General features: G+C 42.1%; 1 long non-coding RNA gene across 1 annotated transcript; it reads right to left on the reverse strand.

Annotated features, from left to right (window-relative positions):
* Window positions 1-18,000: 18,000 nt before the first annotated feature.
* LOC109324783 lies at window positions 18,001-34,604 on the reverse strand. Its single transcript, XR_002105006.1, has 3 exons — window positions 34,452-34,604; window positions 33,286-33,288; window positions 18,001-18,012 (listed from the first exon to the last, which is right to left on the reverse strand). It is a non-coding gene; the product is annotated as an uncharacterized LOC109324783 (long non-coding RNA).
* Between the last annotated feature and the right edge of the window lie 37,485 nt (window positions 34,605-72,089).

The following is a 72,089-nucleotide window of genomic DNA, read 5'->3' on the forward strand; positions in this document are numbered from 1 at the left end:
TTTTCAGGTTTAAAAATGTAACCCAAAAAATCCACATTTTTCTGCGATTAAAATGAAACACCAGTAATACATAGGTGTATATATAGTGCCATTTCATTTTTAAAATCACAGAAGAATGTGGATTTTGGGTTACTTTTTAACCTGAATATTGGGGATTTGTGTTTTTAATTAGTGAAAACCATGCTCTCTGGTGATCAGTTGCATGTATTTCAGGGTAACTTTGCAGTTGCAGTGCATAACTTTTGTGACTATGTGTGTAAATAAGAAAGTGGGATTTTGTCCAAAAGTTAACTAGTGGTTTCATTCCAATCTATTGTTTTCATTAAATGGAGAACCTGAACCAGAAATGGAGGTCCAGAAACTCTATAAACTTTAAGGAAATAGATGAAACTGGGTTTGGTTTTGTTGGGCAGGGGGGAAAGAGAGAGAGAGAGAGAGAGAAATTGCAACACAGTAATTGGTATTTTCCATAGATAACTTTATTTGGCAAAAACAATAAATCAAAGCATTTAGCTGGACACTTCTGTTTGGGAAAAAAAATTAAATCAAAGAGATGCATTTAGGCTAGAGCGTAGGTGGTCTTTAGATATCCTGAACTACTAAAGCAGAGGCAGCAATTCTAAATAGAATTTTTTTTTTTTTAATTGAAAAAACACACCAAAAAGCTTTCTGTCTTCAGCCCCAAACTAAAAAATTCTAAGTTTATGTAGAACAGAGACTTCACATCAAGCCATTCTTCTAGTTGTAATTCCGCTTTTCAGTCAAAGTACCCCATCAAGGTAAGGTATTTGCATATAAAAGTTGTTATTTCCTCATCCCCAGAAATTGAAAAATTCATTAGTCATGAATCAATCCATTACTCCATTTTTCCCTTTATTACTTTTATTTAAAGAGACTGCATAAACATGTGCTTTCATATTTATAGAAATTAAATAAAACAGAATAAAAAATAAAAAGGTATAATTACTTGTGTTCCATGAGTAATTAGTTGCACTATACAATTAAGCAGGAGAGAGAGAAAAAAAAAAGTATTGAATCCTCAGGGGCTAATGCAGGATAGATCACACTTAGTAGTCCTGAGAGGATTTAATTTTTCTGCTAAAATTAATCGAGACACTTTAAAACATCTCTGATCACCAAAGAAAAAGAAAGCAATTCAAATACAGGAGACAAACACACTACCCTTCATCAATCAGTGTCAGGCCTCAAGCAGCTATTTTAACAAACACCTTTCCTGCCCTGAAGTGAACTGATTTTTGTTTGCAAAGTCATCATTAAAACATGTCACACTTTTTTGCTGGAGCATAGCTACAGCTGAGCCTGGCACTGAATCTTACAGAAAAACTAAAAACATGGTACAAGTTTAAAACGAAAAAAAAAAATAATAATAATAATACTGAAACCATTCAGCTCATACAAATCTAGTATAATTTTTCAACTGGCATCAGTTTTGCTCACCATTGGAGGCACAATTGCCTACATGCTTCCTCATTGTGATTTTGTTCACTTTCCAAATGCTGCCTTATACAGCTTACAGGCAGAGCAAGATAGCTAGCTCTATGCTAGTGAGCGAGCTACAGTTATTGCAGAGACATGCAATGAGCAAATAAAAGCACCGCTGAATCTTATTTACAGAGATGGATCTTCATTTAGTTTGTACATTTGAAACAGTGATTCTCAATCAGGGTGCCACAGCATTCTGGGATTCTACCAGGTCCTTGGAAGGGTGCTGCAGCTGCTACGAGATAAGCAAGGTGTGAGGAAATAAGAAGGTAAGCAGCACAGAATTAGGCTCGTCTCTGTCTGGCTGATCCCACACCCACTCTACAAGGTGGCAAGCACTGTTATACATATATTAGGTTTTGAAATTAGTGCCACTCAATTCACAAAAGTCACAGAGGGATCACTCAAGTCCAAGTCCAGTTACTGATTTAAATAAAGAACAAAAGAAAAAGGTAGAAGGTGGCACTGTACCCATCTACTCTGGCCTAATATTTATATGCTTGCTTAATATTACTAGTGCAAACAGTCCCATTCAAATTACTTGATGTGGTAACACTTGATTTCAATGGGACCAGTCTCAGTCATACAGGAAGCTATATGCATACTTGTTGGCAGTATCAAGCCTCAATGAAGATCTTTTAGGTTAAAGAAAGAGGACAAAGAAAGTGTTTGCTTACTTAATTAAAACTATTATTTGCACAGGGTGGACATCAAGTGCTTGAGCAATTGATAAAAGGCATCTGGATGTCTGCTTCACCAATTCTTCCCTCTGGAAAGGAAAAAGAGCCCAGAAAATATTAATTCAGATAAAGTGCATATTGTATTTATCTGTCATTGTATAGACACCTTAGCTGCTACCTAATGAATTCATGTGAGGGGGAAGATATCTGGCCCCTTCCAGCCTTGCTGGCTAGTTAAAGTAGTCAACATTATGTGTGCATCTTGCAGAAGAGACTTGGGATGCCCAGAGCCTTGCTTTGGCAAGGAAAAAAATACACAAACAAAAAAAAAAGTCATGGATATATTTGACACTACTCACAATTTATAATCACTAGCATAACTAAAGGTGGGCAAGTGTGACAGGATGTGCCCCAAGGGCTGCCATGGTGCTGCCCATGTCTTACCAAAGCCCTCCTTATAACCTTCCTATCTCAGCTACTACACATTGATGCTGTCTTTTTGTTAAGCAGGAGGCTTCCCCTGAGACCTGGATAGGCTTTTTGGTGCCTAGGGGACCTGCTCAATCACTGGCCCCTAGGCCCTCCATCTGCCACCAGACCCTTGCTTGCTATTTTCCAGGCAGCTCATATACCCAGTTAAAAACTACTTGTGCCCAGCAAGCACACCTCATAACCCTAGTGGACCAAACTCTAGCCTTAAGTGCTCCAATTCTGACTTCTGTCCTCCCTTGTAGGATGCATCTCAAGTGTCACCCACCAGTTACTTTGGCTATAGGCCTGTAGCCTGGGCATGCTTGCTCTGGCCTAGCTTCTTGGCCTCAGCCTCTCTCTCTCTCTCTCTCAGGGTTCAGGCTCTAACCTGCTTTGTGTGAATAAAAGTGGCTGCCACCTGCCCCAGTCTCCTTTTTCTCTCCTTCTATAGCACCCTGTTTCTGACAGGGCCAAACCTGGAATCGATCTCCAGTGCTCCTGCCTAGCCTAGCTACTCTTACAACCACTACTTAGTCCCCTGGATGTTACAAACCTGATTAAAACAGAAAAAGAGAAACTACAACACATTCAGGTCCTCACAATACAACAAACAACCTGAATTAAAAACCTCTTCACCCTGAGTGAACTGAGAAAGTAAAAAGAGGCTTTTACACCTTTGAATTCCTAGCTCTACTACTGCTTGTATGGGAGCTCTTCATCTTTCACCTGCCAGGGCTAGAGTGACCCTATTGGCCTGAGGCTTTTACATCTGTGAGTACCTCCTCTTCTAGCTAACCTGTCCTATCATTCAGCACAAGCACAGTGGTTCCTCATTAGCCTTTTCAGCCCTGCTGAGATTAATTGCACATGTGGCAGGGCTGTTGGTGATTGCAGAGTGTCTTTTTTTTCCCTGTGCCTGCTTGCCTCAAAGGGGTTTTCCCTAGTGACATTATTGCTGCAGACACTGATGCTGCAGCAGCAGTTGAAGTCTTTGAGTTCCTAGGGCAGGACTGTTGCAAGGAAGTTTGGTGCATGGGGCAAAGCCTGCAATGGCAGCTACCTCACCCCATGCACAGATCCAGGGGGAACACACTCTCCCTCCCCCCATGTTTGCCTGGAAGTACATACCACCCTCTTCCTGTCCCTGTGCCCCTGCAAATGAGCCACTTGCTGCTCCATCCCACAACCTGCCCCAGGGGGGGCAGCACCTGTTGGTGCCCTTTGCTTTGGCACCCGGGGCACTTGCCCTGCTTGCCCCCCACTCTCTCCCCCCTTGCTACAACACTGTTCCAGGGCACCAATGACTGATTACCTTGACCAATCCCCACCTCCAAGGATGGTTTTTTTGCAGGCTGAGAAACTTGTTAGTCATACTTTAGCGCTCCATGACTGCTATCCTAGAGAAGCAAAGTGTTTGCAAGCCTGCCTATTGTTCCCTTTGGTACAAAACGGGCATGTAGTTGTTAAAACACAGACCATGGAAATGACTGTTGAGCTTGAGGTTAGGACCTTGACCTAGCAAGCAAGAAACTCTCTTCAGTTCTAATTCCTGCTTATTTGTACAAAGCAAAACAGCAGAGGCAGGAGAGAGTAAGATTTCCCTGGGTACTCTCACGGCCTGGTTTGTTGGCCTGCTCTCCTGGGAGGTGAATATTTTATAGGAAGAGGCATGAACCCAAGTCCCAACTGAATCTAAGTATCCAATATCCCGGATAAATTCTTTAACTCAAACTATGATATAAAGATGCTTGCCATTGCTGTTACTTTCTCTTGCAGTTTTATGAATCTAGTCCTTCTTTTCCCTTGTTTTCCATATAAGCCATTTTTTCACTAAAACCAAGTGGGAAAATAAAAGTAGTTTTAATGTTGATCTGAATAGACATTTTTGATATTTTGGCTCAGTATTTGAAGAAAAACTAAAAAAAAACCACCCCGTAATCCACACAGCTCTATTCAAAACTTACTGAAATCCTATTAAAAATGCCATTGAAATGAATAGGATTCTATTCTTCAGCAATCCCTTGCAGTCAAGGATGATTGTCTTCTGTGAGTGCCTTATCTGTGTGTCCAGAGATGGCTAATGAGATCTATCCAGGATCATTAGACTCTACTGCAGCTCAGATACATGTTTCCATGTGGGGTGGTGGGTGCTGAATTCTTGATCTGGTTTGCAACACACTGTTTCTGCCACTCCTGCTTTTCCATCTCCTGTTGTGGTTGTGAGGTTTCGAAGTACTGAGATCCCTGCAGCAGACTCTTCCTCCATTTGGGGCGGCCCTGGCTGATAGTCTCCTATGGGTTGACATCAATGTTGTATTTTTTAAAGTTGGCCTTAAGGATATCCCTGAAACACTTTTTCTGCCCTTTTCTTGAGCATACATCTTGGCTGGGCTGGGAGAATAAAACTTGCTTCTGGAGTCTGGAGTTGGACATCCAGATGATATGGCCAGCCCAGCAAAGCTGATGTTGAATGATCATCACCTAAATACTCATGTTGATTCATCTGTCTTCACACTGCATTTGGAGGATCTTCTGCAGGCAGCATTGATGGCACTTCTCAGACAACTTTAGATATCTCCTGTATGTTGTCCGTGTCTCAGCAAGGTGGGGATCACAACTGCTTGATAAACCATGAGTGTGGTTTCAGATCTGATATTGCAATCTGCAAGCACCCATTTCTTTAGGCATCCAAAGGCTGCACTTGCACATCTGAGGTGATGTTGGATGTCTTCATTGATGTCAGTCTTCTGCGAGAGATGGCTTTAGAGGTACAGAAAATGTTCAGTGTTCTCCAGAGTCTCACTGTGGATCTGGATTACTGGAGTTGGGGACTGTTCATTGCTGGTGGAAGACCTTAGTATTCTGAAGGCTAAGTGTCAGTCCCATTTTCTTGTATGCCTCGGTAAAGATATAGATGGTTGCCTGAAGATCTTCTTCTGAGTTAGCACACACTACAGCATCATCAGCATAATGGAACTCAATGATTGAGGATGGATTGGTCTTGGTTTTGAGTTGGAGTTGGCTGAGGTTAAACAGTTTACCATCCACTCGGTTATTTCAATCCACTCCAACTGGAAGCTTGTTGGTGGTCAGATGTAGCATCACAGCAAGGAATATTGAGAAGTGTTGGAGTGATGACACAGCCTTGATTAACTCCTATTCTAAGATCAAAGGGATCTGTGATAGATCCATTACCACTGCTTGCATACCATCATGGAGCAGACGGAGAATAGTGACAAATCCTGGTGGGCATCTGTACTTCAGAAGAATCCTCCACAACACTTTTTGGCTGACAGTCAAAAGCTTTTGTGAGGTCAAAGAAAGCCATGTAGAGAGGCTTATGTTGTTCCCGGCATTTCTCCTGTGAGCTGTGAAGATCATGTTACTTGTGCCTCTTGATGCCCTAAACCCACACTGAGATTCCAGGAGGAGCTCTTGAGCAAATGGAAGGAGACGGTTCAGGAAGGTTGATGTTAATATGAACTAACTGCAACCCTTATGAAATGGCTACAATAATATTTTTAAAGTGACTAACATTCTATTAGGAAACACCAGATTTCATTCTATATCACAATTAACCCGTGGCCAAATAATTCTTCCCATTATGCTGGGAATTAAGTTCAAGAAGACATACACACATTAGGATAACTATGACATAATAAGTAGTAATGAATAGTGAGAAGATTTCAAGTATAACCTAAACACACATATGTTAATAAAATTGTGTTATAGTTGGGACTACAATTCCAAAATATACCCACACACATGCAAATAATAATAAACTTCTTTTAATCAAGCCAATGATAGGAAAAACAAAGAAAAACAATGAGTTAAAAAAAACAACAGCTTGCTGTACCGGACTCCATTGGAAAGCTACACTTCAAACCTCTTCATTTCATCAGGTAAAAATATACAGATGGGAATATAAAAACCATTTGGTTTAATGAATATCTTTTGTAGGGAAAAAAAACCCTGTTAAAATATTTGTGGAAACTAACAATAAATGTATGGATGTTTTTCCATGTACAGAGAAAAAATCTAATGTCACAAAACAGATACTTGTTAAACTAACTGACCTACTAAAAATGCATTTAAGACCAATGTATTTATATATGAGTGACTATGCTTAGGCTGCTTTCCCGCCTTATCTACCCCACCCTTTGCTTTTAAGCATTTAAATAAGAGGGGGTAATTTAAAATGTTGATTAATCATAAATTTCCACTGGAAACTGCTTGGGGTCTTAAAACTTAAAAAAAAAAAGGATCACTTTATTTAGATGTCTATGTAATTATGTCAAGTATTCTTTCATGCATGAGCCTTAAGTATAGGTATGTATTCTCAAAGCCCATTGATGCAGATAGAGTACCCCGTGATGGGCAAGCACTGAAGCCTTGCAGCCTCTGTAGTTCAAGCTCCAACTTCTTCTGGTCAGTTACCAGCTGTGCCAGCTGCAACTGTCTATCTATATCTACACTAACTTGGGTCAGAATTGTCTCAGGACCTCAGTCCACCTTTAGGTCATACTGAGCTAATATTGTCCTGAGCTCCTTCACAGACTTTCTAGCAGAGCCTAACTGTCTTTCTGAGGAGAGATTTTCACAATCTGCCCTGCTATGTTCAGTGTAAACTAATTTAAATCATTATTTTGCCTGTCGTTGTTCCATAGGGCAACAGCAACAGTTTCTCAGGGCAGCACTAACCTTCAATCAAGCACAGAAATTCAGCTTGCTTTCCACAGATGCTCTACTTTCTCCTGTGCTACCCAAACACACAAGACGTCAGGGTGCAATGAGCCCTCAGAAAATTGCTTGAATACTCTTCCTATCTGTAGATATTTCACAGGTTTACCAGCAGGAGTCCCTCAGAGCAAAAACAGCTCTTACCAAGTGAAGTCCCTTCACTTGTCTCTGTACCATCATGCACAGATAAAATTTTCCCAAGCAGATTGGGATGTGATTACTACAGTCCTTTTTACCTGGGCCTGCTTGCCTTTGTTTCTTTCTAGCCTATCTCTGGAACAAAGACTTTGACTTTTTAATTACTTTATTCAGGGGTTCAGAGATACAACAATGGTGGCCGCTTGCAAAGCGAAAGCACAAACAACTTACTACCAACCCAAAAACTGGATCGGACAAGTCTCTTTGTCCTCGGATCCAGAAACCAAATTGGGCAAGGGAGTTCGTTTTCCACACGGGAGCCACCCGCACCCATTTTAATGCCCACAAAAGTGCATCCCACGCACACCAAATCCCAGGCCAAAAGAATCCCCGGAACAACCAAACCACCAACACATCACACTGTGACACACCCCTTCGCTGCATTTCCTGTCGTGTCTCACATGCTACGCGGTTGGCGTGCCAGCCACACAGTCCTAAACAATTCAGACCCTGCTCCATCCCATCATACACGTCACACAACCTTCAACTTCCACACAACAGAGAGCAAAAAAGCAGCCTGGCGAGGGCCCAGGATGCGGCAGAGCTGGAAGTCACAGTTCAACACTGAGCCAGCCCGGTCGCCCAGACCGGTCATGACATCAGAGCGCGTATTTGAGACGGCTGTCCTCCACCTGGCACAGCGTGCCCTCAAGGGCCCTGCGCGTCTCAAAGGCGGGCACCGCCCACCGGAGCACAGCATGCTCAAACTCCAGCGAGAGGTGCGCCTGCACCAGGAGGCGGAAAAGCCGCAGGGCATCATCTGAGCCGATCCCGGCAAGCCAGTTCCGGCGGCTCTTGAGGACGGCCAACTTGGCCTGACCCAGCACGAAGTTGGCCAGGCAGACGGGGCCCCTCTCAGCCAAGAAAGAAAGAAAGAAAGGAAGAAAGACTTTGACTTTTTAACTACTTTATTCAGGGGTTCAGGGATACAAAAAGGGTGGCCACTTACAAAGAAAAAAACAAACAAATTACTATCAAACCAAGAATACCATATCACTGCATTCAACACATCACACCCTTGCTACATGCCATGCCGTGCCTTACATGCTAGTGGTTGAAGTGGCGGCCACACGGTCATAACTATAAATAAACAATTCATACCCTGCTCCATCCAATCATACATGTAACAAAAACCTTCAACTTTAAACTGTAAAGCTGTTGGTTCAGAGATGATACCTTTTATTAGACCTATGGTCACCCAGGCCATGGTCCAAGCAACATTTACCATGTTAATTAATGTAACCCACAAATGCACAAGAGAGAAAAAGAAAACAATCTCTGTCTCCAAGATATAATCCATCTTTTATTTAAGTCAGGCAAATGCTAACTAGACCCTGATCCTGCTAACTATGCTGCTGTGACAAAACCCAAGGTGTTACCCATGTTATACCCTGGATTTGTGTAAGCTTATTGGTCCCCCACTCCACTGAATGTGTGTGCCCAGGTTATTAATGCAGCCAGAAATTATGATGTATCATAGGCATTTTGGTAGAGTAAAGCAAAAGAGTTTATCACAAGGAAGAACAAATGGTATAAAAAGATAAAAAAGATAAAATACTTTGGCAACAGAATATGGTAAGTGAAAAAATCCATACCCTATGTTCAGACTACTACATAGCCCTCATAAAAATTCCTGTGAAAGTCTCCTGGGGTCAACCTTTCCTTAGTTTCATTTAGTTCCATTAATTAGTGATCTCCATTCCCCATCTCCTAACCTTCAGGGGACCCAAACTAACTTCTAGTGCTTCTGCCTGTAGACCCATAACAATCCCTTTACAAATATCTCATTGTAGGTATAAAGGTATTGATAAAATTCAGTGTTGGATCCAAACTTTGTGCTATTCCACATTCAGTGTTGTTTGGATTTAAGGTTTTTGTTAGGATCTGTTTTTAGTAGGTGTTTAACAAGATTTTGCTTTCTTGTGTTTTCCTGGTAGCAAAACAGCACTGGCAATTCTACAAAATTTAAAAGTGTGTCCTAGTATTCATTTTTGTTTTGCACAACTCCCCACACATAGCTCTCTAAAAATGAGCGCTAAAGTATTTGCATAACATCTGCACTGCTTGGAGGGTTGGAACACTAAAGCAATTTGATCATGTGTTCTGTAACATGAAGCTGCAATTCAGGCAACCCTTAAAATTGAGCTAATTTAATGTTCAGTTAAAAGAGAATATTTACTTTTATTTGCCCCTTGTTATTAATGTTGTATTAAGTGTCATCTCCTGAGATAAACATTTTATTTTCAAGTACATCCCAATAAACAACTCCTCATACATTATTTTAAAGTGAAAACCCTTTGAAGGACACTCATTTAATCTACTTAATGTGTGTCTGTTTACAACCACCTATGTGTTCAAATTTAACTAGTGTTACACAGCTGTCATTCTATAGCCTATAATCTGCATGCGTGTGATATAATCATAATTTTATGAATAATAAACACATACAGAAGTTACTAATAGAATACTAGCATAGCAGCTCCTGCCAACACCTCTACAATTACAGGTCTGTGTCAGCATTTCAATTATACAGCACCTCCTAATTTGGAGGATTATAATTTGACAGTAAAAATTCATTCTATGCTGCAACTTGACATCTAAGGTCTCAGTTCAAAGAATTGTTATTAATATTGGTTTAAATTAGCTTAGATGTTATTAAATTATAGAAGACTACAGTAAAAAAGAAATGCATGCTATCCTTCAACACTCCTGTTAGCAAAAAAAGCCTTGGGGTAGAAAATTTCAAAATCTTATGGTTATTTTTGCGTGTAGGCAGGATAAGTATTTTCATCTTTTATTTTAACCTTTTAGCAGAGCAGTGATACTGCATCTTTAAAAACTTGCCAGACTTGTGTTTGCTCCTTTTTTATTAGAGCTGTAGTATGCATATTTATTATTTATATGCAGCATAATATATTGATGATATATTATGTTCATTTTTAAATACACTGATTCACACTGATAAAATAGATCATGTTGGTGTATGTTTAACAGAGTCAGTGAATTAAAGGTCCTTCCTTAATAATATATTATTTATTGATAGCATATCCATGAATTAATAACCTCCTAAGTACATATTGACATGATAAACAACAATTGTTCCAACTGAGAAATTACTATTGTGTCAATAACTCACTTATCAAGGTTCCCTGTTGCTATACATTGACACAATACATGCTAATGACTCCCTCATATTACTTTTTTATTGTGGAGTATAAATCATTTGTAGGCTATGGCAGGGTTAGGATCCCATACATTTCTTCAGAGATTGAAAAGGCTCTCAGGAAGCATCAGGGTCTGAAATATTGGAATGAGATTAATGACAATGAGCGCATCCTATCAGGGAGGTGGTTTTAATGAAGTAGAGCTAAAGACAACATTAAAGAAATGGCAAGGGCTTTGTTAGCAAATAAAAACCACTGCATTAGTAAAAAATGGTAAAAATTGTGCCTCCAGGAGGCACACACAATTCAACATAGAATCCACTCATAAATGGAGATTCCATTAAATGATGGAGATCCTGGTCTAAATTTTAGCACTCTTTGCCACTCCTACAGAGTAAAGAGGCTATAAAGGCACTCTGGGGATGTTCCCTGGTATAGAAGAAGCATGGAGCTGGTATAACACAAACTTATGCTATTCCCTCTGATACCCCAACATAAGAACATCTCCTTGAGGCAGGAGAAGTGGATGAATCAGTACTAAGAACGATCAGAGAGCTCAGCATTCTGGCTACTTAGAGCTCCTGAGACACCCAGAAACCCTGCTGTAAATTAGAACAGAGCTTCCCTAAGTTACTTCGTGGAATCTTCTAATACTTGGTATGGATCTGGCATCTATACATACAAACATGATTTATAGCCACTTTAGGTCTCCTCCCACCTATGCTGTGTCTCCTGTACTCTCACCTAAAGGACAGTTCAGGGAATTTGACCCCACTATGCAATATAAAATGTTGTAATGCATAAGCTAACATTTTTGTATTATGTGCTACATCCCCAGTGCTGTAAGTAGATGTACTAATTTGGATCTCTGTCACTATACAGTCTCGATGGCTTCTTTGGGATGTGACACAAATTCAAGGGTTTGTACTAGGGCATTTACTTTTAGGATCAGTTGTAATTTTAGTTTATAATGGGACAAATTTGAAGATGTTATAAACATTTTTATTTGTATATATTCATGTACATCAAACAATATTAGGTCACTAGATGAGAGTGGGTGTGTCTAGACAGGACACTAACTGTGCAGTCGCTGAATAATACTGTGCCATAGTGCGTCACAGCACCAACAGTGCTAATACTTTACCATACAGTTTATTACGCTACTGTGCAGTAGTGTCACTGAAAAGGTGTTCACCAGTGCTACTGAACATTAACTCCAGTTACTATGCATTTCTTTAGTAATTGATTATACAAGTGCTAAATAAATGTACAGTAACCACTGTGCAGTAGCATTTCTGTAGATATGCCCAGTATAACTTAAATGCCAAGGAATAAATGTGGATGTAAAAGAGAAATTAATTAGTTGAAGGAATCATGTAAAGCAATAGGGCTATTTAAAACTACTGCATATCCATATACAGGTGTTTTACAGATACATACAGGTGACAATTTATGTCAAAAGACCCAGAATGATCTTGTTTGCACTAATACAGATATTATACAACATAACCTCAAATCCAGCATGCTTGGGACCAAGCACCTGCTGGAAATTTGAAAATTCTGGATTTTTGCAACTGGAGTGGTGGCAGGTCACAAAATGGTGATGGGGGAGGGTAGTGGTGGCTGGTCCCAGAGCAGCAGCTGCATGTAGAGCGGCAGCATGGGGTGGTGGATGGTGGCAGCAGCTGCTGTGTGCAAGCTTCCTCCTCCGCTGCTCTGGGACTGGCCACTGTTTCCCCCTCCACTGCTCTGGGACCAGCCACCACTACTCTCCAAAGTGTCAGATTTTTGAGAATTCTGGATTTTTGATATGCAGATTTATGAAGTTATACTGTATATCATGATAATTTTTCAGGTCTCAGTACTTTACATTACACTTTTAATTGGTAGCTGCTTTCTGTATCATTTAAAAGGGATAAAGATTAAAAGAAGAGATGTTATGTATTAGTTGTTATTGTGTGGTTCACATTTTGATGTTACTAAATTTGTCTCAATGTCTGTGAAAGGTCAGAACTGGAGACAAGCACTCAGAAGAGAATGCAGGCTGCTGTATCCTGTGATTGTAGTCAGTCAAGAGAGCAAGCAGCACATATTATTTCTTCTAACCCCTAATCTGTTTCACGTTGTTAGCAGTCTCTGTATCTGATACAGGCCTGGCCCTTCATATTAGTCTACAGATATCATAATTGTGACTGAAGTCTTTCTAGAAGAATACAGTGATTACCCTTTCATTTGATATTCATCTTGATTCTATGCTCTGGACATGCTAATGATAGAAAAGATCATTCAGAAAAATCTGAACTGTTAGATACTTGTAAAAATGTCTTAATCTAGCCTTATGTTCATAAACATTAAAAAGAAAAACAATATTATTAATTACTTGCTAAGTACCCAGAAGGTCCCAAAACCAGATGATCTACAATCTTTAATACCATGTATTTTGACTTTAAAAGATTTTAACCTAGTTTAATCTAGATTGTATGACAAAAGCACCAAAGCAAGCCACTTTTTAATTCACCTCTATATAAATAGAGGTCATAGTTTGAAATGTTAGCCTTATAGTTTCTTGTGCTACAGTTAAGTACCTTTGCTAATGGTTCTGCACATAAAAAACAAATTGCCAGCACACTCTAGTGGTCAAGTTTCAAATCAGAAAGTTCTGGAAACTGAAGAGAGAGACAACCTTGGGTTAAGGAAAACCTCGTATGATACCAATATGATGACACCCCCCCCCCCAAATTCTTCTTGTTACTTTTTTCATACTTAGGAAGGCTCATTTTCTTTAGAACTCTTATTAGCCTAAATCAGAAATGGTTTCTGTGCTATCTCAGTAGTGTTGTGGCTGTGATGGCCCAGGGGATATCTAAGAAACAAGGCGGTGATATATTTATTTGATGATATATTTTATTGGACCAACTACATAGGTAGAAGAGATGGTAGGTAAGCTTTCAACCTGAAGAAGGGCATTGTCTTGCACAAACATTTTGCCTAGTATCTCTCCCAGACATATTGGTCCAATAAAAGATATTACCAAATAAATATTGTTTCTGCTTCAGCATAGAAATTGGATTGAAGACCTGTGTATTTACATCATGCCACTAATATAATATTGTTTTATAGATATATCATTATTAGTTTGACAATTTCCTCTTTATCCCCATTTTTCCTTTACCTTCTATTCATTGTTGTTTATAGTTCCTCCTATATGTTGATGCTCATTGATTTAGAAGAGTTACAGTAATAAAGTTTGCTCTATAATTGAAATACTTCTCATTTCTTGCAGATAGTCAAGTCTCACAGCACAATGATTCATTTGAATATAATTTTTAGAAAATAAGTTAGTTGCTACTAGAAGTTAGATGCTACTTTAAACACTCCTTGAACTTAAAATGTTACCATATTGTTAAAAATGTCTATATCCTGATACAGGTGCCCAAAACCCATCCATAAATGCATAATTATCCACATACATGCATTGGCCTAAAACTATAAATATTTTTTCAAAGAGAATGGATATAGCACTAGGTTTTTGTTTTTTCCCCAAAATCAATATAATCTATACGGTAAAATTGCTTTTATGAGGCAAAAGTCTTACAGCAACATATTACTGGTTTTATCATCATATCAATGTTTATATTTCTATAAATAGAAGTACTAGGCACATTGGACTTGTTTGTTTAAAAGGTCTTTATTTACAGCAGAATGAGTTAAGCTCTGGATTTTTCAGTGCATCAAAAATTTGCTTGTTTCTTGTTTTCTTTTAATTTCTTTTCAATAAAACAGTATTGCATCTTTAATAAATTAATACAGAATATAACAATTTTGCAATTCTTGACCTCTGAAATTAAGGCATTCATAAACACTGCTTTATAAAGCTATGCACTCTATAGAGATTCTTTGCTTTGTGTGGTATTGCACTGTTCCCTCTTCCCCACATCTGCATACATATTAAACACAAAGAGTAATAATTTAAACATAATGATCTAACTGAGCTCTTAATGGGATGTGTTATTTAGAATTGTTTTGCTACAATTAGAGGTGTGCCCTCTTTAGTTTATGGAAAAAATGTAGTAATTCAGTCACCTCAGCAATAGAAATTGTCATCTTAATTCTTCCCTACCCCTGACTAAAATAATGGTTACTATCCTGCTCTTTAAATCAGAAATGGAAAGATGCCAAATGCTTTAAAAGTGTACTGTCAATAAATTCATGTGGTTCAGATGCACCCTGTCGAATCTAATGTCCTTCTGCCTTCCTTCATCTGCTCATAAATGTTGAATGCACTGCTAGTTTGTCCCTTCCTTCCAGTTCAATTGCAAAAGGGTTCATACACACACACACACACACACACACACACAAACACGCGCACACACACACACACACACACTATGTATATATATGTAGTTAAGCTCCTTTACTCGAAGTTTTGCCTCCTGCAATAATTTACATAAATAATCAGTAAGCATGAATGGAAGCAATGGATCATAGACACCCTCAGGGCCCCATCTTTTCCAAGCACCAGTGTTTACTTACTTCTCCCATTTTTGAGCATCATTTAAGTACTTCTTATTGCTACCTGTTTTTCTATGGTTCTGAGTTTGGGGAATATAATTAACATGAATGGTAACTACAGTGACTCTGGGTCTTCCTGTTACAGAAGTGTCTGCAAACTTTATTTGTATTCATGGACCAATTACTTGTCATTAGAAAACAGAGTGTTTACCTCTCAATTTTTATAATCAGCTTTGATGCAAAAAAAAGAAGTGGGATAGTACACTTTTTGGAAAAAGACCAACTGCCATGCCTTTCTATGTATTTGAAAAAAAGAAAAAAGTTAATAACAGTTGTATCAAATGCAACATGCTATGAGATTCTTGGGCAAAGGTTACAAATAAATGAAAAGCATTATTATTTGCTACTTTTATGATTACTGAGGGAGTAAGAAAATATTAGACTAATCCCTAGCTCCCAATGCACATACAAAATTAATAGGAATGGAGCTGTTTCTGAGGGGGGGAAAACAAATATTTTTTTTTCCCCACAGAAATGGCTCTGTTCCCTTTGCAACCAATTCAAAGTTGCAAAGTATATAAATGAAACACAAGACCAGTTAAATTTAGCCTGGCTTGATTTCTGCATGTGTGGCTAAGATCCTTCTGTAATCTTACAACTATATTTTTGGTTTTCGTTTCACAGAATTTAAATTTTATTCTTGCCATGCCTTCCAGTTTACAACAATTCTTTGCACCGTATATTTTGTCTCCCTAAGATAAACATGTCATCACAATACCTACCAAGTTAATTCATGCTATTTAAATTTACCCCATCTTGAAAATTTTGAAACTGTTGTGCCATTTTTCTATATGCTGGGCATATCTACATGAGCTGTTTACTGCAGAACTGGCTAATTAGCTTCACAGTAAAATGTCAGCTTCTAAACATGCAGTGCTATTAGGATGGAGTAAACTAACTCTGCCATACTGCCACAGCAGTATGATTCTATGATGGATTTATTTACTCTGCCCCAGCGCACACACAGACAATGATAGCACTGGTGGAGGAACGAGGGTGCTTAAGTGTGGGTCCACCTGCTGGCCCCAGTCAGCCCCTCGACAGCACACTGAGTTGGCTTGGAGCAGTCCCAGGCTTGCAAACTGACCCCCTAGTCCTCCTGCCAGCCAGGGCTGCTCCACCTCAGCTCAACATGCTGTAGTCCTGGGCGCACATCCAAATGCAGCACTGGGAACAGTACAGTTTGGTGTGAACCATGCTGAAGTTTATTCAGCCAGATTAATACCATCTGTATATGTGCCCACAGTATATCAAAGACGCCACATATCCTTGGCTTAATCCCTCATTAATCAAGAAGTACATCACTGCTCCATTCAATAACCTGACACTTCTGAGGCATAAATATGTAAAACATTTACAAAGTGTTCCACATTTACTTGTTGAAGCCCAAATGTCATCCTGTAACATACTAGTCTGTGTTTTTTTAACTGTAAAAAATATGCATATACTCTTATTGTATTCTCATATTGTCTCAGTTAGCTGACAGACTGATCCACAGTGGACCTTTTCATCTAAAATCTACACTGATAGATTTTCCCTACTATGTACTCTGAATATGGATTGCATTTATGTAAAATGATGAAAGATGGAATTTAATAAGCTTAATGAGAAGGGAAATGCTGTAGCAGTTCTTTCATTTTATTGCAACTCTCTTTTATAAAATTGGGAATGGGTATTGGGATGCTTTCAACACCTGGTGCTATGTTGTGTGTGTACACAATCTTATACCCCCCTGGATTATTCCACAATTGCCTCAGATGTTTGAAAAACATGGTTATTTGTTGTTCACCTTTATCAGAGTGACTATGAAAGAGCTGCTTGAAGTACTCTTTATGCTTCCTATAATTATAAGCAATTTTCTATATAATTATTCTTTCCATAATTGCCGTTTTTGTAAATAAAGGATATCTATTTTCATCCATTATAAGATTTGTGTGTGATTCTCGTGTTTTCCTCCACAGATACCTTTCTAAATTACTCTCACAGTATTACTATTTATGTTCTGTTTCCACCAAGTCATGCAGATATTGTCATTTATGCTGTGGTATTGGCATTTCTTTTGGCTTTATTATATTCCTCAACATGAAACTGATTTCAGTTCTGAAAGATCTGGTCCAAAGGCTGAAACATATGATACTTTCTATGTATTTATCTTCAGTGGCTTTCCTACAGTCTTTGTCAGCGCATGCCATGCTTTTTGGTTTTGGTGCTATTGCTTTATTCTCTTTTGTGGCTCCCTTCTTTTGTCTTCCCCTTGGTAACAGCATCTTCTGTATCCTTCACAAAACAGTATTTGAAAACCGCAAACCTGTAAGAATTTCCATCTGCTATTACTGTATATCTATTTTGTCTTTCGCAAAGACTGGGTATTATGTGGCGTCTCTCTCTCTCGTTATTGTCATTATAAGACAGAAACAAGTCTCAAAACAAATTAAGGTACATGTTACACTTAGACCATACCCAATCTGTGGAATGTTAAGCAGTGTTAAAGTTGGAGAATGCTGCAAGCAGTCGCACACTAAGGGTTAATAACATTTCTTATTAAAGTCTGGGCAACTTGTGAAATTCTGAATGCTCTCTGTTCTCCAACCAGTTCTGGGAACTGCCAACTAGTTCCAGGATCCCTTTCTACATTCTGTTTTTAGGAGAGCTTAGGAGTGTTCAGAACCAAGAAACCTGCACAGCTCTGAGTTGCCATTAGAAAGCAGGTGAACAGGGATGTAGCTAGAAAACAGGACACCTACGCTCTGTTCCTGCTCTCAGGGCTGGGCATGGTGCATCCTGGGATACTGAAGGACTGCAAATTGCTCGTTGTATCTCATCTGAACAGGCTGAAGTTACCTTAACATGAGCTATGTAGCATGGCTCAGAGTTAACCCTCACTTGTAGGGGCATAACTTTGACACTTGGAGGGCACTTGGCACAAGTTAACAAGAGTTAACATGCAGACTCTTACATTTTAAGTGCCTTTAGTATGGTCTAAGTGTAATGTGTAACTTTATCCTCATCGCTGTCATTACAAAGGGTTTCTTTCCCTGTGTCCAATAGCTGCATTTGTTTTTTTTTCCTACTTTACCTCTGGAGTCAATGGGCACATGTACATGAGATGTTTATTGTGGAGCAGATGAATTAGCTTCAGAATAAACTGTCAGTGTCTATTCATGCAGTGCTGTTAGGCCAAAGTAAACAAATTAACTGCGCAATAGGATAGCAGTGCCAGACACATGTACTATCCTGTGGCAAAGTTTCTCACTCTGTCACAACACATGTAGACACTGACAAGGCTGGCTGAGACACAAAAATGCTTCAGTATGGGGGCTGTCTGCTGGATAGCCCCACACTTGAGCACCCGTGTGCCCCAGCCACCCCTCTGCAGCATTCTGAGCTGGGTTGGAGCAGCCCCAGCCTGGCAGGCTGCCAGACTGACCCCCAGGGCCCCCTGCCAGCCAGAGCTTCTCTGCCCTGGCTCAACATGTTGTGGTCCTAGAAGCAGGGGTGAAGATGGCACCCAGGGCCAATAAACTCCATTGTAAACTGCACCAGAGTTTATTCAGACACTAATTTCATGCGTTTCATTTCATGGCATTTGTTAGGATTATCATGGATCTGTTCTATTTCTTTATAAAATGTATCTATTATTTCACCTTCCATTTCTTCAATGGGAGCATATATACTAATGAGGTCAATGTTGTCATTCTCCTTTTATCCCTGAAGGCATAGAGCCATAGAGAGGTAGGGCTGAATGGTCACCACCAGAGGTCATCTAGTTCAACCTCCTGCCTATGGCAGGATCATCCCTTTCCAAAATATCCCGTACTAACCATAATCTAGACTCTACATAAGATTAATATCAAACCTGACACAACGTAGGCTTAACACCCTAACCTGCCACAGGTAGGTAAAGCTGGGGGTCCACAGTAGCCAATGTCCTGCTTGTATAAAATGTTGTCAATATACGCTCAAGAGGTCATGGACAGAGAGCCACACTCACTGCTAGAGACAAAGGCAACCCCCCCCCCCCACAGTCCATACCAATATGATCATGGAGTAAAATTCCATCCTGACCCCAAATATAGTGATCAGAGTGATCCTGAGTGGAGGGACGAGACCCTCTAGCCAGGGACCTCTGGTTTTGGTCACAGCAGGATCTTTGGCACACTTCAAAGTCCCCAGCGTTGGCTGTAGCCGACAGCCAATCACAGAGAGCAGATTTGTTCATTGATGTATTCAAAGCAAAAGACTGCTTATAACAAGTGTCATTTACTATAAAGCCTGTGTCCCATTTTATGTTTTGTGGTCTTCTTATCTTAACAGAAGGGCAAGGATTTGTTAATTTTTATAGATACATTTCCTGGTCACCCTTTTCCTGTACAGCTATCTTGTGCTTGCCCTATTTGTGATAATCATGCTCCACTATACTTTGGATGTATTTTGGCATTTTTTAAAACAACATGTTCCATGTTCACAGTTACTGGTTCTTTCTCCATAATTAAAATCATTTATTAGTATCATTATCATTTATGTTTTTCCAAGGCTTGAGAATGTTTTAACCAGTATGATTTTTATTAAATAAGGGTTAACTTCCTGTTTACCCCCTGGCCTGGAGGATCAAGGAATTGCTTCTGTGTCTGAATCATCGTCTTTACTTGTTTGGGCTCAGAGACCCTATTAGTAACAAAGGCTACTACTGATCATGGAGAAACACAAACTCTGGCCACATGTAGTACTGTATTATGTTTTGAATTGTCATCCTCCCAATAGAATCTAGAAGCATGCAAGCATTCATTCAGTTTGTCCCAGAGGAAACATGCTCCCACTGGGAGAAAGATGTTCTAGTTTGACACCTGGAAGGTCTGCCCAGTGAGAGAGTTTTTCTTACAAGAATGAATGCCTGTACACTTCTATTTGACTCCTGTGTGACTGGGAGGATCTAAGCAGCAATAGCTCTTGTGCCCTCCTCTGACTGGGGGACATTGGTCTGGAGAAGGTAGAGGAGCATTACCCTGCAGCTTGACTCCTCTTAATCATGGAAGAGCAGAGCTGCCTCTGCCCCTGCTCCTCAAGCCTTCCAAAGACTGGGGACACCCCAGTATGGAGAAGGTATGAGGGCATTTCTTGCTGCTCCACTCCCCTCCTGGTCTGGGAGAGGAGTGGAGCAGCAGGGCAGTGCTCCCTGAACTTCCCCAAACCTGGGAATAGAGCCCCACTGCTCCATTCCCCTTCCAGCCTCGTCTATGGGAAGGGAGTGGAGAGATGGGGAAAGACTTTCCTCTCATTTCCCAGATGAGGGAATGGGAGGAAAGCAATAGTCATTGTTCCCCCAAACCTTTTCCAAACTGGGGACTCCTTGGTCTGGGTAAGGTATAGAGACCAGGGGTGAGGTCATATCTAGATGCTGAATTGCCAACACTGCTTCATTGCCCAGAGAGATTTCCTAGAGTAGTGGAAATTTCCCACTTCTAGAAATTAATGTCTTTTCAAAGCCTCTGTCATCACTTCACAACTATGCTGATATATTTGTCCAAGGGCATTTTGAAATAAAATGACTCCAACCAAAAGTATGGAAAAGAGTGCTGCCAGGTTGAAAAGCACATAATATATTGTGAACATAAAGTAAAACTATGCATGCATTGCCATTAATAGGTTCAACTAAAAGTAACTTTAGATTCTTATGTGCACATTCATCACATTTACATATCTCATATATGCCACTTGAAGAAGGGCAAAGGGAGACTACAGTGGGGAAAACAAATACCCTGAGAAAAGCACAATTCATCTTGCTGTAAAATACAGATTATATTAAGTACCACGTTCAACCACAGGCTAATTTTCTTTGGTGTTATGCAACTGAAGATGAATGTGTATAATTCTAAAGGCTTGTTCAGAATACCAAACTACTCTTGTTTGCATTAAGGCCTTATTGAAGTCACAGAGGGTTTATTCTTGCCATGAATACACTTAGTTTACTTTTTAGATGAAAAATTCTCACAGGGCATGTCTATGCGAGACACTTACTACAGAGTTGACTAATTAGCTCTGCAGTAAAATGTCACTGTCTACACATGTGGTGCTATTAGGTCACAGCAAACTAATAAACTTCACCACAGGACAATACTGTCAGACACAAATACTATCCTATGACAGAGTTATTTACTCAGGCACAGTGCACATGGGGCTGATGGGGCTGGCTGGGTCATGAAGGTGCTTCAGTATAGGGGCTGCCTGCCAGCTAGCCCCTCACTATAGCACCTTCATGCTCCAGCCAGCTCTTCTGCAACATGTTGAGTGCATCAGAGAAACCCTGGGCTGGCAGGCTGACCCTTGGGGCCTCCAGCCAGCTGGGACTGCTCTGCCCCAGCTCAATGTTCTCTGGTCCTGGACCCATGTGCAAACATGATGCCTAGAAGTAATAAACTCCTCTGAAAACTGTGCCAGAGCTTATTCAGCAGCATTAGCTTCAGGTGCAGACTTGCCCACACTGATTTAAACATAGATAAAACACCACTAAATGTATGGCCATTGACTATCATAGTAATCTTTGCCATAACAGCAAAAAGTGTCACATTCATTAGTCTTAGTAAAAAGAAAACATACACGTAGCCTTATAAAAATATCCTTAGTATACCATGTGTTAGTTTCTATGGAATAAAAGACACAGCATATGACATAGTCAAGGTACATTATGCAATTCATACATTTTTCAAATAGTATATTTGCAAATAGTAAGTATGGTGAGGACTGCAAACAAAGATGGCATTGCCAGTTTCTATGGTTGGCAGTACTATAAATAACTATAACAAAGTATGTAATGTACAACATGATGGTTGATATTCTTGCAGGAGGATTATTTTCTTTTGCATAAGATAGTCCTAGCAACTTATATCTTGCACCAAATCAATCAGAATAATATAAGAACCAGTCAATGACTGCAGAAAACAACAAAACCAAATATCAATAAAAGTAATTTAAAATCCAAAAAAGTTCAGTTAACCAAGGTGTCATTTTCCAGTCCTTTGTCATTCAAGCTAGAGAAAAACCTGTGGAATTTCCAGACTTATTTTCTTACTGCAAACATTCAAGTATTTCACATATGGCTCATATATTCAACACGGTTAAATGCTTGTACATACTAAACAACAACAAAAATACCTCTTCCAGATTTCCTAGTCACTTACAAGTATCTTAACATATCCAGCCACTCTTTCCTTCCTTTACCTATTCTCTTCCATATGAGTCTTTTAATATTTGTATTTAAAATATGTTGTACTTTTAGTCATTAACATTCAGGTCTGGCTAGTAATGAATATACAGTTTGCCCAACCCTGTAAAATGTATATTGGGACCTGAAGCTCAGTAGATCAAAGAGCTAATTGTGCCTAAGGCCAACATTGCAATCCAAAAATCCCAACTCTATTTGTGCCTTAACCTGGAAGAACCCTGTTTGACACTGGTGTTCTTTAGGCCCTAGAGTCCTGCTTTTGTGCATGTTCAGAACATCCCTGTTCTGAGTTATTCTGGTTTAAGGATTCAAAAACTAGGCATTCCTCCAAGCCCCTGAGGGGTATTTACTGAAAGGCTTGCACCCACTTTCTGTGTTACAGCATTATGATTACAGTAGTTTCCTAAAAAGTAGGAGATTTGGGTTAACACCCAAGCAGGGAGAAGCAGGGCCTGTGGGGGCCCTTTAAGAGTACAGTCTTTGTGGCTCTAGGATGGGGGGGCACACAGACAAAAACAATACAGGAAGAGGAGACAGGGTTTCAGCAGTACCCAACAGTCCTGCTATGGGTACCTTGAAACCAAACAGGGCTGAACAGACCAATGAAAAGACAATGGGATCATGCTGTGTGATAGGCGAGACTGGTCAGAGGGGGAGGGACTTATCACATAAGAGACCTGCCGTCAGGCCAGGAGGCTCAGTGTGGAACTGACTGTGGGTAGGATGTGGACCACTGCTGTGGAGCCTGGAGTGGTGGTAAAGGGATCCTGGGCATGAAGGTGGAGAATCTTCCATTCTGTTTTAAGTTTGTCGAGGATGCGGATGACTTTGAGTTTGACTTATTCTTTGTTTTGTTTGTGCCCAGATGGATGGTGTCCTTTGTTTGCTATGGTGGAGACAGTAAATAATGAAGAACTGGTAGTGGTTGTAAGATTGGTTAGGAAGCCACGTTGGTTCACTAGAGAGGCACTCCAGGTTTGGCCCTGCCAGGAGCAAGTCACTATAGGCTGAGAGTGAGAGAGAAAGAGAAGGAGAGAGGGAAAGAGGGAGACTGGGGAAACCATGTCAGCTGACCACCTCAGGTGAGGAGGTCAGGGCCTGAGCCCCAAGAGACATAGAGGCAGAGGCCAAGAAGCTGGGCCAGAGCAAGTGTGTCCAGGCTAGAGGCCAACGGCCAGAATAACCTGTGGGCTAAAGCCAAGAAAGCTGAAACCTGTACAGGAGCATGAGGGATAATTGAGTGACACCTGCAAGGCTTGGGTGTGGCTGTAGAGGAATATAGAGGCCACAATTAGAGCCCGCAAGGCTTGATGACAACCCTTGAAGTCATGAGATTATGACAGCCAAATTTGAGTTGTTTGAAAGGCATGGGTAGTTCTGACTCAGCATTCAAACCACCCACAGAAAACAGAAAATGTGACAGAGGGGCCTAGAGATCAGACTGAGTCTACTACACACCAAGGAGATCACTTCAGGACTCAGGGGAAGCTTCTCAATCAAGAGAAAAGGAATATCAATTCATGGCAGGTGAGATAGAACAGGGGTTACACAGAAAACCTGGAGTGAGGGCAGGACTTGAGTAACCAATAGGGGGCATCATGACAGCCTTCATAGTGCCCTAATCACTAAAGAATTCAGAATGTATGGAGACAGAGGGGGGGGGCCACATACATGCCTTCCTTGTTAGGGCACACACAGGAAAGGAGAATGCTGAGTTCCAGTCCCTGCTCCTATGAAGCAGTTATTGGATAAAATGCATTCTTTGAAGAAGTTATTAGAATTTGTCTTCTGCAGTTCAAGATGGCCATTAGGCCATATTCATGATGCCTCTCTCTCTCTTTCTTTCACCCCCTCAATTAATACTGTGCATCTTGAATTTGCTGCTCAATGGCACACAGCAACAGAAATGGTACTAGATAAATATGTAGCCTGGTGGTGTGGGAACCCTCCTGTTAAGCAGAGGATAGCAGATTAAATACCCTCAGGCTAAAGGGAGATTTGAACCCAGGTTTAACATGTCCCAGGAGAATGAAATAAATCTTTAGGTTATTACAAAAGATGGTAGCAGAAGCGGAAGCATCAACAGAATACTAAACCTTGCTGAGTTCTTTTAAAGAATGGCTGAAAATGCAACTCTCTACAGCTGAGGAAAAGATCCTGGTTTGCAATCCCTGCCTGGTCAGAGGCACCTAAGCTTCCTGTTTCTTTCCTATTGGCTTGCTCTAAGAAGTGTATTTTCACTTCTGTTCTGGGAGGGGGTGCTTGGGTTTAATTCTAATCATTTGCTGCACAAGGGACCTAAATGCCCAAGTCAGGTGTATGAGTTCCTGTTGTGCTAGGCCATAGTTATGCTAACCTATAGTAAGCTGCATTGCCAAAAAGCAGTATGGGAGAAAGGGGCCTTATGACTGCTGGATGACCTGATAAGAAAGAAAAATAAATAAAAGTATACACTAATGAGCAAAAAGACACTAATTCAAAGAAGGGAGTATGAAACCAGCAGTTGAAAAACTTGAGGCTGAATGTAAAAAGAACACAGTAATGAGCCAGAGATAGCAAGAAACAAAATGTAGGTGTGTAAACAGCAGAAATGAAACAAGTAAAGATTAACATCTCAGCAGAGAGAGAGATAAGAACTGGTATGGGACAATGGGTGGAGGTGCACACAAGTATAAATATGGGGATGAAGAGCATGAACAACATGTGGTGTCTCTCTTTACCTGTCAAGGGCAAGCTTCACTAAGTCAGACTGGCCATTAATCAAACCAAATGGTCCAAAGCAATAAACCTTTCAGAACTTTTGCTACTGAACACGGATCAGAGTTGGGTTTTTTTGTTTGGTTTTTTTTTTGTCACCTTTAGAATCTGGAAGACTGCTTGCTAGCATTGGCTTTCCAGAATACAATGACACCAGTGGGTTGTACATCAAAAGCAACATCAACCAGCTACCACATGAGAAAACACTATACACACCTTAGAACAACATCAGGGGTCTGGATTCTACTCTTGAGAAAGACACTTAAAAGATGAGTGTCAAGGACCTGAACTTATACATGCCTGAGTCCTTTTTTTGATTTAGCCCCAAGATGAAATTGTTATGAATAAATCAATGGAATGAGTTAATAGTACTCAAGCAGGCTGCAGTTGAGAATTGGTAACAAAGGCAGCATGCAAATGATCAGTATTTGGCTAATATAATTTATTTCTTTAGGAAATAGTAAATTGCCCAAACTGTAACTACCCTAAATGAAAATCCTTAAACTGGACAGATGTGTCTCCTTGTTAAAATATTTACAAATAATATTTTTTAAAATCCTTTGAAGTATTGTATTATTAAGAGAATCAAGAATAGAACTTTATACTGAGATTTATCATTTGAAAACTATCTTCTCGTCTTACTTTCCTGAGAGCCACATGCAGCATTCTTCTGCTGGAGCTAATGACATGAACACATAGTTATCATTGTCTATGTGTATTGTAGTAGTACTTAGAAGCCCCGGTCATGGTTCAGCATCCCATTTTTAGGCACTGTACATCCACTGTGCAGTATCATTGCATCATGGTCAATAAATTCTTCAGTAAACTAAATCACAAAAAGGAAGCTTATAAGAAGTGGAAACTTGGACAAACGACTAGGGAGGAGAATAAGAGTATGGCTCAGGAATTCAGGGATGAAGTCAGGAAGGCCAAAGTGCAGTTGGAGTTGCAGCTAGCACGGGATGTGAAGAGTAACAAGAAGGGCTGGTATACATATGTCAGTAACAAGAGGAAGATCAAAGAAAGTGTGGGTCCCCTCCTTAATGGGGGAGGCAACCTAGTGACAGAGGATGCAGAAAAGGCTGGACTACTCGATGCCTTTTTCACTTCAGTCTTCACAGGCAAGGTCAGCTCCCAAACTACTGCACCTGACAGCACAGTTTCTGAGGAGGTGAGCAGTCAACAGTGGTGAAATAACAGGTTTGGGACTATTTAGGAACACTGGACATATACAAGTCCATGGGACTGGATGGGATACACCTGAGGGCACTGAGTGAGTGATTGCAGAGCTGCTGGCCATCATCTTTGAAAACTCATGGTGATCATGAGAGGTCCTGGATGATTGCACAAGGGCAAACATAGTGCCCATATTTAAGAAAGGGAAGAAGGAGGATCCAGTGAACTACAGACAAGTCAGCCTTACCTCCAGTCCTTGGAAAAATCATGGAGCAGGAATTCATTTCTAAGCACGTGGAGGAAAAGAAGGTGATTAGAAATAGTTGGCATGGATTCACCAAGGGCAAGTCATGCCTGACCAACCTGATTGCCTTGTATGATTAGATGACTGGTTCTGTGGATGTGGTATACTTTGATTTTAGCAAGGCTTTTGATGCTTTGATACTTTGATTTTAGCAAGGCTTTAGCAAGGCTTTGTGGGAGCAAGGCTCCCATAAAATTATTCAGGCAGGTAAGGATGTGCTGGCTGGATGAATGGACTGTAAGGTGGATAGGAAACTGGCTAAAGCGTTGGGCTCAGAGGGTCAATGTCTCAATATAGTATCAATGGCTCGATATCTAGATGGCAGCCAGTATCAAGTGGAGTACACCAGGGGTTCTTCCTGGGGCTGATTTTGTTCAATCTCTTCATCAACAACCTGGAAGATAGCATGGAGTGCGCCCTCAGCAAGTTTGCAGATGACCCCAAGTAGATATGCTGGTGGGTAGGGTTAGGATTGAGAGTAACATGGAAAAATTAGAGGATTAGGCCTAAAGATATCTCATGAGGTTCAATAAGGACAAGTGCAAAGTCCTGTACATAGGACAGAACAAACCCATGCGCTGGTACAGGCTGGAGACTGCATGGCTGGACAGCAGCTCTGCATAAAAGGACCGATGGGTTACAGTGGATAATAAGCTGAATATGAGCCAGCAATGTGCCCTTGTTGCCAAGAAGGGTAACATCATACTGGGCTGCACTGGTAGGAGTGTTGCCAGCAGGGCAAGGGAAGTGATTATTATCCTCTATTCAGCACTGGTGAGGCTGCATCTGGAGTACTGTGTTCAGTTTTGGACCTTCTACTTCTGAAAGGATGTGGACAAATTGGAGAGAGTCCAGCAGAAGCCAACAAAAATGGTGAGGGGGCAGGGGGACATGACTTTTGAGGACAGGCTGAGGGAACAGGGCTTATATAGTCTAGAGAAAAGAAGACTGAGAAGGGATTTAATAGCAGCCTTCAACTACAGAGTGGGGTTTGAAAGAGACTAGACTAGACTCTTTTTAGTGATGGCAGATGACAGAACAAGGAGCAGTGGTCTCAAGTTGCAGCAAGGGGTTTTTAGCTTAGATATTAGGAAGAATTTTCTCACTAGGAGACTAGTAAAACACTGGAATGGGTTATCCAGGGAGGTTATGGAATCTCCATCCTTGGCAGTTGTTAAGACCCAGGTAGACGAAGCCTTGGCTGGGATGATCTAGTTGGGGATGGTCCTGCTTTGAGCAAGGGGTTGGACTAGATGAGATCCTGAGGTCCCTTCCAACCCTAATTTTCTATGATTCTATGATTCTAAGCATCTCATGTAGATGTGGCCACTGAATCCAACAGTCATGACTTTCTCAATTTTATTCTGCAGCATGAAAACTGAATTTAAATCCAGAGAGGTGCATAGTAAAGCTTTTCCGTCCATCTTTATTAAAGCTGTGTGCATTTTGACTGACTGGCTTTTATACTAGTCACAGGGGGAAAAACAGAAAAATGGATTTACTACATCTACATACCATATACAGAGAAAAGGAATATTTGAGTAATGTGTATTCACAGCCGCTTAATCTTATACTGAATGGTTACTGATGCGTCCCCAAAGAGTCCTGAGTGTGGTCTGATTTACAATGTTCTTTGAAGCTGCTACAAGCTTCAAGCTTGTCTTGAACTAATTATCAAGTAACAACACACTAACAAACCTGACAACTTGCACTATTTCTTACTGAAGCAAGTTTCACTTTTTTCTTTTGCTTTTTGATGGAGAAACTAATCCTGACCTTAAAGCATATGAATAAATCTCATGTTCGACAGCTTGCTGAAACAGCTTTATGGAAAAGAATGTAGCTATTTATCATCTTCATAGTTGATAATATCTCCAGTGAAACGATAGCAATTAAAGATATGTAAACAAAACAAAGTAGTGAAAAGGATTTTGGAAAATGAAGACACTAAAAAGTGGGGAAGAAGAGCAAAATGCTCTGAAAAGGCATGGAAATCTCATTTGTCTTAATGTAAATGTGAATTGTACACAATAGCAAAATTAAAAGAAATGTGAAATATTCTTCCTAATATCCCAAATCAGTAAGAGACAGATGCTGATATCCTATAGGTATACCTTACTTTGAAAGCAATCCCATTGATTTAAATGAGGCTGGTGCATGGGATAAGAAAATACATACAGAAGCCACTAGAGTAATGTTGATAGAGACCCCAGATCATAAGTGTTGTAGGACTGGGCCCCAGGGGTGGTTATGATTCACCCTTGAGGCTATATGGCTCCTACCTGGCTTGAGTGCAAAGGTAGCTCTCCCTTGATTACTTGCCCACCATGCCTTGTTCTGAAAATCACCAGGCCTCTAGAAGCATGCTTTAAAATCTATCTATGAGAGATATGGAGGGAGAGACAGAAGGGGCAGAAAGAGCATCTTCAACTATCCTAGGAGGAATAGGGTGACATTTTAGATGGGCTAAGAAACTCTAATATACATATGTTTCCAAATCCAAGACTGTTATATTCAGAGAGGATAGTAGAGTCCAACAGTAGACACAGAGAGACTGTTTACAGCCTAATGCCTGCTTCTCTGTTAGGGAAAGGATGTCACCTCACCTGAGTTCTCTGCATATAAACTGGTCACTTTTACCCCAAGTAAAGATAAATTCCAAAGAAATAGGTTTTAAAATAATATAGCTGAAAATCAGTCTATTTTGTGGCTTCTGATCCTATTAACAATAACATCACTACTTGAAGGAGACCTTCAGAACCCAAAAATAGTGTGTTGCTTTCTGCTAACTCTAAGTTCAGGCTTCTGTGTTTGCAACAGATTATGGCTCTTTATCCTACCCCACAGCAGACAGCACTGATTCAAAGGGTTCTTGCTAAGCCACTAAATGTTTCAGAGAAACAAAGAAACTAACTTTAAGCATGTAAATAAAGAAGAACTATTATTCAGGTATTTATAAATGTTAAAGTTGCACAAACTTTAGCAGGCAAAAAACAGATTAATATTTTTATGAATTAATACGTAATCATTGAAGTTCACCTTTAGGAAGCAAAATTAGCTCTACCTGATGATTTGTATGGTAGTGTTATAATACTCTATTATATGGCAGACCACAGATCAAGTCTAGCCTCATAAATCTCTCACTTCATGACTACAGAAGCTGTCAAACCAGATGTTGCTTTCAGTCTCCAGGGGTGGGTACAGAGCAGTCTTCATCGCTCTTGAGCACTCTCTAGCAGATTACCACAGAACTATTTTATAGTCTCAGAAGAGACTACTAAAACTGCAGGAATAATACTGCACTAGATGCCCCGTGCAGTGTGGCTTGCATGAAAATCCAATGAGCCAATTTTTGTTTGAGATCACATTTGATTGCACTTCAACAGCTTCACAACACTTCCGTATACACAACATTCCTGGTTTTGTTACTCAGGTCAGCAGCCACTACAAATCAGATGTTTTCTGGGTAGGAGATTCTGGAAGCAGCCATATACAGTTGTCCATGGGTGAAGACAGTATCCTAAAGGAACAGCCCTGAATGCTGAATGCCACCTGAACAGGGAACTGTCGACGTGTCCATGTGAATGGAAATGTGTAGTCAGATGGCTCCAGTGCTATCCAAGGAATTAGCACTGTTCTTTCTGATCCAACAATTTTTGCCTCAAGTTATCTGCTATTGATGATGGATTGCACCAATAGCCATGTTCCATTGCAGAGACCATCCTTAAGGGGAAGGTTTTGCAGAAGCATGATGATCATCCCAGGCTTAAGGTGCAGCTGATGTGGAGGCAAACTTGACACCTTCATGGAATTCAGGTAGTCAATTGCCACAGCCATAACACTTTTATCCTCTGAAAGAGCATCTGCACTTGTACAAATCCATTCTTGGCCTGGAAATTTTGCCACAATAGCATTGTTGATCTCCTCTACAACAGAGTAATGTGGCACCAAAATAGCTCTTTCAGATGTCCTTCCTGGATTTTGATAATTATCCAATAGATTTGGATATGTCCATTCTATCATTGCTGAGAGATCCACAGGCATGCAGAGCTCAGGAGGCAGGGTAATGGTTTCATCAATATTTGTAACTTGGCGATTTCCCAGATCCAAAAGCCATTGAGAGTATTTTGCACTTTGTGCATCAAAACCTCCCTTATGTATTTGCATGTTTGCACGAAGTTGGAAAATCTGGAAGTGGTTCCACAACTCAGATCACTTCAAGCATGCCTCTACTATTTGTGGCCATGAGACATTTTTCACAACAGGCAGGATTTGCCAAACATCATCCCCAAGCACTATCACCTTGCCACCAAAAGGTGAATTGCTCTGCAGTAAATCTTGCAGTGTCCATTCTACATCCTCCAGCATGTACCAACGAGCCTTGGTGCTTCATCCCAGATTATGAATGCTGCTTCTCGAAGCAGCTTAACAAGGTCAGACCGTGCTGCAGCTGCTGGTTTGCAATACATTCAGAGGTACCTTGAAACTTGAGTGTACAGTTCTGCCTCCTATAAGCATAGTAGCAGCAACTCCACTGGATGCGACATCCAATGCAATGTTCCCTTCCCATGCACTGCTGAAATAATTGTATTGAAGCAGAATGTTTTTCCTGTACCACCAGGTGCATCAACAAATGCGCAAAGTGGCTCTTGATTTTCCACTGTTTTCAAGATTGTATCCAGCATTTATTGCTAAGCTGGAAGCATGCATGGTAGTGAATCTTGAGCAATTTGGCATTGCTCCTGCCAGTTATAGTACAGCTTCTCTGCTAATGCATTTGACAGCCATTCAGTGAGGATGTCTTCCAAGAATGAGCAAGGCATGAGAATACATATGTCCCATGCAGCATTGCCCCATACAACTTCTTCCCAGAGCAAGGCATGAGAATATGAATATATAAGGGTTTCTCACCCAACTCCCTCTCCGAACAATTTCATCTATCACAATGAGGCTTTATATATACTAATGGAGATGACAGTATGCGTAATAGTATAGATTAGATCACAGAGTCATAGAAAATTAAGGTTGAAAGGGACCTCAGGTGCTCAACTAGTCCAATTCCCTGCTCAAAGCAGGACCAGCCCCAGCTATATCATCCCAGGCAAAGATGGAGTTTCTATAACCCTGAGGAACCCATTCCAGTGCTTTGCTACCTTCCAAGTGAAAAAGTTCTTCCTAATAGCTAACTTAAACTTCCCCCGCTTCAACATGAGACCACTGCTTCTTGTTCTGTTATTTGCCACCACTGAGAACAGTTTAGCTCTATCCTCTTTGTACACACTCTTCAGGTAGTTAAAGGGTATAAATCCCCACAGTCTTCTCTTCTCTAGTCTTCACTTCCCTCAGCCTCTTCTCAGAAGTCATGTACCCCAGCCCCTTAACCATTTTCATCATTCTCTGTTGGACTCTGTCTAATTTGTCTACACCCTTTTGGTAGTGGGGGGCCCAAAACTGAACATAGTACCCCAGTGTGGAATAGAGGAGAAGAATGACTTCCCTTGATCTGCTGGCAACACTCCTAGTTATGCAGCCTGGTGTGCTGTTAGACTTCTTCACAACAAGGGCATGCTGTTGGCTCATATTCAGCTTACTATCCACTGTAACCCCCAGATCTTTTTCTGTAGAGCTGCTGCTTAGCTCGTCGGTCCCTACCCTGTATCAGTGCATGCGACTGTTCTGTCTTAAGTGCTGGACTTTTCATTTGTCCTTATTGGACCTCATGAGATTCATTTTAGTTCAGTCCTCCAATTTCTCTAGGTCTCTAAACCTCCAATGTGAACTTCCCTCTAACCTCCAGTGTACTGATCCCAGCTTGGTGTCATCTGCAAACTTGATGAGAGTGCACTTCATCCCATCTTCCAGGTTATTTTGAAGATATTGTACAAACCTGGCCCCAAGACCAATCCCTGGGGTACTCTCCTTGATACTAGCTGCCAACCAGATATTGAGCCACTAATTACCCTCTGAGCCAGTGATAGAGCCAGGTTTCTATCCACCTTGGAGTCCCTTTATCCAACCCATTCTTCTTTAGCTAAATTCTGGCTTCAGTAGGACTTTTGGTGTAAATACTTTGAATAAAGGCTCCTCAACATGACCCACAGTGATTAAGAAATTGCTGAAGCTAATAGTCTGTGAACATCCCATAATTCTTATGTTTATCAGTACCAAATGGGTTTAGAGAAAATAATGACCTGAATCACAGATCAGAATGTTAGGATCAAGGGCAATTTGTTAATCAAAAAGAGCTGTTGAAGTCATAATGAAAAATGGGCAAGATTCTGCTAATGTTACTTAGTTCATCAGTGCTTTTCTCCCTGATAAAGTTATAGCTATGTGTCAGAGGAGAAGTTTACCCCTTTAAAAACAAACAAAAATTCTTACCCATAACCTCCACCATAGCTGCTGTTGCTTGTGGGTAGGCACTGGGTCCACTGGGAATTTACTTCCTGTATGGTGGTAGAGAAATGAAATAGTTTACATACTGCGATGAAACAATTACACTACCTAGAAGTTTTATGATTTATAGCAATATAATAGTTTAGAGGAGGACAGAAGCTTCTGAGTGAACTGCATTTACTGTATGGTTAAGCAGTTTGAAATGGCTGATATGATGGTGAAGGGTACATTGGTTAAAAATTAGCTGTTGCAGGCTTCCCCAGTTACAAGACTGCATTGCCTATGAAGGTGGTCAAGCATTGGAATAGGCTGCTTAGAAAGGGCATAGAATTATTCCAGGAAATTTTCAAGGGCAGGTTAGACAGTGACTTGGCTGGGATGGTTTATAGATTCATAGATTATATAGTCAGCAGGGGCCTAATGGATCATCGTGTCCAACCTCTTGCCCCTGGCAGGAAAGAGGACCAAACCCCAGCGAGGGGACTGACAAGCCTCCTCTGTCACAGGCTGGCTAGGCGCTGTGAGTGTATCAGGCATGAAACTGCTGTGTTTGGGATTGAGGAGGCAAGTGAGGAGTGAAGTAAAGGCAAATTTACTTATAGCTTAGCATACAACAGTTAACAGAAAGGTTAATGTGACAAACGGATAGTACAGTAATAAAGAGCTAATAGTGAATGATAACAACAGATAGACAGAATGACAAAGAATTCCCACATGGGATTGGCACCTTATTGGCAGTTCCTCTATGCCTGGTGTGCACCAAGTTGTTCCAGCAAAGTCAATGCTGTCCAAGGGGTCACCGGGAAGGTCCCTTGGTCAGGATCCGGTCTTCATTCACACTGGGAGTCTGGGGTCCAGGCTTGGTACAGCGATGGTCCTTCTGTCCCGTCCTTCATACTGGTCACCTGACATACATGCTTATTTATACCTTATCTTATGATAATATGTTGGCTTTAGAGCCACTCACAATCTTGCCCTGTAGCTGTTACCCTATGGGATCAAAAGGTGTTAGAAATTATCATGAAAGGTTACTGCCCGAACTCAGGTTCACCCAATAAGCAAGTTACACCACATTACTTTGAGGTGTGAAATTAGCATTATCTGCCTAAGCTCAACTCCTTAGTTTTTTATTCCTAGATTCCTTGGAATGTGCTGATTATATTAGGTGGTCAGATCTTATTATGGCTTGACCTTTGAAAAACCTGTTAGAACAGCTAATCTTGTAGCACTGCTTATTTTGGGGGCTCAGTAGTCCTATGATCAGTGCAAACAGATTCAACACTTTGGTTAAATTGTGACAGACAAAATTCCATTTGCAGGTTGCAAACTTACAAGATTTGCATTAGTTAATCTTAACTGCTTAGACAATTACCAGATGCTTCCAAAAGCATATATGTTTTGATTTAACCCCTCTGGTTCTGGCTATCACACTCCTCTTGAAGACCTCCAAGTTTGGTGGTAGTACCACCTCTCTTGGAAGCCCATTCCAGATTCTGGCCACCCTTACTGTAACAATTTCTTCCTAATGTCTAACCTAAATCTATTCTCCACCAGTTTGCACCCATTATTCCTAGTTACACCCTGGGGGTGATGCGCTGGTAAACAGCGCATCACCAATTCCCTGCTGTCCTCCCCGATAAACATACAGGTGGCTACAAGGTCACCCCTCAGCCATCTTTTGTAAAGGCTGAAGAGATTCAGATCTCTCAACCTCCCCTTGTAGGGTCTTTCACAGAGGCCACTAATCATGTGAGTGGCCCTCCTCTGAACCCTCTCCAGATTTTCCATGTACCTCTTGAAGTGCGCCACCCAAAACTGGACACAGTACTCCAACTGAGGCCTGACCAATGCTGCATAGAGGGGGAGCATCACCTCCCTTGATCTGTTGGTCATGCATCCACTAATAAATCTGCTAACAACAAGATGCAATTGGCTTTGCTGATGGCCTTGTTACTCTGCTGGATTATGTTCATCTTGGAGTCAACTATGATCTCTCTCAGCCTCTGAGCTGCTGAAGAGGTCATCCGCCAACCTGTAGGTGTGCTGGGGATTCCTCCTTCCTAGGTGGAGTGTCTTACATTTATCTTTGTTGAATTGCATCCCATTTCATTCCTCCCATTGATCCAACCTGTCCAGGACAGCCTGTGTCTGCTCCCTGTCCTCTGGTGTATTAACTTTGCCCCCTAACTTGTATCATCTGCAAACTTGGAGGGTGCTCTCCACACCCTCATCCAAATTGCTGATCAAGATATTAAATAACGCCAGTCCAAGGACCAAATCCTGTGGGACCCCACTGCCCACCTCCTTCCAGGCCAAGAATGACCTGTCTACTACCACTAGTTTAATCATCAATGATCCTGCTTTATGCAGGAGACTGGATTAGATGTTCTTGTAAGGTCCCTTCCAGCCTGCTTTCTATTGTCCTATAATCCTATCTATTTTCATGAATGAGTTTGAGACAAGACTATGAAAAATCAATGTTACTTGTTTCATGCCCTTTATAGTTTAAGAAGACTAAGTTTTTATATAACTTTGGGGGCATCTACGCATGTGCTTTAATGCATAGTAGCCTATGTTATTGCTCATTAAAGCATCATATAAAAATATGCTACTATGCTAATGCACGGTAAAAATAGGCTGCTGCTCATTGTCACTAACAAATATGTGCTTTTGCTACTGAACAGTAGGGCAGCCTTTATTTAGTTTCTCACATTAGAGGGCATTTATACACATATATTTGTCTACTGTGATGTGCTGGAGATCTGGTGTGTTGGAGCAGAATCAATTATCAAGTCTGATGTGCCCGGTGCTGCATTGCATGCATTTGTATAAACGGTTAAATGCACATCAGCGCTGAGAAAATGGCAGCAGTGCACTTTTGAACTACAACACCTTCTATGTGTTTTAGGTCAAAAGCATGCCTCTGCCATTTTCTCTGTGCCCATGTGCATTTCACTGTTTATACAAATGCATGTGCTGCAATGTGGGGGCTTTTAAAAGTGCGCAAGCATGTGTACAAATGCCCATACATACTACATTTAATTCACTTTAGGAAAAGCACATTAATGAATGTGTAGACATGCCCTTTAAGTACTATTTCATGTGGATATGCGTTTTTCATTCCATAGGCCTTTGTAAACTATGTCCCATCTCCCTAGGCCTGAAAATGCTCTGTGCTCCTTTCCTGTATCTGGAGTCTGTGAAGAACAGAGCCTGGGAGGTTGGTCCTCTGTGGGTATTCACTACATGTGAATATTAATGTAATACAGTAAACTCCAGAGCAGTTCATACCAGAATTTATTCCTCCAGGTTCAGTTTTTACATGTGTGCCCAGAACTGCAGCACGTTGAGCTGGGGTGGCATAGTGCTGGCTGGCAGGGGGCACAGAAAGCCAACCTGCCAGCCTGGTGCTGCTCCTGCCTGGCTCAACATGCTGTAGAAGGGCTGGCTGGGGCACCAGGATGCAACAGTGCAGGGCTAGTTAGCAGGCAGTCTCTGCACTGTAGTACCCTCATGTACTAGACAGCCCTGGTCACCATTTACACGTGCATTGAAATGGAGTAAATAACTCTGCCATAAAATAGTACCTGTGTTGGGCAGTACTATCCTATGCAGGAGTTAATAGGTCTACTTTGGCCTAATAGCACTACTCATGTAGACCATGATGCTTTACTGGCTGCGTCTACATAAGACACTGACTATACAGTAGCCCATGACTACTGTGCAGTAGTGTTGCATGGCAGGAAGCATGATGTAATACTACTGCTACTGCGCAGTCAGCGTCACAGAAGAACCACTTGTAGGCACAACTGCACAGTCATTTAGTACTTGTTTATGTAAGTACTAAATGATTGCACAGTAATGACTTCACAGTCAGTATCTTGCATACATGCAGTCACTATGGAGCTAATTAGGCAACTCTACAGTAACTGTCTTGTGTAGATTCACCCTATGGGAACAAATGAGCCTTTTTTCCTGGTGAATCTGGAGTCCATTTCCTCTTCCACCCTTACATCCCACCACCATGTTTCCCAATGCCCCCTCACAAAGTGAGCAAAAGCCATGAAAAGGAGCTGAAATTGAGAGTTATGAATCTGGGTTCTTATATATAGCATTATACACTTTGTATAAATGGCTGTATTGGAGGTTGTATTTTGGAGAAATGCTTATGTTTTTTTTTTATTACTTATGAAAATCATATGTAAAGAAAGAGTCATGGTTCTGGAAAATATGTTATATTTGGCTAGTCAGATTACCTGATGATTTTGTTTTCATGACCATCTAGGAATCAGAGTGACTCAGAGTCTGTCTAATTCCTCTCTCTTTCTCTCTCTCTCTGTTTCTGTCTGTCTGTCTCTCTCTGTCTCTGATTGGGAGATGCTGTAATTGTAGTGGCTTGGTTGGTTTGTATGTTTCTGGGAACAGAAAGGATTAATGAATGCCTTTTGAATTATTGTGAAAAAAGACTTGTCAAGACAGGAAGATCTGTTAATGCAATCTCCTTTGAAAGTTTATTTTATAACCAGATTTCACTTACCACACACATCACCTTTCTAGTGTTCTTATGCATCATTCTGGGAACTATGATCTTAAATATCCCAGAGTCTTATCAGTTTATAGAGATGAATGTATCTTACCAATTAAGGAGTTTGAAGATCAGAACCAAGGTCTAGAAATAACATCATAAACTAAAAGCTGCTGGAAAGGTTGGATGCCAAGTCTGATGTGTAGTTTAATCTGTGGAGAAAATGAGCAACTGCACTCTGCACAAAATGGAGGCTTAGCATTGCTTTTGCTTTCAGTTCCTACTACAACGAATCACAGTAATTCAGCCTGAAAGTGACTCTAAACCATAGATCCTAGTAGCTAGGTCCTCATCAGGGAGAAAAAGGTGAAGTATTTTCCAGGCTGGAATAAAAGAGGTGATTTTTTTTGTTGTCACTGATGTGAATTGTCTGTAACACCCGGTGGATGTATCTACATGTGCCCCTGATTGCACAGTTGGTACCACGCAGTCATTTAGTACCTATTTTAGCCAGTACTTAATGATTGCACAGTCCTTGCTGGTACTGAACAGTCCCTGTGATGCATGGACTGTATTCAACCCTACTGCACGGTAGCAATGAGCTACTCATTGCTACTGCTCAGTAGTGGTGGCATCATGGTTAGTGCCCGCCAACACTACATTGCTGTAGCTCATCACTATGGTCTTGTGTAGACATACCCAGTGATCAGTCAAAGAATGTTCCACAGCTTGACATTACTATGGTGTAAACGTGTTACTTGGCTTTAGGCTGCAGTCATGTCCTTGAGAGCTGTTCAAAGCTTATGTCCTTTCCAAGCACTGTCATTTCAGTCTCACTCTTTTTCTAGGAACCAGAGTCATAATAATCAGATTTTGCTCCTTGGGTGGCTGCCAGGGCTGCAACAAGGATTATTGAATGGCAGTGGTTGCCAATCTTGTGCCCTCTCTAAATCAGTGCCCAGGTTTGGTGCTCCCTCATCCACCTCTAGTTATGCTACTATTAAGAACTTCTCTTATAGCAGTTCTGACAACTTAGATATAGGTAACATGTTGCTTTAGCGGTAACTAGCATTGTAGTCGGGCATAATTTAGTACTAAAATTGAATGTGTATTGTGTGATATTAAATAATAAGCATATGTGGGCAATAAGCTTTCCATTTCAATATATTTATTCAAAGTGTTTTATTAATGAAATGGCAATAAGTCCTATAATAAAGCACCTATCTTTTATAGCATTTTACATATTAAAACACTTTATGGTCAGTATTGTTATCCTCATTCTAGAGGTAGGGAAATTGATGTCTAAACAGCTTAAATGACTTGACCAGGGTCATCCAGCAAGACAGTGATGATGCTGGAATAGATTATAAATTACAGAGGTCCTAAGCCATTATTCAGTCCACTTCCTCTCATAAAATTGATGGGGACCTCTGCCACTTGTATCTGCAAATAATACCAATTAAGAAGCAGAACATTCTCTATCATTATCTGTTCCATAGCATAGGGTAGTGGTTCTCAAACTTTTCAGACTCAAGGCACCCCTTGGAAAATGCCAGCTTTTAGCTTTCATTCGTTTTTTTTTACTATGGGAAAATAATAGAGCTGTTATTTTATTGCAAATAACTCAGAAAGACCAAAACAAGTAAGAATGTTTTGACACTATGAATTCTTTTGAATCTCTAAGTTTATCTTATGAAATGGGTAGGTGTTTGCACACCTAACAGTACTTATATTTTGAGGCACCCTGGAACACCCTTAAAAGAATCACATGGCACCCTGGTGGACAATCACTGCTGTAGGGAATGCTGAGTTCATTATGAATTGAAGCCTTTGTCAGGGCAGGAAATTACATTCATAACATGTAACTGCTAAATTCTGATCTTGAATGAATGCATGCATTTTCATGCCTTCCAAGTGCAATCTAAGCACAAAATTAATCGGAGTATATTAATAGTGTAATGGTATCTATCATTTTTATCCACAAGACAGGAAAAACTCTAATCTGATGAACCAGAATTCATTGTAATTTTTGGAGTTATAACCTTATGATAAGTCTGAATACAGTCTGGAGAGCGCAGACATACAATATTAAGAGTGAAAAAAACTCTAGCATGAGTTGGAGTTCTAGGCATGAAGAATAATTCTAGGTACTTTTATCCCACTTCACAGCAGAAAAAAAGTCTAGAGCAGGGGTTCTCAAGTTTTGTCATAGTGAACCTCACTGAGCTATGAAAAAAAACACCTGTGCCTCCCATAGCTTCATCATATTTTCAACCTTTGTGTTTTGCTGAAATCTCTGCCACTGCGCTCTCTTTGGCTTAGGTTGTACGCTTTTCACCCTTTGTCATAAAATGATCAATTTCTCATTTAAGCCATTTCTCACTGGGTTTGTCTACATGTGCATTTATGCTGGCTTATATCTACTATGCAGTAAATTACTACACAGTAAGTGGGAATAGGATGGGGTCTACACATGCAGGCATTAAAGCTCATTAAAGCTCTTTGTGGAGTGATTTGGGAATAAAGATAGTCTCAAGTTAGTCCACACACACACAGTGTTATTGTGCAGTAAGTCATCTACACTTGCATTACTGATCAGTAACTAATTGGGTGTAAATTGGATGATGCCAAATGTATGCTCAAGTCAGCATAAATTGCTATATTTACTGTGCAGTATGGGTGTGCACATGTAGCTGTGCACACATACTGCACAGTAATTTTGGTTACCACGCAGTTAATGTACACCTGTAGATATGCCCACTAAGTATGCTACTGAGGTTTGTAAGTTTATTTATAAAAATCTATGCAACCTATGTCCAGTGCAGGAGTGGGAAATTGTTTCAGCTGGAAGGTCGCTTAATGAGTTTTGGTGAGCGTCATCTTGGGAATGGAAGTCCTGCCCCCTAATCCCTGACCTTTGCTACCAGAAGTGCCTCCCCTTGCCCCCATAAGTACTTCTCTTGGAAGGGAGAGGTTGCCATCTTGGAACTGGAAAAAAAATCAAATTATATACTAAAAATTAAACATCTACTATAATATTTTAAATTTAATTTTAAAAAATTGCTGTCCATATTTACAAGGGTTTGCATAGTATATAAACAGGCAATTGCATAACAGCTCAAAATAAAGTCTTACTCTTGTATATTGTGTATGAGAGGGGTGTGTGGGGTTTGGCTGGATTTGTGTGTGGTAGGATGTGAGAGATATGGGTTATGTGTGTGTAAATGGGTATGTGGGGGATTGTAGAGGATGTGAGTGTGTGTGGAGGAAGGTGTGGGTGTATCCGGGGGAGGTTATGGGTGTGGGATTTGTGAAGTGTGTATGTGAGGCTGTGCATATGGGTGTGGGAAGTATGCACCCCCCCATGGTGCATAGCCCCCAGTGTCAGCAGCAGTGGGCAGGCCCTTGGGGCATTCATGGAGCCCTCTGATGGCACATGGCTTTGCCTAGGTCTGGGAGCTGTACATGGTGGCAGGGAACAGGTCTAGGCTGGTCCCGTCCCATTGCATGGAGCAGCTCTTGGGACTCACTGCAAAGGGGGAAAGCCCTGCATGATGGAACCAGCAGCCTGGCTCCACTTCCTGCACAACATGCAGCTGCCAAGACCCCACCAGGAAGCAGGAGTGGGGCCAAGCAGCCTGGCTTCATCACATGGGCTCCCTGCCACTTCTGGCAGAATCCTAATCTAGACTTTGCACTCCTACCACTCTGATGGGTGCAAGCCCCATGCTTGAAGTACTATGCTCCTACCAGTCCCATGCTCCATGCCACTGCCCAGCTACAGCTTCCCCCATCTGCCTCTCTTCCCTTCCTGCTGCCCAAGGGACTGCAGCAGTGATAGGAGAAGGAGCTGCTGGAAGCTGGGGCAGTTCCCTGGGTGGTGGCAGCTGTGGCGGCAGCAGCTCTGCCCAGAAGCTGGGTGTACTTGCAAGGCCCCTCTCATGCATGAGTGGGTGGGGCTTGAATTCAGCCCATGGGCCATATTTTTGTCCGCCCCTGGTCTGACATGTCACAGTTGCTAAGCAACATTAGTACACTAACCACAAGCTTTTTGCATTATTTTATTTTTAGCTATTTTAAAATACATCTAAAACATATAACTTTTTTTCAACTCATCCAACTTCTCCTCTAAAAAAAGACTCATAGCTCGTGCCTCCTTTGACATGATGCCATACTTCCCCAGGGGGGCCCACCTCAGTTTAAGAACCAGTGGACTAGAGGATCTCATGAAGTTCCTTCCAGGCTTACTTTTCCCTGATTTCTGAAATAAAGTGAATAGGATGCAGGAACAGAGCACAGAAACAGCATGCATTTTGATCTTCTTTAATAAGTCTATAGCACATAAAAATGAAAATAGCAATTGCAAAAAAAAGGCCAGAGACAAGAAAAGTGAATATGTGAAAAAGAACAGAAATGAACAAAAAGCAAGAGAAATGAGAGCAGCTTCCAGAGCATACTTTGTTAAACAACTACTGTAATTTTGACCTTTTAATATGTAAGTTAATATATTCAGCCTAAATGGATTCAGTGTTGCTGCTTGTCAGATTACAGTATCCAGTAGTGTTTTCTATCCAAGAATGATGTTATTAGACTTATTTTATTTCATTTCTTTAGAATTTTTTAATACCATCACCCATACAGACTGGGCACATCTACACATGCTATTAACAAGCAGTAAGGTTATTGCGCATTAAAATAAGGTGCAGTAAACTTCACCCAGGAACACACCTACACATGTGCCTTCTTGGGAGAAAATTTGCTTCCAATGGGTGAGTCCACATGCAGGCATGTGAGCTTGTAGTAGCTCAAATAGCAGTGGCACAAATTTGTGCCAGAGATTTGTGCCTCAGCACACATGCCTGAACATGCACTTTGATATGTGTCAGGTTGTGCCACTTGGGGCAAACTGACCCTGCACAGCTTCTATCAGATCTGCAGCCGGGGGGGGCTAGAAGCTGGGGCAGTATAAAAACCTGCCCTGGTGAGCAGGTAAGGGTTACTTGCCTTCAGGAGTTTCTAAGGTCCAGCCAGTTGGTATCTGGGGACACTAGCCCTTTGTGCCAGCTGGACTGCTGAAGCAACCCTACCCTAAAGTGGTCCCTGCACCCTCTACCCACTGCAGCAGTCTGGCCATGGGGGCTGGTGCCTGGCTGTGACCTGCTGCCACCTGCAACAGCATCTGCCCCCTTGGACCCACAGTCCTATGGCTGCATGCATGCCAGACCCAGGTGAGGACTACATGGCCACCTGGGCTGTGGTATGGGCACTGCAGCAGAACCACCTGCACCTCTGGGCCAGCTGCTAGTGAGCCGTGGCTGCACAGTTGGTCTTTGGGTGGAACTACTGTCATGTCTTCTGGTGTCACAGCTCTGCCATTGGGCAGCTATTGGCCAGAAGATGTGCTCCTTGCGGTGGATCACTTTGAACTGTCAAACCATGTCCTTCTGGCCTCAAATGGCTAGGAGGTTAGCCATGCCATTTGCCCTCTAGGTGGATTCCTGGTGTTGGCTTTAGGTAGGCTCCTCTACCCAGAGCCTGCCACTTGCCTGACTAGCAGGGTGCCTGGTGTTCTCTGTTTAAAAGTTGCAAATTGTCTGATTAATGCCCTCCCCCCCCCGAGATTCTCTCATTACAGTACTCCAAATCCATGTTCTTCTGCAATTGAAATGAAACTCTGCTATATAGAGAGAAATCAGTTGGGCAATGTTTTATTGATATATGTACAATTTAAGAGCAATTTGGAAGCCTACCTGTACTTTTATCATCATAATAAAACAAATTATAAATATCTATAAATTTTGGCATTTGCTTTTTTTTTATCATAAAAAAAATCAGAGCTGCTCCTGTCCTCTTCACTCACCATGATGTAGGGAACTGAGCACAACTGATGTGCTGGTGCCCTGCCCCTGCCCTTGCCCCTCACTCTCAACCCAAAGTCCCTCATCCAGTGCCCCCCACTCCTGACCCATAGCCTGCCCCCACCAGCTCCCTCCCAGCAGCAGCTCCCTCCCAGCAGCACTAGGACAAGAGTCCAACTGCAGCTGTCCTACCTACTGCTTTATGGCTCTGAGCAGTGGCAGTCCCTGCAGTTCTGCTTCCTGCACTGGCACATAGGCCCCAGTGATCCCTATGCTATACCTGGAAAGCCCTTGAATGGGGCTCAGGGACTGGGATGGGTAAGCCCCTTCCCTTCTAGGCTGGCATCCCCTGTACAGTCTGCTTTAGGGAGGCAAGGGGGCTCTAAGCCTAGCTCTGGTGGATGCTCCTACCTGGACTGCTCCCCCATCCCTGACCCCCATCTCTCTTTCACACACACACTCACCTTCTGTCACCTTCCCCTCCTACCCCTCAGCTCATCACACACCCAAGTGGTTCCTGGGACCAAGAGGCCTCCCAGGCCAGGGCTGCATGCTCCAGAACCAGTGTGGGCAAGGGGCAGGGCTGCAGTATGGCAGTTGCCCCTGCTGTCACAGCCTCTACCAGAAGTTCCTGTTTCATCCCATCTGGTAGCTGGACATGCAGGATGTGAGATATGTGGAGAGGAAAGGGTGGTTTGTGGGGAAGGGGTCTGGGGTTTGTGGGGGAGAAAGTGGGGTTTGTGGGTGGGTGTAGGGTTTGTGGGGATGAGGTTTATGGGGGTAGTGTTGAGCTTGTGCAGGGGTTTGGAGTGGTGTGGGGTTTGTGGGTGGGTATGTGGATGGGGGGTTTGTGGTGGTAGTTTGGGTATGTGGGATTTATGGGTGGGGGTGTGGGGGGACTGTGGCAATGGAGGGGACTGTGGCAGTGGGGGGGACTGCTCGGGAGTGGTGGGTCCCCTGCCTCCCCCCCCCCACATGAAGCACAGTCCCACCCACCGCAGCAACAGTGGTTGTTGGGGCACTTGTGGTCAGCTTCTGGCAGACACCCCTGGCAGACCACTTCAGACCTGGGGGCTGTACATGACACACAGTGTGGGCCCAGCCCACTGGCTTGTGCATTCAGACAGAGTTGGGCCAGCTCTTCATGTCACTCAGGCTCTCAGCATTACACACAGAAGCTATGCGGTACATGACCAGGCCAGCTCCTGCTTCTATGTGCCCCATGTGCTGTTGGGCTGGGTCAGCTCCATGGAGGCAGGATTCAGCTCCTGTGTGTGGTGCTGAGAACCTGGGCAACAGATAGAGTGGCCCAGTCTTGCCTGAGGGCATGCATCAGTGGACCAGGCCCATAACATGTGTAGCCCCTCTGTCTAAGGTGGCATCACATGCTGCCAGGGGGCTGTGCCTGCAGCAGGTCACGAGCACCCCAACAGTTCTTTGCTGGCTGATGCAGAGGACTGGGGAGGAAGGACTGTTTGGGTAGGTGGGCAGAGAAACCCCCACTCCCCGCCACAATTCCCCTCACCTCCAGTTCCACCCACCCTCATATCCTTACTTACTGAGGACAGACCCTGGGTCTGAGTTACAGCTGCAGCCTTGCCCTGCTCCTATTTGCTCCATCACACTGAGAAAGACTGCTAGAGCAGCAGGGGAATGGGACAGCCATAGAGATGCTATGGCCAGGTGCCAAAGCATCTCTCTGGAGGACCTAGCCTAGAGTTGCTTCAGGGCATGCTCCAGGAGTGTGCCTTGTACTGCTTTTTCCCAGAGTGTTATTTTTTTACACTGAGATTTCCTGGTGTCAAATTTAGAGTCCACACTGGAAATATGCAGTGCAGGGAACATTTTTTTTATTCCAAGCATGCGTCTTGCTGTGTCTCAAACTGCCTTGAGGCACAGCAACAGGCATGTGCTTGCTCATCTGGACATATTTAATGAAAGCAGTTGAGACTAGGGATGCTCCTGACTCCCTCCACCCTGCTCTGCCCTGCTGCAGCAGCCAAGAGGGAGTTCCAGGCTGCCCCAGGTACCAGCTCCAGGCACAGGCAACAGGGATGGTCCTGATCCCCACATGGTTAGGGGGGAGAGGTATTGTGGCACCTGGGACTTCTGTATCCCAGCCACATGGGGATTAGGTCCTGACCCAAACCCCATGTGGCTAGGACAAAGCAGTCCCACCTGCCAGCATAGCTCTCCTGGCCCCATGGTAATCAGGATGGTCCTGACTCCCATATGGTGGGGAGACAGTTGCCCCTGCAGCTAAAACAGCTCCCCACAACACTGGGGCTTAGCCAGGCTGTAGCAGGCTCCCTGCTGCCTGGTCTGACTGGAAGCAAATTGATCCTGGTCAGCATCTACACGTGTGATACTGCACAGTAACTAATTCATGATACTAGAAAATTGCGCATTGGCTTAATTTTCTGCAGCATAGCTGCTGTGCACAGTTACATGGTGATACCTTACTGCAATTAGTCTACTGTGCTATAAAGTATCTCTTGTAGTTGCACCCAGTATGCAGTAGGGTAGTATCTCCATGTCTCACTAGTATAGGCATCAGGTCTGATCAGAAATCTATTCAAATTAGTATCAGTCTTTTTACTGACCTCAAATCAGACCTCATACACCTAGTACCCATAAAAAGTCATTTTGAAATAATCTACAACTTCTGAATAAACTAATGGCGGAGACATATTTACTGAAATAATTTGACTTTACAGTGCAAATGGAGCTCTTCATTATCTAATTACCAGGCACTGGGCATGTCTACACATGAAATTACAGCAACTGAATAAACTGTGAAGCTTATTTCTTTGGAGTTAATTGCTCTTAGTCATGCTATTTGAACATGTGCCTGGGAGAAATTTACTGGGGAACAATAAGCTCCACAGTTTATTCCGGCACAGCACTTGAGCCAATTCAGAGCAGCCCCAGCTCACAAGATGGCACCAGGAGTCAGACTACCAGCCTGAGGCTGCTCCCCCCAGCTCTATGTGCTGCAGAGGGGTTGGCTGGAGCACAAAGGAACTTCATTATGGGGCTAGCCAGCCGGCATCCCCATCACTGAAGCATCCTCATTCTCCAGCCAGCCGGGCAGTATTTACATGTGCATGGCTGCAAAGTAAAAAATTCCACAGTACTTATATTGCAGAATAAATTAGTTTACTCCAGCCCCAATAGAGACATTTACTGTGCAGCTAATAACTCAGCTGCACAGTAAATGCACCCAGTGTAATGGTATTTACTGCTGTTAGCTACCTTAGGAGAACCGATTGCATGTTAATGGGCATGTCTACACATGCAAATGTTGCAGGGTGGGTTCATTTTAGAGTAAATTACTCTAAGACTAAAACAATGCTGGTCAGGCGTATACATGTACAGGGATCCCGGAACAGATTTGCTGCTCCTGGCAGCAGTTTGCTCTCAGCCCCTTCCGCCCTGCACCACCACCCCTGAACTGGCAGGGACCATAGGGTCAGGAGACAGCTGTTTCCTGGCAGGGGCTGAAAGATTGCTCTTTGACCTCAGGATTTGTCTACTGTCTGGGTGGGTTGTGATGGTGGAGCCTGAGTGGGGAAAATGTCATCCTGCCATAGCACCAGGAAGCTTCTTGCCCCTGCTCCCCAGTCAGGGGCAGAGGGCTTGGAAAGAGTTGCAGGGGAGGGGCAAGTCCCAGCTCCCCACCTTTATCTGCCAATGGAGCAGCTAGCAGTGAGCCCCTAGCTGGGAAGGGATTTCCCACTTAGCTTTGGGGCCTCATTGCTTACTGTCCCACCAGTAGAACAAGGAAGGGGCTGGGACTTGCCCCTCCTCTGAAGCTCTTTCCAAGCCCCATGCCTTGATCACCTGGATTGCCTGCTTGTGGCACAGGGCTAGGAAAAATCTGTAGGGATGAACCTACCCTTGACCAAGACAGTTCCTGGCCAGCCCCAGGCTGCCTAGGAAAGTCTGCATGTGCAGACTGGAGCTGGCTGGGGACTGACCAAGTCCCCAGCCACATCCTGGCTGCATGTACAGATTTCCCCATGGAGACTCAGATTGGCTAGAAACTATTATGGTTAAAGGCAGGTCCCAGCCAACTCCTGGTTGGGTGAAGAATTCTCCCCAGTTGCAGAGCTGGGGCTGAATGTCAGCACTGTCTGTTTTAAGAAGCTACAACCCCTTCCTGCTCAGAATATGGCAGGCCTGTGGCACTGTCAATTTTTGGTCTAGAATCACTGTACTCCACACCACTCAGATGGAGTGTTCATGCCTACCACAACTTGCTGTTATCACATAAATTCTTGGGAGCTGGAGGAAATGGACTGATGGTAATACTAATAACTGTAGGCCAATCTTCTCATGGGGCTCCAAACTCCCCTTTACCCTACCCTAAACACATCAGATTTACTCCAGCAAGAATGGTCAGTGCCTCTGCCTCTCCTCAATTTCTGTGGATTCTGCAAAGCTCTTAGTTTGGCAGCAAGCTGATTATACAGGCACAACTGCACACAAAACTCTCAATAATGGCTGCTCTTTGGGTGTGGCCTCAATCCCAGATAAAGAAAAAAAATATAACAGACTAACAAAACAGTCCATGGCCTCCTGCTGCTGTGAGGATGATGTTCCAGTCCCTCTCGTACTCTTCAGTTCTCCTCATCTTTGATGCAGTCTAGTAGGGATTATAACTGAGTCCTTTGATACAGCCCCAGGAGGAAAATCTCCTCACTTAAAAATGGCTATAAAAATACTTAATTAACCCAAGGCAAAAGGAAAGTAAAAGCAAAAAAACCCAATTTAATTGTTCATCTACATTTCTTGCGTTTTGGTCCCTCGTAAGGCTACTGCTACTAATCCTTGTACTCCTCTTGCCAGGCATTAGCAGCTGGAGTCTTCTGCTTCTCCTGAAGCTTCACGAGGGGTCAGACTTTCCCATCTCAAACAATCCCACCAGACTCTTCAGTGGCCCTCTGACCACTCTTAGCTTGTAGGCTTGCAACTCTAGCCTGCTGGAGGACTCTTTCACTTTTGGGTTTCAGCTATACTGGAAGTAAGAACACACTGCCAAGCAGTTACCCCAGGTGTCTCTCCTCAACTCCAGAGGGAGAGGCTGCTTTTAAAAGACTGTGCCTCCGGTGCAGTGCAGCACATTGGGTCCAGGATATGGTGAGTGCAGGACCGCTGTATGGCCGTTCCCGGTGTGTTTTCCCTGTTCTCCTCAGCTCTCTCACACTGGGAGCTACCTGCTGGTGGGGAAGGCAGGCATTGTCCCCACTCAGACTCCAGTGGTGGACACCACACCAGCTGCAAGCAGCTCCCAGATGCAGGAAGCAATCTCCCACCCTTAGCTGCCTGGCTGAACAGGAGCAAAATTGCATTTGCTACTTGCTACTTGCAAGTAGAGGAATTAATTTCACATTAAAGGTCAAGACATGTAGATGGTGACTTACTACTCAGTAGTTACCTCAACTGTGCAGTAAAACATCTTGTGTAGACATACCCATTAAATAAATTCTAGGGTAAATTATTCCATAGTCACTGTGTTGTATGTCCATAGTCTCAGTGTATTATGCCACTTTTATAGTTATTTATATATTCTAAATGCTTCAAAAACCTTTTTAAGATCAAATATGACTAGAAAATCTTTCAGGTATGACCAACCACACAAAGGGGCTACAGTGGTGATCCTCAAGAACTAATATTTAAATGGAATATACTAATTCCAAACTGAAGTCTCCAAGGCTTAGAAACCCACCTGGACACTGAGATGTTGCTTGTCAAAATACCTTAAAAAAATAGATTGTCAAAAGTAGGGACAGACAAAAAGCAAAGATAGCTCTCTTAACCCTCACATACTTCTATTCCAAGGTCAGACTGACTAGTCTAAAATGTGGGTGATTACATCCTCATAACAGGTAGGGGATATCAGAAAGAGAAGATGACCAAAGAAATTAGCTTTTTCTGTATACAGAGAAAATTCTGATAGGTATGTCAACTACTCACAGAGTCATGAAAAAAATGCCACAGGAGACAGTGTTTGTAGAATTACAAATAAAGCCCAGTGAAAGGAGGGTTGTCATAAGACTTTATCTGCAGCAAAGAGAGGCTCACCTATAGAGATCAAATTTTGCATTGCTATAAAACAAAAGAACCAAAAATGCCTCCCTATGAAGGTATCCATTTTCTCATTGAAAGATGAATTGTGTAGTGGCGTATGGGCATGACTGGAAAACTCACAAGTAAATGGAGAATAAAATATGTTAATGTGTAATTTACATATATAAGGCTTTATTTATAGGAAAATTCTTGCACTGTAGTACCAGGAGTTGAAATGTTTGTTCCAACTTGCGGCAGGATAAATATCTTGATCTGCGTGGGTCTGAAGCCAAATTATTAGCTATTTCAATACATCACACTCAACCCTATTAAAACTAATGTCCCCCAGCCAATAGCATAATTCAAAATTATGTGTAAACATAAATATCTGGTATTAAAGTAAAACCACAAACTGTCATCCTTATAGTACAATCACTAGAAAATAAACCATGCCAAAATTATCCTGAACTTACACGGGCCCACATTGTGCACTTGCAGCCAGTGAGATGCTACTGAATTTAATGGGCTGAAAAGAATGGAGGATTTGCCTAGAACTCATTAACCAGCATCTATTTATTCTTCACCAAATATTTGTTTTCTTGAACTCATTTTTTGTTTATTCCACATCTGAAGTGTGTAGAGGAAAAATGTGTCATAGGAATTGCAAATGGGTGTATGGGCTATAGGGAAATGATGTATGTAATGAATTAAATCTTCAGATAAGATAAGAATACTAATGAGTTTAAACAATATCAGAACAGGGTGCTTGGATTCAGCAGAATCACTGAGCCAGAGCAGGCAAGTTTGCTTTAGTTCTTTCTTGCGTTTTTTCTTCTTGTACATCCTGAACAGATTAATTACTGGTTCAGTGCAAGGTTAATAATCACTATCAACTGTCAGATTCACTTAAGAGTTTACTGAAGAGATATTAACAACACTCTGACATTGCAAAGCTTGGGACTTCAGAGAAGCCAACTCCGCCAGAAAAAGAAGGATACAAGAGACTCAATGAATATTCCATCCAGAAACACAGCTCTCCTGCAGCAGCTCAGCTAGTAAACTCAGCAGTTAACCATAACAGTAACACTACTACTAATAAAAAATATAACCCATCTTACCCAGGAAAATGAACATGGAAGAGATAGCATGAAACATCCCTAATAATGTGGGTGATGTATGCATTTTATTCTTTAGTTTGAAATGTAATAATGATTTAATTATGTTGATTATTTGGGGAAGAATGCAAGTCACTTGCTATGGGCTCAGAGGTTAGTACTGTGAGAGAATGAATGCAGATAGAAAATGGAAGGCGAGGAGATGGTAAGCTCTTGGATTTCATAGGTAAAATAACTTTAAGAATAGTACAACTGTAAATCGGGAGTAATCTGTATTTTTAATAGAAAGGGTACTGTTTTTTCCATTGCAGAAAATAATGTAGCTGATCTTTTAAAATAAATAATCCAAGATCTGATAGTTTCAAAGATAAGGTCCTGCTGTGATTACTGAGAGAGACCTGGGCTTCCTCCTGACAAATGACAAACTCAAGGGAATTTGAACTGACTAATTTGGGGGGGGGGAAGTGGGGGGGGAGGAAGAAAACGTTAATATCCTATTATTTCTGCATTCCTATTTACTTTAAGAAATAACAGTGGTGATGCATTCTGATATTTTTCTATGTTCAAACCTTGTCTGGCATGTTGGTTGAAGGAAGAATAGATGTTCAGATTTCATAAAAAATATTGAGATCTCCTATGCATGAGGCATGTGAAGGATATCACAAACTGGATTCTTCTCTTTGCTGGCCCTTCTGAACTTAGATTTTAGTGTTATCCCACATACAAGAACTTATAATATAATGAACATGTTGTTTGTTCCTTTTCAACATTAAATCGCATCTCATCCAAGGAGACTTGGTCTTGGAAAAAGAGGAGATATTTGTTTTTAAATTGACAGGTTAAAAGCATAAAATAGTAGGGCTGGTCCTCCCCAAAGGAGAGAGATTCCACAGCCAGTTTGGGTAGCCTATTCTAACAATTAACCAGCTTTATAATGAGAAAATTCTTCATATGTCCAAACTAAGAACATTTATACACATGATCTGGGAGTGGGGGTGGCTCTCAGAGCCACTTTAATTAAAGTGTCAGAAGTGTCTCTTGTATCAGTGTCCCCATGCATTAAAATGGTGGCAGGGTCACTTTAACTAAAGCTCATTTGACAAGCTTTATTTAAGGAACCCCCAACACCATTTTTAAGTGTGGAGACACTGATACATGAGAAGCTTGAGTCTGCTAGAGTGTGCATAATTACCATGATCCCGCAGACTCAATTAATCAAGCCTGTTCTAACATACCATAATTACAGTATGTCTGAGTGGCCTCACTTCTCATGTATAGACAGTTTAGGCACCCTAAATTTTCCTTGCTGCAATTTAAGACCATTGCTCCTTTTCTTCTTCCCTGTGGTCACAGAGAATGGTCAATCATCATTTTCCACATAACTACCCTTCATTCAGCGTATCCTCATAAATCAGGGGTCAGCAACATACAGTCTATAGGCTTGATCCAGCCCACAGGATGCAACCTGTAAAACCATGGCTGTGGCTACATTTGATGCCAAGCAGGCAGCTACCAAGAGCTCCAGAGCTTTTCCTGCCCCATGCTGCAGTCAGCTGCCTGGGGCTCTGGCAAAGAGGAAGCCTTCCCTGTACTATACCACACATTGGGCAGCATACACTTTGTTATGGGGTGCTTTAGCTGCCCCAAGCTGCAGCTGAGTGGTGGAGAAAAGCAGTGGCAAGAGCTGGGTCCAAATGTCCCCCCACCTCAGTCCAAGCTGAGTCATTTCACCCTACCCCTCCACCACACCAGAAAACATTTACCCCTGTCATAAATGATTTTTCCAGGCTCTAATAATTTTTGTTGCTCTCCACTGGACTCTTGTTTATTTGTCCATAGCTTTCTTGAAGCATGGGGCACAAAACTGGACACAGTACCCCAGCCTCACCAGTACCAAATAATGAGAGACAATTAGTTACCTTAATTTGCAAATGATGCTCCCATTAGTATACCACAGTATATTATTGGCCTTCTTTTTCTAAAAAGAGCATAGTGTGGGTGCACACTGGCCAGGGCCTGCAGATTTGCTAGGGCTACATATATATATATCAAATAATCTTGAAATAATCATATAGTCAAATAATAATTCTCCTAGGTTGGGTCTCCAGATAGAAATCATTATTCAGGGCCACATGTACAGGCTCTGAGGCCCTGAAGAGTGGAGAGCTTGCAGTGCTGATACTGCGCAGACAAGGAGAGATGGGTAGAGTGGAGCAGATGGGGTGCCTCTACATATATCTCAGCCTGCTCAGCAACAGATGACAGCAGAGTACACAGAAGCCATGACTGATGGAGCCAGACTACCTATGGTCAGCCTGTGTTTCTGTGCAGAGCAATGTGGAGATTATGAAGGGGCCATATTCTGCTGCCTGCTGGAGTAGCAGAGTCCAACCATTGACATACTGTGTTCCTTGCAGAGGCAAGGGAATGCTCTTCTGAGAGTGATTTAACCCTTGTAGTTTCCAGGTTATTTTAAAGTGGCCATTTTTACTCTGGGGGAAAAAGCTTGAACATCTATAAATTTGTGGTTTCTCCTAGGAGAACAGTGACTGCCAGGAGGAACTGAGTATCTATACAAACGAAGAGGCTGAATTCAGCCATTCAAATAACCTGGGAGAATTCTCCCTGGTTTGTTCTCATGGTTTAAAAAAACTTATCCAGAGACACCTGTACAGATATTTGAATGCTGAGGCTATGAAGGGTGGAGATCTGGCAGTTCTGACAATGTGTACCTAGGGTATGTAGGAAGAGCAGGCTGTGCACACATCTCAGTATGCTCTGAAGGCTTCTTTAGTCTGCCTGGCAACAGGGGACAGCAGTGCGTAGGAAAGCCCTGATTAACTAACCCAGATAGCCCATGATAAGCCTGTGTTGTCAGCTGGTACAGATGTAGCAAACCCCCCCCATTTTTCTTCTTTTATTATTTTAAAATACACTCCCTTCCTTTCCCCTAACCATTTCTGACTTTCTCTCTGCCCTCTCTATCCCTTATAAGTGATTACAAGTAGTATTAAGTAAGCTAAGCTAAGTTCTTGTATGCTATTATTGTAATAAACCCCTTTTTATATTGTAAATATTGTTCTGTTATGTTTGCATGGATTTTTACTGTTTTATATTGTATTATATTGTATTCCTATCATTTTTTATTCATTTTTATTGTTTCATATTAATATTGTATGGTTTAGGCCTGTGTCTGGAAAGTAATGTCAAATAATGTCAAGTTTCCATTTTGTTTGTCAAGCCTCCATCTTATGTCCTCTGCCCAGGTGTAACCTATTTTGTAACCTATGACTCATGCCTAACCAGTCTCATGTAAATTGGTTCCTGAATGAATGGGAATGATTGAGGATGCATGAGATTCAATGGAAGCAGGCCTCTACTGAATAACCAATTCAATGGCTGGACCATCAGGTCAATGGACCATTGCCTTGCATTGACTCACCCAGGAACTATGGACCTCACCCAGAGACAGAACAGAAACCCAGCATTTGAAAGACAAAGAACCTACAGAAATCAGCCAACCTGCTATTGCAACACAGAGACCTGGAACTGCACGCCCTTGTCTGGAGTGCACATGCTCAGTACACCAGAATTGTCCTTGGCTGGACATGTCCCTCCTATAGGAGACACAGGTAGCCCACCCCTATAAAATGGGTGGTAGAGTGTGACCTCCTTGGGACACCCTCTGGATCTGGACCAGCACAGTGCCATGCCACCTATCAACCTAGAGGCCCTGCCAGTGACCCTGCTCTGGACAACATCTTTGCTGGAGAAGACCCCAACTGGCCATTGAGGGTCAACTCACAGCCCAGGATAGGTAGCTATCACCCATCTTCTTCCCCCAAACACAGGATCTGGACTCTGTCCCTACACACTACAAATTCAATCTCTCCACCAAGCCTTTTCCTCCCCTGCTACCATTGTGTAGGTGCATGGGTGAGTCTTTGTGTGTGTGTGTAGGAACCAATAACTCCATGAATTGTACAGTATACTGTTTGTTTAATACAACTGTTACTTTAAAACTTGAGTTGGGTTTTGTCTTACTGACCTCCCAGCCTTACTCCAATTCCTGCTTTTTGCCCCTCTGATCTTCCTCCCGTGTGTCCCTCTGCCTTTGTCTTCTTCTCAATCCTGGTCTTTTCCTGCTTTCTTTCCCTGATCTTTCCTGTCTCTCTCTCTGTTCCTCTGCTTCCCATCTCTGCCCATCTGCCTCCACAATGTTCCTCTGTGTCTCCCTTTGTTCTTAGCTGTGTCTCCCTCTGTTTCTGCCCCACTGCCTCCAGCAGTTCCCTGTACCCACAGCCTCTTCCCCGCAGTTTTCCCTTGGCACCTGGAGCCCTTCTTCGGCTCCTGGTGCCTGCTGCTGCTCCTTGCAGCCTCTCCAGCTGCCCCCCAAAGCCCTGATCTGATTCCAACACCCCCACAGCTTTTCCCTGCTCCCTGGCAGTCCCTGCAGTCTCTTCAGCACTCCTGATCCAGCTCCAAGCTTCCCCAGCAGGCCCTGCAGTTTTCCAGCTCCCCTGTAGCTCCTCCCCAAGTCTCAGTCCCAGCTTTCAGTCCCCCCAGCCCCTTTGGCTCCCCCTAGTGCCAGTTTACCTCTCCCTGTATCTTTGGTTCCCCCGCAGCTCTGGCTCCAGCCCCAGCCTCTGTGCCAGCTTCTCCCCAGCATCACTCCTCCGTTCTGCAGGGGGCTTTGGGCATTGTCTTTAATCAATTAACATTAATTTACCTCAAGTAACCTCAGCTCCCCTATAGTCTGCCAGTTCTAATCCCGGTCCTGGCAACTTTCATTCCTGGCCCCTTTTCCCCGTCACCGTCTATCTTAGCCTCCCCCCCTCCCCCAATCCATCACCCTCTTTCTGGAAAAGTTTGACCTTTGACTCTCCCTCCCGTAGTCACCAAGGACCCTAGGTTTCCCAAGTACCCCAAGCAGACACATACCACACCACCCAAGTTAGGAACTCACCTATGTGTATGTGTGAACTGGAAAAAAAAAAAAAAAAAAATATATATATATATATAAAATTGGGTGTGAGATATATGAATTAGTGATCTGTGTATGTGTATTGAGTGTGTGGGTATTGACAATTTATTTTTGTCTAATTTTCAGTGTGTATAGTGTGTATGTGCTTAGACTGGTAATCTTCGATGTTTATGTGCCTGAGTTGGTAGCATGTGTGTATATGCCTGGTGGCTGTGTATGTGCCTAGTATGTGTATGTGCCTAATTAATTTTTGTATGTGTAAATGTGTCACGCCCTCCCATCTAACAGCACAATTTTGAGATCCTGAGAGTTGGCGTGGCCCCAAAGGACAACACAGACATTCACTCTCCCAAAAGAAACTTTCCTGGAAATGATTTAAACTTGGTTGTACTGAGGTTATTTTCCTCCTGAAGTGGCCTTTTTTATTCTGGAAGAAAAAGCTGTGCATCTGTATACTCATGGGTTTTCCTGGGAGAGCAGAACTCTCCCAGGAGAAACTGAATGTGTGTACAAGGTCTAAATGTGCACTGTCAAAATCATTAATGATGATATTAAGCAATTCCAGTCATAAGATAGGTTCCTGGGGAACTTCACTTGACACCTCCTCTGAATTAGACATTCAGCCATTGATAATTATTCATCAAGCACAATGATTCAATCCATTCTGTATTCACCTTACAATACTTTCATCTAATCTGTATTTCCTCAGATTCCTAATGAGAGGAATTCCTAATGACATGGGAGACAGTATCAAATCCTTGCTGAAGTCAAGTAGATCATACATTCTGCTCTCCCCCCAACCCACAGAGCCTGTGGAAAGCTGCATTGTAATGAGGATTATAGCAGTTCATTCCCCACTATAGCATAAAAATGATCTCAGAAGAATTTCTGAGGCACAGCTCTTCTAAGTGCTTTATTGGCGGCAAAACATATACCACCCCTAGAGTAGGGGTGGGCAATTATTTAGGCCTGAGAGCCACATAGGGAGTTTTTATGAGTTGTGGGAGGCCAGGTCAGCACCTCCCTCCCACTTCCCCCTTCACACACACAACTCACCAAAATTCCCTATGGGGCTTTACATGTGTTCAGGGGGGCACTCTAATTAAAGCTCTCACAGCGTCCCCATGTTTCAAAATGGTAGTGGGGGTGTTTTAACTAAAGTTAAATCAGTGAGCTTTAGTTAATACACCCCACCACCATTTTGAGGTGCAAGGATGGTGAATACACGTGACATGGAGGCTACTGGAGTGTGCTAATTAGCATGCTGCAGCAGGCTCAATTAATCAAGTCTGCTACAATGCATGCTAATTAGCATGTGTCGAAGCAGATGTCCGACACATGTATAGGTGCCCTTTTTGACCATAATAATCATCCTTTGTGTTGCTAAAACACTTCCTAAAATGCTCAGCTTGTCAGCCTGGCAACCTTCATTGTTCTATCATTCATCCATTTTCCAATCTTTAAGCAGAATTTGTTCACCTATTTAAATATATCTGAGAGATTGATAGTTAAGAAGTAACATATGGATGCATTCATGCTACTAAGTGAAATAAATATAGTACTTCACAAGCACAGAGTCATCACTTCCCTATCTCCTCCACCCCTGAGTTTTCCAGAAGTAGAAAAATACTGTATTAGGAGGCAAGTGGTTATGTTAGAGGAAGGGACATATTGGAAAAAACCCTAAGAATGCTTTGCCAAAAGTTTTTACCTTCCTTATGCTTCTGAATGGCAAATTACTGGTGTTGTTTGAACCCTGTGAGCAGACAAGTTTTAAGTGTTCCAACCTGTTATATAGTGGTTTTCTTAGGCTAAAGGATCTTTAGAGCAGAGACTAGCTTCCAGTGTGTGCTTGTTCCATATTAATTTTCTGTTCGGGACTTGCACATTAAACATATTGTACATACACACATAAAATATGCTCAATGAATATGGAACTATGGCTCCACCAATCAAAACAGCAGGATCTGAAGTCTGGAATTCGAACCAAGTTCTGAAAGGTAAGCTGGCTACACAGCCATTATGCGAGCAACAAGAATTTCTTAGGATGATATCTTTTATTAGACCTACTGGCCAGATCTACATGAGATGCTGACCACGCAGTAGCCTGATACTACTGTGCAGTAGCGTCATGTGGCAAAAACCATGATGCAATGCTACTGCACAGTAGTATTAGGCTACTGCGCAGTAGCATCACAAAAAAGGCATTTGTTAGTGCTATTGCACAGTAACTCAGGTTACTGCAGAGTCACTTAGTACTTGTTTATACACGTACACTTGTATGAACAAGTACTGAATGACTGCACAGTAATGACTGTGCAGTCAGTGTCTCATGTACATGTAGCCACTATGTAGTTAAGATAGAGTTGACAAGCTTTCAAATGCAAGACATTTTTCATCGGGTGACCTGTTTCTAAAGCACCAGAATGAAGATTTCCTGGTTTGGTACTTTTCACCATCAAGGTTCCACTTATTTAAAAGATGGTAATTAGAACAAAGAGATGTACAGAAGTTTAAGATTACATGGTATCCAACACAGTCAAAAAGAATAGCAAACAATTTTCTGCGATCTTGTCTTGTACATTTATAGATGAATACTGAGTCTTTGCCTATTGTTTTTATAATTATAGCACATGTAAAATCTATTTAATCTTTTTTTGCTTGTACTTAAAAAAGCCTGAAACAAAAAAGCAATAAAGTAAGATAAGTCAAATGAAGATAATATAACAATTTAAAAAAAAACTTTGCAAGATGTTGTGAACTGAAATTCATACTCTACACCAAATACATTGTTGTCTCCAACACCATATCGCATAATCAAAAGTGAAAGTTAGAAGCTGACTGGACAGAACATATTTTGATTAAATTAAGTTGTGATAATTAGGAATGAATAATCTTATTTCTAATTTAGAAGAAATAGACATCAACTTTGTTACCCTTTCTTGCTAAAATGTTGGGCCTTTTTAGAAGGTATGGAATAGTATATTCTTTTTCCTACAATATTTTATTTTTCATGACTCTACAGTCCAAGTTCCAGTGGGGAGAGTAACCAGAATTCCTGAAATACTTATTTATTTGTTTTCTGCCAACAAGAATACAGGTCTCAGAAAAGAATAAGGGGCCCATAACAAAAATATGGGCAGTGCTTTTGAAGCTTATATTTTCAGTATACAATCTAAGGCAACATGTGGATATAACAGATAAAACATAGACTGTACAAGGTATCAGTGAGACAACTATCTCAAGAAAGACTATTTTTACAATATTTCTTGTCTAGTAGAAAGATAGAAAAAATATTGCCAAGTCCAAAAACTAAAAACTGATTTAATTTTCAAGTTACTGTTTTTATGCAAGTACAAGATGAGGCTTCCTCCCCCCACACAGTTATGCTGATGGAAAAAGCCCCTTGTCTTAAAGCTGCATACAAGTAAATTTTACTGTCTGTCATTAATCTGCTGACAAAATCAGTATGTGCTCACCAGTAGAAACCTACTATGAACTAAATGCAGCCAATACTGAGCATGACTATAAAACGCACAATCTACACTGGAAAAAAAACTCATGGAAACCTACACAAGGATAGATTAGTATAGCCCATCTAAATAAGACACATGGTGGTGCCCATTAAGTGCAATCCCCCTCACTGGCAACCTTTTTCAAGCCATGGTGAGGCATGACATTGTATGCAGTTCATCTAGAATCACTCTGTCTCACCCTCTCTCAACCTGGCACATATGATTAGGGTGGCCCTGCCTTCCACGAGGTGAACCCAGACCAAGTAGCCCTGTGCCTCACCTGCATATAATTTTTTTGGAGCATTCCAAGACTTGTGACAAGAGCATTCTGTTCCAGCCAAAAGTGGGAGCTAATTAACATGTTCATCCTTTTTCTGGGCGGTATATGGAGTACACACACATAGTGGTCATGTCCACACATGTTTTTGATGCAGAACCAGTTTGCTTGTGTATAAACTACTCGTAAGAAAACAGTCCAGGGTAGGAGTCTACACATACAGGGACTTGGCAGCAGATTTGCTCTTAGCACCAAACTGTTGCTACATCCTGCAGCCTTGCAATGGGCCCCTATCACCACTGGGGGGAATTTGAGGCTCCAGTTGCAGCTGCCAGTAGCCAGCAGCCATTTTTAAAAGCCAGCTTTGATCTTTAATCCCTGGCCAGCCAAATCTCTGATGCAACACAGGGGTAACAGCACTCTCATCACCACTTGGACTTCCCCACACCATGGTTGGTCCAGTGCCTGCCCTTTCCCCTGGAAGTGATAACAGTACCCTGGGCTCCTGTTGGCCATTGCACTGGTTCTGCTGTCCCAATGCACTGACCGCAAGTTGGCCCATGGCTGTCTGGGCCTTCCCAGCTCCCTGACATGCAGCAACCATGGATTTCCTTATTACAATTCTTTTTCTCATGACTGATGTCTTTTCTGCATCAGTTTCTGCAGCACCTCTTTAGAAGAACTGTGGGACTAGAAACAATTTTGGACCATAATTAAGAACTGAAGCAATAGATTCCAGGGTATTGACTCTAAGGAAAATTGGGGTTGTTTTGCTCAGTCTGGAAGCAACCTAAGAAATAGTTTGATCAGTTCTGCTGTACTGCAGGCATTGAAAAGTGTGTACTGAAATAACTGAAGTGTGTGTTTACTGAATTACTAGAATTCACATTGCCTGACACTGCAAAGCAGGGCTGGCAAGGCTAATTTCTCACAAATAAAAGGAATGAACATTGTAGGAAGTCTAATATAAGATATATTTAAATGGATGGAGGCTGAACAGCAAATCTCTTTCTTTTAGTCTTAGAAATTTGAGTATAGCCCATATCCAGACATAACTTTAAATAAAGACTGACAAAGAAGCATTGATGGCAATAGCTTGTGTTTTAATGTACAGTGGAGTCTTTGTACAGCATATTTAATGCACCTGGCCTCAATGTTACCTTTTCTCCTTTATTTATAGGTTTAATTTGTAATTACTCTCATAACAATGTTCACCAAATGGAATACAAGAACTTAATATGAGAAGACAGATGGATAGATGAAATCTGCTACCTTTTTTATCGACTTCCATGCCATTAAACAGGTAGCTTGCCAGAAATACAAGTTCTACTAAAGGTAATACTTACAGACAGTTAGTTCACATTTGCATTTTAGAAAACACACAACTTTTAGGACAATCCTAATATTCTACCTTTGATGTATCAACTTCTTTGAAATAGCCAATTAAAATAATTCAGAATCTTTCAAAAATAAGAAATGAGAAATTCAAAACCTGTATATTCTGAGGGATAAGAAATCAAAACCTTACTAGTTCTAATTCTGCCATTTCCAGTGGAGCTGTCTCCACTTACAATTAGTTTGATTTCTGCCTATAATCTATATACCTCTGCAGACCTGTACAGACCTGTTAAATGACCTGCTGGTAGTAGGAATTGAGTCAAAATATCAAGGGAAAATTCAACTTCTAAAATTATGTTTAGCTTAGAGATGCACATAAAAGCATATCACAAATGTAAAGTGGTTATGTGTTTAATTCATAAAACTGCACAGTGCATTGAAGCCAACAATATTTCTACCGACTTAAACATAAAATATGAAAGCAGCTCTATTGAAACAATGCTTTTACATATAAACTTAACTTTTGAAGAGTATAAAAAATATTGCTAAACAGTTGCAAAATATGGAGCTTACATAAAATAACATTCCTTGTGTGGACAATGCTTATTATAATCCATAGATACAGCAGCTGCTAAGATACCTTTTTTGTCAGTAAAACCAGCTGTCGTTAGTGTATGAGCACATGGGCCAAATTCTATTTTAACTACTGGGCATCTAAATGGACTTGGGTACCTAAGTCTAATTCTATTTCTACATATTCAAGTCCCTGAAAATCCATTAATGGATCTACTTTTTTGACACACACTTTACATCTGCTTCTCAGGACTGAGTCCCAAAGAAGCAGCAAAAAGGTAGAGGACCCACCTACCTTTTGCATTAAGAGGTGTTCAGGGTCTCAAAGAAAGCTGGAAAAAAAATCACACTTAGGTGCCTAAGTCTACTTATGTACTTAATAGGTGGAATAGAATCTGGACATGGCATTTTCATAAGAACTTGATGTTGTGATTAGGGGTTTCTGAAAAGGTCCATATTTGATTCAGATTTAGCCCACATCAGGGACAGTGATTCAATTCATTGAGTTAGATCACTGTCCCTGATTCAATTCAGCTGAATCCGAATCTGAAGATTTGCTGATTTGTAGAATCAGAGATTAGGCCATAGACACAGCTTTAAATGTTTTTTCTACATACCTCAAGGTACCAGTGTGGCTCACGAATGCTGCAATGCTGGTGTGAATGGAGCATCCCATAGGAGCAAGGGGGGGGGGGCATGTGCTCGGTGGTGAACTGGGAAGTGGACTGGAAGTACTTCTGGTCCACTTTTGGGTCTGCTGGGGACCATGCTGGGGGCCTCTCCTGCATCCCCCTGCCTCAGCAATCAGCCATGGGGGGACCCTGGGTGCCTCCCCACAGACCCAGGTGGCACCAGTTGTCGAGCTGGGTAGGCACAGGAGGGCCCTTCCAGCGCAGTCCCCAGCAGACCTGGAAGTGGACTAGACGTGCTTCTGGTTCACTTCGGGGACCAGAGAGTTGGACAAGCACTTCAAGGTCTTCTGCTGAGCATGCTCGGTGGCCCCCATGCTCCTGTGGGATGCTCAATCTTCCCCACCATTGCAGCGTTGATGAGTTGCCTGGTACCTAGAGGTATGTAGAAAAAACATTTAAAGCTGTGTATATGTCCAAATCACTGAATCTCTCCAAATCTCTATGAATAAATTCAGAGGGTTCCGGTTCAATTCAGAGAGATTAGAGGGTCTCCCTATTTGATTTGGAGATTCAGCCACTGAATTGAGCTGAATCTCCACTGAATCAAATCAGGGACCAAAGCTTTGCGCAGCTGTAGTTGTGGTAATGCGCACCTACAGATCGCAATGCTAAGAGTTCCAAAACTGAAATATTTTATGAAGTGCTTTATTTTGGCAGATCATGAATACAGTATATTTTTTGCAACAGACATCTATGGCGGAGAGTTGGACAGATTAACAAGCTATATCTACATGTACTCTGTGGCAACTATTTCATGTGTCTGCTTTTATTGCACTATAAAAGAAAGCTATCAGTTGTCATTTAACTTTGTTTCATTCAAGTGAAATCTTCTGAAGTTAAATGTTCACCCACTGTGTGATAGGAACAGGAAAGCAGTTACTGTGGACCAGGTGATGTGTGGCATAAGCACTCATTCTCACTTTTAACTTGAAATATTTGTCTATACCCTGAGTTATAATCAGTACTGAATAGGCAATAAAATCGCAGCCAAACATATAGAATATGGCCAGAACATTAAATCTAAGCATTTGGGGGAAAGTAACCCCAAGTATGTCTTTGGGTAGCAGTATTGAGAATAAACAGGGCATAAACAGAGGTGTGGACGCTCTCTGAAAACACACAAAATCTAAGTCAATTTAATTATTGATCATTTGCCATTAATCTACAACCCTACACAAAAACAAGGCTAACCTTTGCACTACCACATTCACCATGCAGTGCAGCAAGACAGCAGCCCTGAAGTTCAGAAGGGCAGATTTTACTGAACTAAGGAGACTAGTCGGGGAGGCACTGAGGTCCTGGAGGGGTGGAGAGCTGGGAGTCCAAGAAGAGTGGTCGTTCCTGAAGGAGACGATCCTCCAAGACCAAAGGATGAGATCCCAACATGGATCAAAGGGGGCAAGAATGCTCAAAAGCCCCCATGGCTAACCAAAAGCATCCAGGAATGTTTCAAAGCTAAAAAGGAGGCATACACCCATGGAAGGGAGGGGCCATCACCAGCAAGAACTATACCTCCATTGCTTGGGATTGTAGGGGGGCTGTTAGGAAGGCCAAGGTGGAGATGGAACTGGGACTAGCACCCCAGATCAAGGATAACAAGAAATCATTTTTTAAATACACAGGGGGTAAAAAAGAGTTTTCAGGTAACATGGGGCCTCTGCAGGACATGCTAGGAAATCTCGTGGTCTCACCAGATGACAAAGCAAAGCTATTTAACAATTTCTTTGCCTCCATTTTTCTGAGCAGGGACTAGGTCATCCCCCCACCAGGTCCCTGATGGTCCCAGGGGAGGCACAGCCAGGCCCAGGGTTAGAGAGGACCTAGTCAGGGAACTTCTGATGGGACTGGACATGTTCAAATCAGCAGATCCTTATAATCTCCACCCCAGAGTGGTGAGAGAATTAGCAGAGGTCATTGTGTGACCCCTGGCACAACTTTACAAGTGCTCGTGGTGCTCTGGTGAGGTGCCAGAGGGCTGGAAAAGGGCCAATGTGGTTCCCATTTTTAAATTAAGGAGGAAAGAGGACCCAGGAAATTATAGGGCTGTTAATTTTACCTCAGCCCTGGGGAAGCGCTTTGACAAAATTATCCAGGTGCACATCTGCGAGGGGCAAGCAGGCGAGTGTATCCTTAGGGGAAACCAACATGGGTTCATTAGAGGCAGGTCCTGTCAGATCAACCTGGTGGCTTTCTATGACCAGGTCACAAAAGTCCTGGATGCAGGTGTTGTGGTGGGCATAGTCTATCTGGACTTTAGGAAGGCCTTCAACACTATCTTTCACCCCATTCTCATTAAAAAATTATGAGATTGTAGTGTTGATGCCTACACAGACAGATGGGTCTCCAAATGGCTGGAGGGCTGCACCCAGAAAGTGGTGGTGGACGGGTCATTTTCAGCTTGGAGGGATGTGGGCAATGGGATTCCCCAGGGCTCAGTCCTCAGGCCAGCACTGTTCAACATCTTCATCAGCGACTTGGATGAGGGGGTGAAAAGCACCTTGTTCACAGATGACACTACAAAGTGGGGAGAAGTGGGCATGCTAGAAGGGAGGAACAGACTGCAATTGGATCTGGACAGGTTACAGCAGTGGGCAGATGACAATAATATGGGATTGAATACTGACAAGTGCAGGGTCCTGCACCTAGCGACAAAGAACCAGCAGCATACCTACAGGCTGGGGAACTCCCTTCTCATCAGCACAGAGGCAGAAAAGGAGCTTGGAGTGATTATAGACTCCAAGATGAACATCGGCAGTTAATGTGGGGATGCCATCCAGAAGGTTAACCACACCTTGTCATGCATCCACAGATGCATCATGAGCAGGTCCAAGGAGATGATCCTCCCCCTCTATATGACATTGATCAGACTGCAGTTGGAGTACTGCATCCAGTTCTGGGCACCGTACTTCAGGAGGGATGTGGACAACATCGAGAGGGTCCAGAGAAGGGCCTCTCACATGATCAGGGGGCAGCAGGGCAGGCTGTACAAGGAGAGGCTATGAGACCTGAACCTGTTCAGCCTCCACAAGAGAAGACTGAGAGGGGTTCTGGTGGCCATCTATAAACTGGCCAAAGGAGACCAGCAGGCAATGAGAGAGTCCCTGTTCCGCCAAGCACTACTGGGAATAACAATAATAACAGCCATAAGTTGATGGAGAATAAATTCAGGCTGGATATCAGGAGGCACTACTTCACAGTCAGGGCAGTTAGGATCTGGAACCATCTTCCAAGGGAAGTGGTCCTTTCTTCTACCCTGGGGGTCTTCAAGAGGAGGCTAAATAATCACCTTGCTGGGGTCATTTGACCCCAGCATTCTTTCCTGCCCATGGCAGGGTGTCGGACTTGACGGTCTGCTCTGGTCCCTTCCAATCCTACCATCTATGATACTATAAGCTTATACAAGAATGAACAGTGTACACTAAGCCTGTGCTAAGTTTCAGTCCCTGATTTGATTTGGTGGAGATTTGGCCTGATTTGGTGGTTGAATCTCGGAATCAGAATCGAATCAGAAGACCTGTTAATCTCTCTGAATCAAATCAGAACCCTCCGAATCAATTCAGAGAGATTCAGAAAGATTCAGAGATTCAGACATAGAGAGAGCTTTAAATGTTTTTTCTATGTACCTCTAGGTAGCAGGGGCTCATGAGTGCTGCAATGCTGGGTGCATGGACCATCCCACAGGAGTGCAGGAGGCTCTCCAGCATGCTCGGCAGCAGACACAGAAGTGGACCAGAAGGACTTCTGGTCTTCTTCTGGGTCTGCCAGAGAGTGTTCTGGGCCACCCCCCATACCCTGTGACTTGGCAACTAGTGCCTTCTAGGTCTGGGGGGGGCACTTGGGGTCCCCCTGCAGCTGATTGCCAAGCATGCTCCCTGGCAGACCCAGAAGTGAATTGGAAGTACTTCTGGTCCACTTCCAGGTTTACCACCGAGAACGTGGAGGACCCCCCACGCTCCCATGGAATGCTTTATGTGTCCCAGAATCCCAGTAATCATAGCCATGCCTGCTACCACAAGGTATGTAGAAAAAACTTTTAAAGTTGTGTCTGTGTTCTCTAAATCAGCATCGAATCTTCAGATTTGCCCAAATGGAATTGGGGACAGTGATCTGAATCAACAAATCAAATCACTGTTGTTGATTCAGGCCAAATCAATATCTGAATCAAATAGGGCCCACTTTGCACACCCCTAGTGTACACTACAGCTTGACTGCTAAAGGTGACCACCAGGCTACACAAAAAAAACCACGTAATTTTGTAATGGAATAAGATGAGTTCCAAAGTACAGTTAGGTGCCAAGGTAGGCAGCATATACATGCTTTCACCAGTATCCTGTTCTAGCAAACAAAAATATCACTTACCAAACTATTCCTTTCCTGGAAAAGAGAGAATTATGTCCAACAGACCAAGTTAGTGGGAATAAGATTGACACAAACAATCTGACTTCCTTGCTTTCATACCACTGGTGAAACACTGATACCACTTTCTACATCAGCTGTTGCCAAGAAGAGGACAATTTGTCCCTTAAAGCTAAAAATATGTCTTAAAGTAAGCTCATAAGATATTAAATGCATGAAGTCTTCTTCCCTGTTAAAAACCTTGGAAAAAATAGTGAAAATCAGTAAACAGTCGTATACATAGCAAAATAATTCAGTTTATGCAAAAAGAGAAAAGAAATCTTAATCCATTTTATGTATCTCCTTAACCATGATCTTAACCTGCAAGTGAGTCAATAAGGGAGAAAAGGAGAAAAAACAACAGACTATTATAAATATTATTAGCATAAGTAGTGGAAGACTTCACACAATAAAACAGAGTAGCTCCTAAGATCCATAATACCTTGAAGAAAAAGAATAAAATATAAACACAGAAAAAAGCAAAATGTCTTTCAAATATCACAGGATAAATTTCTTCTATAGGATTGAAGATAGAAACCTGATGTAAAATGGCTGCTATGTCTAACTGATAGAATAGGTAATATTAGAGTCTAGTTAAGCAGGGCAGAAATTTTGATTTATATATCATTGAAAAAGATGTGTTAAATAACTGGGTGCAGTAAAACTAGTGCTGTTTTGTAATTGGTATACTCAATAATAGGAAATATAGCTTATAAATTACTTGATGTGTGTGTTGCAGTTTCATGGCTCAAATAAGGAAGACTGCAGAATTGGATGAGTCCCAGTAATAATACCTTACTTATGTCATCTTTCATTTGTGAATATTGATATTGTTTGCAAGCAGCTGATTATACTAAAAAAGTGTTTAGCTAACGGATATATAAGGTTCATGATATCCACTATTAATGCACCCAGCTGTAGCCTAACTGCATGTAACACCATTAAATAACATTGCTGGGAAGAAAATGGAACTCTATTCAATCAATCTGACTGAAACTGCACCGGGATTTAATTAGGCAATATGGAGCTGATTCAATATCCACTGAAATGAACTGAAAGACTTCCATTTCATTTTAACAGGCTTTGGGTTAAACCCTAAGTAAGTTCCTCACTTGGAACATGGCAAGGAAACTTGAAATAACCAGTTAAATTTTAATGACCACAAGTAATCATATTTTGGTGTTCAAATAGCAAAGAAAAAATAATACATTTGCATAACAACTTTGTATTTGGATCATGTTGTATTTGGATTATGCTAATTTTTTTGGTATCATTGCAGTCTATCTAGGTATTTTGGTGGAAGGTGGAATTGTTTAACAGTAGTGTTGCAATTATAGAATCTAAGAGACAAAAATGAAGCAGTCAAAGGTATCAAAATAAGGCAATTTAAATTCCTGGAATGAGTGTGAAAGAGGGACCCTAAATGAATTCCATGTTTAGTCCAGGATCAAGGCAGACATCGGTATTGCTATCAATTGAAATACTGATCAGGCAATTTATAAACAACCACTTGAATGGCCAGCATTGAGAGGGTCCAGAGGAGGGCCACACGCATGATCAGGCAGCAGCAGGACAGGTTGTATGAGGAGAAGCTACGGGACCTGAACCTATTCAGCCTCCACGAGAGAAGGCTGAAAGGGGATCTGGTGGCCATCTATAAACTGGCTAACGGCAACCAGCAGGCAATGGGAGAGTCCCTGTTCCCCCGAGCACAACCAGGAGTAACAAGGAATAATGGCCATAAGTTGACTGAGAGTAGATTCAGGCTAGATATCAGGAGGTACTACCTCACAGTCAGGGTGGCTAGGATCTGGAACCAACTTCCAAGGGAAGTGGTGCTCGCTCCTACCCTGGGGGTCTTCAAAAGGAGGCTAGATAATCACCTTGCTGGGCTCATTTGACCCCAGCATTCTTTTCTGCCTATGGCAGGGTGCTGGACTTGATGATCTGCTCAGGTCCTTTCCAACCCTATCAACTATGAAACTAGGAAACGATGAATACTTATCCAATAAATGCAGTTTTGGGATTAACTAGGCTAAGTAGAAGCTCATTCACAAAAATATGTAGTGCATCGAGAGGCATGCAGGTCGGACATTACAGGTCCTGTACAAGAGTGTTTAAATTCTTTCTGGGCACATCTAGACATGAGGATTTACTGTGCAGCAACTGAAAATATTGCACAGTAAATATGAAAAATTACACCGATTAAGCATAAATTTGATACCTGCATCATGCAGGTATCAAATTTATGCGCAATTAGTTACTGTGCAGTAATGCACATGTAAATACCTTGCTCTGAAGTAAATCTATGTTTGTGGACTGACTTAGGACCAACTTTAATCCCAAGTCAGTCCACACACAGCATTAATGCACTTTAATGCCTGCATGTGTAGATGCCAGCCTATTCCCACTTACAGCGCAATAACTTCCTATTTTCTACTTTATCATTTTTCTATGTATCCTTTCCAAGTTCTCATAGTTATTAGACTGTATTTTTCTAATGAAGGACAGAACCCTAACATTAAGTGTTAGTTATTTTTCTTTGATTTAATTTATACTCAACCTGGAAATCTAGTCCTGATCTACTGTCTGTGGAACATGTAAACCTGTTTCCATCTCTTCCCCCACCCCAACCCTATTTCTGATGTTTTCCTTTCACCTATCTTCATTTATCTCTAGATCTGTAAGTCTCCTTTAATTGGGCTTCCTACCCACAATTTTAACATTTTCAGCCGTAATGCTGTCCTTGAAAGCAACTGTGCTTGGATCCACTAGTATTAGTAATTATAGCCCCACTATACTCCATGATCAGCACAGGAGTTTCCCAGACTTTGATCAATGCATTCATTACATTTATTGATTTATATTTGAAATTCATTACTTGTCAGCTTTTCTGCTTCTTTCATTAGTTATCTTCAGATTGCAATGTAGTTGCAAATTCCTTATTTTAAGATTTGTAAAAAATATATGTCTATCAATATGTCTTTGGGCAAAGTATTATACTCAATAGAAGTCTGTTATGGTCCACCTGAGTCTAAAGGACCCATCAGGTTAAAACGCAACAACTTCCACAGTCAACAGCACACAAACGAGCAATATGTCTAATACACATAATAAGACTCCTCACCAAATAAAAGACAGTTATTCATTTACAGCTGGACTTTGGGTAGCTTATGGTACAAGAACAGAGCCAGGCTCAAATTCAGATTCCTGAGTCCACAGTGAGATGCCTTGATCACACTGCCACCACCTCTGGGTAACAGAAGGGCAACAATTCAAATGGACTTTTCTTAAAACATCACTTTATTTCATTCTAGGCATGCCTACAAAAGATGCCTTAATGCACAGCATACTATTCTATTGCACATTAGTGTGCCATGGCAAAAACCAAGCTAATGTGCTCATAGATTTCATAGATTTCATAGACATTAGGGCTGGAAGGGACCTTGTAAGATCGTCAGGTCCAGCCCCCTGCCCAAGGGGCAGGAAGTCAGCTAAGGTCAAAAGATCCCAGCAAGATAAATGTCCAAATGTTTGTTGTAAGTGTCCAGAGTAGGTACTTGCACCCCTCTGGGGGGAGTTTGTTCGAGGCCTTGGGGGCTGGGACAGTAAAGAAGTTTTTCCTTATGTCCAACCTAAAATGGTCTTGGAGGAGTTTGTGACCATTGGAGCTTGTCATCCCCTGGGATGCTCTAGTGAACAGGTGTTCCCCCAGATCCTGATGCATACGCCCTGGGTACTTAAAGGCTGCCACCAAGTCACCCTGTGCCTGTGTTTCGTCAGTTTGAAGAGTCCCATAGCTCACAGCCTCTCTTCATAAGGCCTGTTCTCCTGCCCTCTAATCATGCACGTGGCTTTCTTCTGGACACTTTCAAGCTTCTCCAGATCCTTCCTAAATTGTGGAGTCCAGAATTGGATGTAGTACTCCAGCTGGGGCCTCACCAAGGCCAAGTACAGTGGGAGGATGACATCCTGGGTCTTGCACTGGTAGATGCAAGCCAGGTATTGCATTGCTGTCTCATATTCATTTTGTGGTCAATCATGACCCCCAAGTCTCTTTTGGTCATGGTGCTAGCGAGCGTAGCATTGCCAAGCCTATAAGTGTGATGCAGGTTTTTATTCCTGAGGCAGAACACCTTGCATTTATCCATATGGAATGCCATCAGATTTTCATCTGCCCACCTTGGAAGACTATTGAGATTGGCCTGGATCACAGCCTATCCTCAAGTGTGGAGATTCTTCCCCAAAGTTTGGTGTCATCAGTGAACTTGGGCAGTCCACTTTTGACACTAGTGACCAGATCATTTATGAAGACATTAAAGAGTACAGGTCTGAAAACAGAGCCTTGGGGGACATCACTAGTCACTGAGTGCCATGTTGATTCATTTCCATCAACTACCACTCTCTGGGTCCAGCCTCAAACCCAGTTCCCCAACCAGTGGATTGCGGAGTAGTCGAGGCTGTGGTTGACCAATTTTTCCATAAGGACATCACGGGACACCAGGTCAAAGTCTTTTTTAAAGTCCAAATATATGACATCAACCACTTCCCTTTTGTCTAGGTGATATGTCACCTTATCATAGAAGGAAATAAGACTGGTCAAGCAAGACCTACCCACAGCAAACTCATGCTGGATATCCCTCAGCATGTTGCCTTCTGTTATCCTGTCAAGAATGGTTTCTTTGATATGTTTTTATAAGATCTTTCCTGGGATTGAAGACAAACTGATTGGCCTGTAGTTTCCTGGGTCTTCTTTCCCCTCTTCCTTGAAGATGGGCACCACAGTGACCCTCTTCCAATCTTAGGTACTTCTCTTGAGCACCACAAATTCTCCAATATCTAGATTTCATAGATATTAGGGCTGGAAGGGACCTCAGAAGATCATCGAGTCCAGCTCCCTGCTCCAGGGGCAGGAAGTCAGCTGGGGTCACAGGATCCCAGCAAGATAAACATCCAATTGTCTCTTGAAGTTATTCAGAGTAGATGCTTGAACCATCTCCGATGGCAGGCTATTCCATACCTTGGGGGTTTGAACAGTAAATAAATTCCTTATGTCCAGCCTGAAACAGTCTTGCAGGAATTTATAACCATTCAACTTTGTCATCCCTTGGTGAACAAACGCTTCCCCAGATCCTGGTGAATACCCCGATAAACTTATAGGTGGCCATCAGATTGCCCTTCGTAAGGTCTGTTTTTCTGACTTCTGATCATGCGCGTGGCTCTTCTCTGGACTCTCTCAAGCTTCTACACATTCTTTTTGAATTGTGGAGCCCAAAACTGGATGCAGTACTCCAGCTGTGGATTCATCAAGGCTGAGTATAATGGGAGAATGACATCCTGGGATTTGCTTGAAAAGCATTTATGGATGCAAGCCAGTGTTTTGCTCACTTTACTAGCTGCAGCATCACACTGAAGGCTCATGTTCATCTTGTGGTCAAACATGACCCCCAAGTCCCTTTCATCCATAGTCCTAGCTAGCATAGCACTGCCGAGCCTATAGGGATGCTGCAGGTTTTTCTTTCTAATGTGGAGAACCTTGCATTTTTTGGTGTTAAACACCATCAG

The sequence above is a fragment of the Crocodylus porosus genome, unplaced genomic scaffold (genome assembly GCF_001723895.1).
Source record: "Crocodylus porosus isolate Cpor-Errol unplaced genomic scaffold, CroPor_comp1, whole genome shotgun sequence".
NCBI lineage: Eukaryota > Metazoa > Chordata > Crocodylia > Crocodylidae > Crocodylus > Crocodylus porosus.